The sequence below is a fragment of the Anopheles ziemanni genome, chromosome X (assembly GCF_943734765.1).
Source record: "Anopheles ziemanni chromosome X, idAnoZiCoDA_A2_x.2, whole genome shotgun sequence".
NCBI lineage: Eukaryota > Metazoa > Arthropoda > Insecta > Diptera > Culicidae > Anopheles > Anopheles ziemanni.
In genome coordinates, this window is record NC_080707.1 from 18631758 (window position 1) to 18703846 (window position 72089).

Genomic DNA, 72089 nt, shown 5'->3' on the forward strand with positions numbered 1-72089 from the left:
ATGGAATCGTGGGAACGGACGCTTCCGACGCTGTTGATATTAGAAGCAGGAAGTTTGGCTCCGTTGAAAAGTGTCGTTAACAAAAGCAAAGAGTTTACATTCGGCACACATCCGTTGAATACATTCCGGATTATGAATTCATGCGAAAGGCTACACTGCAAAGTAGTTGTGGCGCGGGAATCGAATGTGGTAAGCTACAGCGTATTCGTTTGTTAGATTTTAGACTTAATGATCGGTTTTATAGCTATCCTCAAAAGGCTTTAAGGATGTTAAAATTATTAAGACTATTTTGCCTGCTGAGAAACCTCTATAAAACCAATTGGACTTAGTACACCCATGTTAAAACATTGATAAACTTGTTAAAGTCTATTAGGTCTTGGAAATGTTACTTGGGATCTCACTTAGCGCATTCAGCTGTGGACCTGTCGAGCATGAACATCCCCATCACTGAAGAAATCGTTGCTAAGGCTATACGTCGTATTAAATTTTCATATGTTCCCGGACTGGATGGAATCCCTTCATCAGTGATTATTAACTGTGCGAGCGCTATCACTGCTCCTGTGTCGTCGCTCTTCAACCTGTCGCTTAGCTGAAGTCAGTTTCCCAGCGCATGGAAATATTCGTGGATGACACCCATTTTCAAAAAGGGTAACATTGGTCAGGTCGAAAACTACCGTGGTGAAACGTACCGAGTAGCCAAGCAAAATGGCTTCCTACCGATTTCCTTAAACTTTAACTGTTGAGAACGAAGAGGACTGCAAACGGCGGAGCAACGGACTGACGACGTGAGGACCTGTAGATAAAAGTCGACAAATTTCGGATTCTACTGTTCCCTGGCACTTCCAGGTCAAAACTGCTTTTTTTTTTAATTTGTTTAAGAGATTTTGCACCTTAAAGGTCAAAACTGCGAGCTTTTATTATAATGCTTTGGTTCCTTATATACTATTTGGCTAACCCCGCTGTGCCGATACCCTTCTTCCATCTCCCGTTTATCAACCCACCCGGCTTCGCCCAAACCTAACTGATGTGCACAACCGTCCACCGCAGCACTTCCCACGTTTCGAAAGGAAACCAGCTACCGCATCGTTTCCATCATTTTGTTTGCATTGATCGCCGATCAGAACATGTCGCGACAGGAATTATCTTGTCCAGTTGTTTCCCTAGCCTAAGTGACGTACTCATGATGTACATATATATATATTTTTTAATGTGTTGTGTGTTTCGCGGACTACGTTTTATTTATTGAACTGGTGTTTTAACGTGGACCGGGATTGTGAATAAAGAAAAAAAAATCGTTCGTCTAGCCGAAAACGCCGAAGGATGGAGACTAACGACATGAGTCCCTCGGAAGCCTTCGAAGAAGCCGAGCTGCGCCGATTACCGCAAAATCGCGCAAATGTTCCTGGCCCAACGATCCAGCCAGGCGTCCCACGGCAGCCAATATACGGATCGCAGGACTTTCCGGCACAGGGACGCCACAACGACGCTTCCTCGTGGCGTCCCTGTGCCGGAAAGTATATTGGCTTCAACGACCGACATTTGGTCAGCCGCCATCGCAGTCATCAGCGCCGCCATTGCATTCGTTTGCACCGCCATCGCTGCACTCCAGCGCATCACCAGAAAGCGCAGCGATGCTACAAATGCTGAGCGTGCTCCAGCAACAAATGGCCCACCAGCAGCAGCAAATGGCCCAACAGCAGCAGCTAATCAACGAGTTTTTCAAGCAGGGAACGCTCAATCAGAGTACCGCGACTTCCGTCGTCCAACCAGAGCAAATCATTAACTATCTTTCTCATACCATTTCAGAGTTCCGGTATGAGATAGAAATTGGAATCACTTTCAAGAACTGGTACTCGCGCTACACCGATCTCTTTCAGAAGGACGCTGCAAGGATCGACGACCCTGCCAAAGTTCGGTTGCTATTAAGAAAACTGGGCGCAGCCAAGCACGACTGGTACCTTTCGTTCATAATGCCCAGTCGTCCGTCAGATTTCTCATTGGAGGACACCGTGGTAAAGCTGACGGCGCTTTTCGACACAGAGGAATCACTGCTCAGCCGAAGATTCAAATGCTTGCAACTAACTAAAAAACCAACCGAGGATCACCTCAGCTACGCATGCCGCATCAACAAAGCGTGCGTAGTGTTTGAGCTCGGCAAGCTTAACGAAGACGATTTCAAAACACTACTATTCGTCTGTGGCCTGAAGGACGAAGCCGATTCTGATTTACGGACACGCCTTTTGGCCCGCATCGAGGTTCGAGTGTGCACAACGCTGCAGCAAGTGTCCACAGAATGCCACTGGCTTGCAAACCTGAAAAAGGACAGCGCCATGATAGAGGCCCCCGCATCGGAGCACGTGTTGGCAGTCAACACAAGAGGGGATCGCCAAAGACGACAACATTCTACCGACACAGCTGTTCCTAACAATCCGTGTTGGCTGTGCGGAGGCCGTCATTGGATGCGAGAATGTGCTTATCGTACACACCGATGCGAAACGTGTTCGAGTATTGGGCATAAAGAGGGCCATTGCGAAACAGCAGCTCGATGCAGATCAAAAAACCGTTTCACCCGGCGCAGAAGAACGCAAATACTATCTTTAAACGTCCACAATGTTCAACAACGGAGAAAATGTGTGCCTGTTTTGATAAACCGCTCGCCAGTCCGATTGCAGCTTGACACCGCATCGGATATCACCGTGATCGATCGGAAAACCTGGCAGCGTATCGGCGATCCTGAACTAGCATCTTCTTCGATAATAGCTCACACAGCATCGGGTGCTAACCTGGCACTGGACGGGAGTTTTATGGGTAATGTTAGCGCGGCCGACCAAACCAAGCAGGTTCAGATTTTTGTTACTCCAGCACGCCTGCTTCTTCTAGGGCTTGATCTAATCGACGCATTTTCGTTGTGGTCAACTCCCATTGATAAATTCTGCCTCCAGCTGAAGAAATCGAACGACGCGCAGCAATCATGGCATGAGAGGTTCCCCCAAGTATTCCAAGGTACTGGTTTGTGTACGAAAGCGAGTGTCTCGTTTACACTCAAGGATAATTATCATCCGGTATTCCGGCCCAAGCGTCCAGTAGCTTACGCGGTACGAGAAGCAGTTGACCGGGAACTAGACCGGTTGGAAACGCTAGGTGTCATCACACCAGTAAAAGCGTCTGATTGGGCTGCGCCAGTTGTCATAGTAAAAAAGGCCAATGGCTCTTTGCGCTTATGTGGGGACTATTCCACTGGACTAAACGATGCCCTAGAACCAAATGAATACCCGCTACCGCTACCGGATGATAAATTTGCAAAACTGGCTAACTCCACAGTCTTTATCAAAATCGCCCGAGCGCCACCGCGCCATGTAAAACGCGTTTCGTACGCATGATGACTTTTACTTCGTTTTCAGATTTATCGCGACACCTAAACCGAAGCAAAACCGAAGTTGCCACGACAAAAACGAAAAATGGAGGCCCCTTTCGGGGCCCTCCCTCTTTTTTTCTTCTCTTTCTTCTACACATTTTCATGTCTCGAGCTGTTACGCGGAATTGAACCGCGTTGTTTCCACTCCGGTCTCTGCGCACCTACCGCAAGACCGTCGCTCTTTGTTGAGAACGGTGCGCTAAAGGCCCAATATATATCTAGTGTGTAGTCGTTTGTATGAACTGTATGGGAATGCATCGGTATACGCTCAACCCGCTCTAGCCATTTAAACCTCTCGCGGAGCGAATTCATATGGCCACCGCGTTTCGGTTTTTGCTCTTCATTTAGCGATCGCTTGCGCTGCGTACGTATGCATGAATGACCGCTCGCGCTGGGTATACCCGTACGGGTACCCGTACGTCCGTATTCGACCGCGCTGGGTATACGACTGGTCAACGATTGCTCGCGCTGGGTTTTCGATCGCTCGCGCTGGGTCTTCGAAGACCCGATCGCGCAGGGCATTTAAACTTCGTACATGCAACTTGCGCATGCGCACTTTGATGACTTCATACATGAGGACTCGGCTAGAAAATCACAAAAATCGATTTTTCAGTTCGGATCGGCTGCCGCGGCAACAGATGGGCGCGGTAAGGAGAGATTTCTGGCGGTCGCGGGACGGGGAAATTTCTGCGTTGGTGTAAAAGAGACAAGGATATCACCATCTCGCTCTTGCCCATTGATTTCCAGCCTCAACCCGAAGCTTGTGGCGCTTGGGCGACTTCTCCGACGAGTTCCTCCAAGTTGAAATCGAGCCTCAGTTTCGTCCGTTGCTGACCATAAACACGCATCGCGGTCTCTATCATTACAACCGCCTCCCTCCAGGTATAAAGATAGCTCCAGCAGCATTTCAAATGGTTATGGATAAAATGCTAGCCGGCCTTAACAACGTGTCAGGTTATCTCGACGATATTATTGTGGGTGGATCTACGGAAGCAGAGCACGACGAGTTACTCGCAAACGTGCTTGCCAGGATTCAAGAGTATGGGTTCACCATTCGGGTCGATAAATGTGCATTTAAAATGCAACAGATAACATACCTAGGACACGTTATCGATTGCCGCGGACTGCATCCAGATCCAAAAAAAATCGCGGAGCCGACGGACGTTACCGAAGAATCTTCCGGAGCCGACGGACGTTACCAGTGTGCGGTCGTTCTTAGGGGCGATTAATTGTTATGGCCGATTTATTCCCAACATACGTAATCTGCGATACCCCCTGGACACGCTTCTGAAGGAAAACACTCCATTCCAGTGGACTTCGGAGTGCAAGCGGGTTTGCCTTGAGTTCAAGGCCCTCCTTGCATCGGACTTACAACTCGCCCACTATGATCCGCATCTCAAAATAGTGGTTTCGGCAGATGCATCGTCAATCGGTCTCAGGGCAACCATCAGCCATGTATACCCCAACGGTTTCAGAAGAGTTATCAAACATGCCTCACGTGCCCTCACTAAAACAGAGCAACGATACAGCCAAATTGACAGGGAAGGCTTGGCCATTATATTTGCTGTTAAAAAGTTTCACAAAATGATTTTTGGTAGGCACTTCACCCTGCAGACGGATCATCGCCCGCTTCTACACATCTTCGGTTCAAAGAAAGGCATACCGACATTCACGGCAAACCGTCTTCAGCGTTTCGCGCTCACCTTGCTAGCATACGACTTTGACATCGAGTAGGTTCGCACCGAAGATTTCGGAAATTCCGATTTGCTATCGCGTGTGATAAGCATACACACCAAGCCTGATGAAGATCAAATAATTGCCAGCTTAGAAGCGGACGTCAAATCATTAGTTTCGCGGACCTAGCAAGAGAAACAAAGCAAGATCCATTATTACAAAAAGTCACACGCTTCATCCGTGACGGCTGGCCAACAAATTCCACGTTTACGGGTGACCTGTCGCGTCTTCACGCCAGAAGGGAGGCGCTATCAATCGTGGACGAGAGCATTCTTTTCGGAGAGAGGGTGGTGATCCCTCAAACGCTGCAGCAGCGATGCCTCCGTCAGGTTCCCCAAGGTCATCCTGGAATTCATCGTATGAAAGCTTTGGCTCGAAGTTTTTTCTACTGGCCATCGCTAGACTCAGACATCGCGGAGTGGGTGAAAACCTGCCATGCATGCCAGATAGCTGCAAAATCCCCTCCGCACGCAAGCTCGGTGCCTTGGCCAGATGCTACAAGACCTTGGGAACGAATGCACGTGGACTATGCGGGTCCGCTAGATGGAGATCACTTTCTTGTGGTAGTTGATTCGTTTTCAAAATGGCCCGAAATCGTTCGCACAAGCAGTATCAGTGCATTTACAACAATTGGATTACTACGCGCACTATTTTTTTTTTTTGTAAAATATGATTTATTCGTACAGTTTATACACGGGTTTACATTATATTAGGTAACGGTTGTATATTAGGTAACAAGTAAAATCCCTGGGATTTGGTATGGTGGCCCTTATAGGGGCAAGGAACACGCGAGCTATTCGCACGTTTCGGAGTTCCAAACCTTCTCGTGTCGGATAACGGAACCCAATTTACGAGCGCCGAATTCACCGAATACTGTGCCCAGAATGCCATACAACATATAACGACGGCTCCCTATCATCCACAATCCATTGGGCAGGCAGAAAGGTTCGTCGATACTTTTAAAAGAGCCATTCGGAAAATCTCAGCAGACGGTACCACACTTCAAGAAGCGTTAGATATCTTCTTACTCACCTACCGAAGCACACCGAACTCTGTTCTGGAATTGTCCAAATCGCCAGCGGAAAAGATGCTAGGATTTGCTACGTCCGGCACATTCCAACGATCCTACAACGGTGCCTACTACCGGACATAACAGAGAGTTCAAGCCGTCGGACCAAATTTATGCTAAGCGCTATTCGCGAAATGGATGGAGTTGGGTCGCAGGTACTATCATTGAGCGACTTGGAGCGGTTCTCTACAAGGTCAAGACCTTTGACCAAAAGATCATGAAGAGTCACGAGAATCAGCTACGCGAACGACACACACCTTCTCAACGAGGCACAGTGGGTCCTCATCAGCGACGTTTACCTTTAGAGGTTTTGTTGGACTCGTGGCACCTGGCAACGTCGCAGAAACCGTCAGCGCCTCAGACGCAAACGCCAGCCGTGCTTACCATGGATCCAGGATTCAATTCGGTACTACCGCAGCTGATGTTGACGGAAGAAACTCAACCATGCGTATCATCATCAGCATCCGGCACGCACTGCAGGAACGAGTGGCACATTCCCTCCGAGTGCCCCGTCTACCGCAAGCTGCAAAAGGAGCAGAAAAAGACCGTCATAGAGAGGGCCCGGGGAACCTACGCCCAAGCGCTACAAAAGGCTCCTGACGCACTCTCTGATACCCTGCTAAACCAATTTAACATCTTAGAACAGGGTCTAGAGAATGACTACCAAGCTCCCCCGGGCAGGTAATAACAGGAAACAATTAAGCTTTGCGGTACGGTACAAGCTAGCGAAAAATAAGTCATTTCAAAGAAGAAGGTTGCACAGAAGAAGCAAAACAAACCCCCAAAACCCGTAGCTTCCAGACTTGCGCCAGCTCAACAGGCAGAACCTCGCACTCATCGATCCACACCTATTAAGACCATCCCACCGGCAGCCTCTAGCACCTCAGCGTATACCGCCAAACCTGGCTCCTCTGCTAGAGAACCTGGCTCATTCTCCAATATTCCTCCCCCATCCCTTTCTGACATCCTTCAGTCGTTGCTGGACGCTCTCAACTTCCCTCCTCCCCTGTCGAGTCTGGTAGCCTGCACGTTGCCCTTCATACGGGGTGTGTTACATCGATGGCTGACACAATGGCCATGCATTAGCAAGATTGTACGGACCGCTGTTTGATATGACACACATTGTCCAATGGAACTGGAGGAGCCTTCTGGGGAAGATAGACCTCTTCAAGGCCCTGCTGAATGAGCACCAGGTCGATGCATTCGCACTTTGTGAGACATTGCTAACCCCGGAGACTACACTCAGATTCCCAGGCTACAATATTATTCGTCAGGACCGAGACTCACGGGGAGGAGGAGTACTGATAGGAATAAAACTAAGCCAGACCTTTTCCCGTATCCACATTAATAACAATGGAACAATAGAAGCAGTAGCCGTTAGAACTAGAATAGGAGAGCAAGACATTGCTATGCCTCGGTCTATGTCCCGCCGTTTTCTACAGTTAGCCGAACCAGACTGGAATTGATAGAAAGAGAGCTTGTTGTAACTACAACCGGTGGAGCCACCGAAATTAAAAGGAGTCGGATAAATACTTTAGACTTGATCCACTGATCAGACAAAATTTTAATTTATTTTCTCCTTCTCACTATTGCGACTGGCGCATATTTCTTCGACGCTGCTTTTTATACTAAAGTCCCTCACTAGTGCCCTCTTTTGTCAACGATCTACTACTTTTTGGGGAACGATCCTTTGCCCGCCGGTGCGCTTGACAAGTCCCCACGAACACTCCCACGCAGGTGTTCCCATACGGCCCTGTCATTTCTGACAGAGCTACTTAATCTGTCAAGATTCCTCCCTTACCGGTTCTCATATTTGGGGATTTTAACTCACACAGCTATGATTGGAGGGGAAATAGGGATGACGCCCTGTCGCACATCATTAGAGACTTCGTAGATAACCAGGGATTGACAATTTTGAACTCTGGAGAAGCGACAAAAATTCAAACTCCCATGTTTAGTCCAAGTGCTCTAGACCTCTCGTTGTGTACGTCAACTTTGCGACAAAACGTTAAATGGAAGGTAATAGCCGACCCTCTGGATAGCGACCATTTGCCTATCCTTATTACACTATCGGAACCAACGGGAACAACGGCAAGAGGAGTTTTTAAAGGTGACCTTACCCTAAACATTGACTGGGGAAAATATGCTGAGCTTGTTACCGCTTGGCTCACCCGAGCACCGGACCATGAGTCGTCTCTGGAGGAATTACGACTGGTCGGTGTCTTAAGGAATTACGACTGGTCTGGTGTAGTCTTAAGTTCACTAATGTATTATGTTCAATGTTCCCCTCATGTTGTCCTCCTGCTCGCCCTCCTCCTAACCCCGTTTGGACAGACAGGCATCTCCGTGTGTTGAAGGCAGACATGAAACGCGCAATTCGTATGTATGGTCGGTATCGCTCTCCTTTCTGGAGGCATATCTATAAGCTCGCAGCCTCTGCCTACAGAGGCTACAATCGGGTTCGTTACCAGGCACACGTTCTACGTATTCAGTCTCGACTGTCTACTAATCCAAGATCTTTTTGGCGATTGATGAACGCCCGGCGCGGTTCCTCACGCATTCCCCATTCCATGTCTCTCAATGGAGAGACCGCTTCCACTCCTCATGGCGTCTGCAAACTTTTCGCAAAGCACTTCTCGAGCGTTTTCGTTGACCCGGCTCAGTCGGCTGCCCCTGGCACCGCGGGCCTTGCTCATACCCCCCTTGACGTCCTCACTTGTGACCTGGTGGAGAACAGCGAGGGTGATGTTTGTGGTGCACTAGCTAGGTTAAAGCCGTCCTTCTCTCCTGGCCCTGACGGCATTGCTGCGTCTGATTTACGCGGTTTCGGGGCTTCCCTAGCTCCTATCCTGGCGCGTCTTTTTTCGCGCAGCCTCCACGAAGGAGAGGTTCCTGGGCTGTGGAAATCGGCATGGGTTGTACCGATCCACAAGAAAGGATGCTGCTCATCCCTCGCCAACTATCGAGGCGTCTCCCTCCGCTGTGCCTCTTCCAAAGTCCTCGAATCCATCCTACACTCTTCCATCCTCCCCTGCGTGCGCCCGTATATTTCTCCGAATCAACACGGTTTCATGCCTCACCGCTCGACTGTGACCAATTTGATGACCTTACTGTCCGTGGTTTACCCCAATCTGGACTCTGGGCGTCAGGTTGACGTCATTTACACCGATCTGAAGGCCGCATTTGATAGCCTACCGCATGGTTTGCTGCTGGCTAAACTCGAGCGGATGGGGTTGAGGGGGCCTCTTTACTCCTGGATCAGATCGTTCCTTAGCGGACGATCTTACTCTGTGCGGGTGAGGGGGGTCCTCTCTGATCCGTACTTCGGTGTATCGGGTGTGCCGCAGGGCAGCATCCTCAGCCCTCTCCTGTTCTCTCTATTCCTTAATGACTGTGTCAGTGCATTGCCCCCTAACGGGCACTTACTGTATGCTGACGACGTCAAATTATTCCGCCCCATTTCCTCTCCTTCCGACTTCTTACTCCTTCAAGAATCCCTCCAAGGCTTCTCCGACTGGTGCTCCGCGAATGGATTGACTCTCTGTACATCCAAGTGTTGTGTCATATCCTTCAGTCGCTCCGCTGGGATGACCCACTACGACTACTGTATTAGTAGTGTTGCTTTGTCGCGGGTGTCGGTTGTCGAGGACCTAGGGGTGTGGCTTGACGCCGCCTTGTCCTTCAGTGTGCAGATTGACAAGGTGGTATCCAAGCCCAACAGTATGTTGGGGCTTATTTCTCGCATGGCATCGGAGGTGCGGGACCCGCGCAGCCTAACAGCGCTGTACTGTTGCTGGGTCAGACCGATCCTCGAGTATGCTTCCGTGGTATGGACCCCAACAGGTGTCACCGCCTTGGGAAGGTTGGAGGGGGTTCAGAGACGCTTCACGCGCCTGGCGGTGAGGCGTCTTCTCGGCTACAATGCCTCCTCCCTCCCGCCTCACGAGCCGCGGTGTCAATTGTTCCACGATTCAGACTCGCCACCGGAACGCTCAGGCTATTTTCATCGCCCAACTTCTCCTACACTCCATTGACGCTCCAGATCTCCTCTCTCATATCCCTCTATATGTCCCTTCTCATAACCTTCGAGAAAGGCCTCCTCTCCTTATTCCCACGCGCCGTACGCGTTTCTCCCAGAATGATCCATTTATCCGCACCATGTCTTCTTTCAATAGTGTTAGCCACCTGTTTGACTACAACGTCTCCATCCCTGCCTTTTGTTCGCGTCTTAACAACTCTCTCTTGTAATCTATCCCTCTCCTCCTCTCGTGTTCTGTCTTGTTGTTTTAAGTTTAACTATAGATTTAAGATACTTTGTATAGCCCGCGTGGCAAACATTGTGTAAAAATAAATGTAATGTAATGTAATGTAATGCAATTCTCAAACTTTGCTGTAGGTGTATACGAGTGTGCCCTTAAGGCACAAAAAAGCCACACACATATCCCGAAATCCTTCAAGAGGACGCCTAATCCCTGGTGGAATAGGGACTGCCAAGCGGCTAGCATAGCAAAACGCAAAGCCTACAAGTACTACTGCAACACTGGCTCCAGATCTCTATTTGAGAGCTATAAAGGTCTGGAGAAAAAGTGTAAAAACCTGTGTAAGGCTTTAAAAAAGGGACACTGGCGAAGCTACGTGAATTCCCTTAATCCGGCAACAGCTCTCCGCTCGCTATGGAGGAAGCCTAAAAGGATGAGGGGGCACTGCCCAGGAAACGAAAGTGAACGTTTCACTGCGGACTGGCTGAAACCGTTTGCTCACCGGATTTGTCTAGACTTCGTCCCTGAACAGTGCTTCAAACAGTTGGGGGCTGAAGGAGACCTAGCGCTGGATAAATCATTCACAATGGTGGAGTTCTCCTAAGCCCTGCTCTCGAGCTAAAATTCCGCCCCAGGATTAGACAACATGAAAATAAAGCTTATCCAACAGCTCCCGGACCTAGCCAAGAAACGGTTACTGTGCATATTAAATAATCTTTTCACGCTAAACATCGTTCCCCCCTCCTGGCGCGAAGTAAGGGTAGTGGCCAGTTTGAAAATTGGTAAACCCCCTTCAGAGCATACTTCGTATCGTCCCATTGCAATGCTGACATGCTTACGCAAATTATTAGAACGAATGATACTATTCCGCCTGGAGGGATGGCTGGAAGCAAAAAACCTTCTATCCAACACCCAGTTCGGCTTCCGGAAAGGCAAAAGCCCCCAAGACTGTCTGGCTCTTCTCACCATAGAGATCGAGATAGCCCACTTCAAGAAAAAGAACATGACGTCAGTTTTTTTAGACATTCAAGGAGCATTCGATTCAGCATCGCCACAACTTTCTGTTCAACCTTCTCGCTGAGAAAACGATGCTGTTCGACAATAGGCATCATCGGGAAAGAAGGGTAAGCTTCTTCCTAAGTCCTAAGTCGTATTTTTTATAACTTCTATGTGAACGGTATTGACGCTTGCGTTGAACCGAGTTGTACCCTGAGGCAGTTCGTGGATGATGCAGTTCTCTCAGTTGCCCGTAGGGACCCCGCCGAAGCAAAAACGTTCCTACAAGCCACGATCAATAATCTGGAAAATTGGTCTAGTGAAATGGGAATAAGGTTCTCCCCAGAAAAAACTGAACAAATAACTTTCTGTTTCTTCAGCAACATGGTGGGAAATAAACAAAAAGGCCTATACGAACCCGAAATTAATTTGTTTCTCCAGAGGAAACAGATTAAAAAAGTTGACACAGTAGAATATCTGGGAATCTGGTTCAACAGAAAACTCAATTGGAGCAAACATGTGGCAGAACAATCACGAAAATGCTCTCGCCGTATGAACTTCCTCCGCACTATAATAGGCTTCTGGTGGGGGTCTCACCCAACGGAAGTACTGCGACTCTATAAGACTACGGTTCTCTCGGTATTGGAGTACGGCAACTTTTGTTCCCACTGGGCAGGAAAGGCTCCTATGCTGGTGCTAGAGAGAATCCAATACCGATGCCTGCGAATTGCCTTGGGGTGCATGAAGTCAACGCACAACATGTCACTGGAAGTTATGGCTGGTGTAATGCCACTTAGACTGCCCCTGAAACAACTAGCACTACGGTACATCATTCGGGCCTCAATCTCGAATCCGTAAGTGATAAACAATGTTGAAATGCTGCAAGAATTAGGGTGCAGCAGCAGAATTTTGCAAATTTATCAGGACTTCTTGTCATTACATATTATTGCTGACAAAGTCCCGAGATTTAATCTTGCTGCGCTTCCTGACAAGTTTGATAAAATTCTAAAGATTGACACATCCTTTAAAAAGGAGTTAAATTCCATCTCCAAGGAAGGGCGAGAGACGACAGTCCCTGCCATCTTTAGGAAAAAATTTGACCATATAAAGCCGGAGAAGCAGTTTTATACGGATGGATCTGCGTTCGCCGAGGGCACAGGTTTCGGTTGCTTTAACACCATCGCGGAAACGTTCCATAAGTTACAACAACCATGTAGTATCTACGTTGCAGAACTTGCAGCTATCTTTTGTGCGCTAGCTTTGATAGACACCCGACCCCCAGGGGAGTTCTTTATACTTACGGACAGCTTGGGCGCTGTTCAAGCTCTCCAAAATGTGAGTGTAGTTAATAGCAAAGAATTTTTTGTTATTAAAATTTTAGAACTACTATGTGCTCTTTTTGACAAAGCCTTCCGAATCTTTCGCATTTTGTGCACACTTTTTGTCACATTTGCGTACCTCGGATCGAAATGCCGTTTATGGACGAAAGATAGGCCTCGTGGCGATACACATTCGTGCCGAACATTGCTTTTCGCTAGCTCGTACGAAAAGTGAGTTTTTGGGTATACGGCAGTTTACCATGCATATTTACCTTGCCTTTTGCTCACCATGCATATTTACCTTGCATTTTGGCCAAACCCTAAATATCCTTCTAGCGCTTTCAGGTCTTCGGCAAAGTTGTAGATCTCGACAAGGTAAGACTATTTTCTCAATTTTCATTTTTCCCTCCGATCCCTCCTTTCCCCCGCAAATCGCCCTACAATGTGCAATTAGTGCGACTTAGTTCCCAAATTGGGTGGCCATCACATAATATCGTCTTGTTCTTTCAAGCTAGCCTATTCAAACTTTAAGGGTTTGAGTGTTTTTCGGATTTCTTAAATGATAAATGATCTTGGTTTCAATTTCAGCATATTTTTTTATTTCAGTTTATGATGATTATAATAAAAATTCTTATTAACAGTGGGAACTTCTCACATCTTAAAAAATTAAGCTTAATTGAAAATTTTACTTGAAAAGGGCTGCGCTTCTTTGCATGCTTATTGAGAATGGTAAAAACCGCTTTGCAGGTATTAAAAAAATTTTGATTACAATGATTAAATATAAAATAAATGGTGTTAGGAATTTCTGAAATAATGAGCCTCGTGGCGAACTTCGGTTTTTAGTTCACTTTATTTCAACTGTGTCGAAAGTGTTCGCAGCGTCGCCGCACTAAAAAATTATCCACTTCTCCACGCTCCGGGTTTTACGTCTGCTCGCAACTAAGATTCGCACCGAAAAGAACTCCTCTCGCTCGTTTCGATCTCGGCTTACTTAGATTACGTCGGGCGAAATCACGCTGCCACTAATAACAGCTACTTCGCCAGGCAATATTCTCCCCCGGGTGCGGCAAGTGCAACGAGGCGCACTTTATTTCGCTACGTCCAGTACGACAAGCCGGGGCACTGGTCTACGCACGATTCCATTTGCTGTTTTTACAAGAGCTTGCCGTATTCGCCCATCGGCTGCGGAAATGGTCTCCTGCACCCGTCCCCTAGTCCAGTCTTTCCGCCTATTTTCATTCGCTATCAGCACGACATCCCCTTCTTGCAGCGGTCTTGCCTCAGCGAACCACTTTGTTTGCCTTCGAAGTTCTGGCAAGTACTCCTTGAGCCAACGCTGCCACATTCTGTCCAAATGTTGCCAAATGCCTATAATCAACTCCTTTGGCGTCTTGGAGGAAGTGGCTGGGGTCTTCGTAAGCGTCCTACGTCCGCCTGAGCTGCCCAATAAAAAGTGGTTCGGAGTCAGAGCTTCCGATTCGGCTGCATCTAGAGGAAGATAGGTTAGAGGATGGGAGTTAACGATTGACTCAGCTTCCGTCAGCATAGATTCAAACTCATCATAGTTGAGTTTGCCTTCCGTGTATGCGTCCGCTATCGCCGCTTTCACGGAGCGGACCAGACGTTCCCACGCTCCACCCATATGCGGTGCTCCAGGGGGTAGAAATGTCCACTTGGTCGCTGCGTCGGTGAACGTTTGATACAGCTCCTGAGCGATTTGGGCCCGTAGTAGTCGTTCAGCCCCATGGAAATGGGTACCATTATCGCTGTAGATTTCCGTGGGCGATTCCCGCCGGCATATGAAGCGGCACATACACGAAATGAATGAGGCAGTGGACATGTCGTAGGCCACTTCCAGGTGGACGGCTCGAGTCGTGAGACATGTGAAGAGGGCCACCCATCGCTTCACATTCGAGCGTCCTTGTTTTATCAAGAAGGGTCCGAAATAATCCACGCCAATTCGACTGAAGGGAGCCTCGAATACGGCGAGACGTGCTCTTGGCAAGGGCGCCATTCGGGGTATCGCGGGGTCCGTTCTACGAATCTTGCAGAAAACACAGTCTCGACTTATCTGTTTTACTAACGATCGTAGCCCTGGGATGACGTATTCCTGCCGAATTTAATTAACAACCGTGTCCACGTGTGCATGTCGGTACCGGCGGTGTAGTTTTTCAACCAATAGTTTGGTGCAGTGATGCCGTTTTGGGAGGATAACTGGAAAGCGCACATTATATTCGAGATGATCGGCCGCAGACAGCCGACTGTTCTGGCGCAGCAGTCCATCGTCATCCATCATAGGGGTATAGGCCATGATGTGGCTTGTTCTTTCGATGACGGGTGTGTCGGTTAGCAGCGTCGCGACTCCTTCCGGAAAAGCCTCCTTTTGTATCAGCTTCAGCACTTCTATTTCCGCGGCTTGAAGTTCATTTTGGCTGAAGGTCCCATCCTTCCTCAGTCGCCCAGGTTTAGCATTGTGCAAGAACCGTTTTACGTATGCCATCGCACGAATCACGTACTCCCATCGGGAAAAATGGGTGAAGTCCATGATGGGCGTCCATTCCGCGTGTACCAACACCGTCGCACGGATCTCCTCTGCCGGGTTTCGCTCGATCTGTGGAGAATTTGGCCACTCCGTCTCAGGCAGGCGAATGAAGGGAGGTCCGGGGAACCACTTACTATCGTCATTGAAAAATGGTCCTTTTCCCCACTTAGTAGCCTCGTCCGCAGGATTCATGAGCGAAGGCACCCAGCGCCAGTTGTCGCAGGAGGAATGCTCTAAAATCTCGACAACTCGATGCGCTACATACGGACGATAGTTACGTGGGTCCGCACGAATCCAAGCCAGCGCCACCGTACTGTCAGTCCACAGAGTCTACCGTTGGATGGGGATTGGGTGATGATCTAGGACAAATTTCATCAACCGCGCGCCCAGCATACAGGCTTGTAGCTCCAACTTGGGTATGCTGACAGGTTTCAGGGGGGTCACTTTGGCTTTCCCAGCAACCAGCGTACATTGGGGAATTCCGTCTGTATCAGCAACTCTTAAATATACTGCGCAAGAGTAGGCGTACGGGCTTGCATCGACAAACACGTGTAGCTCGCAGTTTGCGTAGGTCTTTGAGTTGGCTCCGGGAAAGTAGCAGCGCGGTATACGCAGTTCGGCAATGTACGGAAACATCTGGATCCACTTTCTCCAGTCTATAAGCTGCATTTCACCTATATTCTCATCCCATCCCGGTTTGGCTCGCCAAATGTCTTGAATCAGTATTTTCCCATGAGTAATAAAGGTTGCGAGCAAGCCTAATGGGTCAAATAGGGACATCACGCATCGCAATACTTTACGCTTCGTGGGTATGACCTCTCCCTCATATAGCCTTCTAATATCCGGGTTGGCATTTGTGTTGAACGTTAGCCCGTCGGTAACTGGATTCCAAATCATGCCAAGCACCCTTTCGGTTCTCTTGGACTCCAGAAGGTGGACAACGGGTCGATCCGTGGCAGCCTCGAGGGATGTAATGACGTCGGCGCAGTTGGAAATCCAATGGTGAAGTTGAAACCCACCGTCGCGGAAGACTTCGCTCACTTCTTGGGCTACTTGCAGTGCTTCATCTTTAGTCCCAAAGCTGTCGAGGTAGTCATCCACGTAGGTACTTTCTAAGATACCAGCGACTGCACGGGGATATTGCTCAACGTGTTCCTTAGCATTCCGGTTTTTAACAAACTGTGCCGACGCGGGAGAACAGGTGGATCCGAATGTTACGACGTCGACTATATAAACCTCTGGCGCCTTCCGCGGATCCGTTCGCCAAAGGAATCTTTGCGCCTGGCGGTCTTCAGGCCGCATACGAATCTGCAGGAGCATCTCCTTCACGTCGGCACAAACTGCAAACTGAAACAGACGGAACCGGAATAGGACACCTATCAAGGAGACTAGGTGGTCGGGTCCCTTGAGCAGCATCTGGTTGAGAGAGATGCCATCCACCTTCGCTGCTGCATCCCAGATCACTCGCACTTTCTCCGGTTTTTTCGGGTTAATTACCACCCCTAGTGGTAGGAACCAAGTTCTTCCCGGGACCGCCTTATCAAGTTCCTCCTTGGCGGCTTTGTGGACGTAACCCTTTTTCTCAAACTCCCGTAATTGGTAATGTACTTTCTCCTTTAGGCTCCTGTCCTTATTCATCCTTCGTTCGAGACACTCCAGTCGTCGAAGAGCCATCTCGAAGCTGTCGGGCAGTCGAACGTCATCCGTTTTCCAGAGAAGTCCTGTCTGAAACCTATTGCCGACGCGTTCCGTCGTTGCTTCCAACAGGTCTATAGCGCGTTGATCCTCTGGGCTTCGAAGACAGGGCTTGCCAACACCAGCTTGCTCCATCCCATAAAAGCCTTGGATAGTCTCTACAAGCTCACGGTCGCTGGCCGCGCACTCACAAATATGGAAGGAATGGTGAGTCTGCGACGGCGATCCTCCTCCATAAACACACCAACCGAGTCTTGTTTTCACCGCGGTTGGTCCTTCACCAGAGCCTTCTCTCGTCTTGAGAGGTACCGCCAGTTTTAGATTATCCAACCCTATTAGAATGCGTGGTTGGGCATCTGAGTAGCTTATCAATGGCAGCCGCCTAAGGTGAGGGAACTTCTCGGCATCTTTCTCCACCTGGAATAACTGAGAAGGGAGGTTGAGGTGCGTCACAGTACGAATGTTTCTCACTCCATAGGTCCGTGCTGAGCCGACTGGTCCGATCTTGAGTTCCACGCGCATCGATCGGCCTTCCATCCTCTTTCCATCCCCCGTCCAGGAAAGGCAAAGCGGCTCTTTCTTTCCAGAAGCTCCCAGATGTTCGGCAAGGTCGTGGTCCATTAGGGTTAATGAAGATCCCTCATCTAGAAAGGCGAACGTGTCGATGCTCGCCTTTGGCCCCTGAAGATTCACCGGAACAATACGGAATAGCCTTCCGGTGCCATCGTTGTGGTGGTAACTCCCCGCTGGTCCTGGTTGTTCGGCCGCGTGAAGCAAGCGATGATGTCGAAAGGTGCAACCGTCGATGCCGCAGCGCTGGCTAGTCCTGCAGTTGCGCCGTCTGTGTTTCCGCAGGCATTGAAAGCATAATGACAAAGCACGTGCTTTCTGCCAACGCTCGTTTACAGTCAGGCGGTTGAGCTGCTCACAGTCACTCGACACATGACCCTCCTTGGAGCAGATTTCGCATGCCGTGCCACTCGATTCGCTAAGCTGCTCACCAGGATTGCGCAACGAGTGAGCGTTCACATGTCCTCGCGTAGCACGAACTTTGTCTGCTTTCCAGAGCGACTCCGACACGACGGGCACTAAGCTCGTAGCATCCTTTACCAGCTCGTTCATGTACGCTCCAAACGTCGCGAGATCCACTGTGTCTACGTTCCGCGTGTAGCGCGCCCACTGCAACGCCTGGTCCTTCGGCAGCTTTCCAACCAGTTCCTTTATCAGCGTCGGGTTATTAAGATGAGCTCTCTCATCAGCCGCAATGATGTGATCTGCAAGTGCCTGCACTGCTGTCCCAAAGTCGATCACACTTTCCAACCTTTCGGTCTTGGGCGCGGGCATTCTCCGTATGCGCTCCGTAAGCACTTCGATCAAGTGATCGGCTCGTCCGAAGCGCAATCGTAGGGTCTCGATCACATCGGGCACCACATCGGGAAGAATAAGCCGACTGCGCACTGCTTCCAATGCCCGCCCTTTAAGGCACTTTTGCAGGCGCAGCATATTCTCCCAATTCGTTAGCCCTAGCATTTCGGTGGTGTGGGTGTAGTGCGAGTGGAAGAGAGGCCATTCGGCTGGGTCACCAGCAAACGAAGGTAGTTCCACTGGAATAGCACCACAATGCCGACGCTCTCCACCGGTAGCCCTTTGTCCCTTACAGCACGCATACGTGCTGGCATCCTTTTGTTCCGCATTCCTGGCCTGAGATGAGCTGGTCGGAGCGGAGGCAGCAGAAATCACGCATGGCTTTCGCACTTGCTCCTCCGGTTCGCTCGATTCCAACGTGCGAACCGCGTGCGTTGTTACCCCGGTATCTGCTCGCTCGACCTCCGGTGGCCCGTCCCTTATCCTGACAGCTTCATCGAGTAGGCTTTGTTCTTCCTTTAGGAACTTTAAATCCAGTTCAAGTGCCAGCCTTTTGCGCTCGGCATCCCTGCGTTGGTGCAGTAAAGCCAGCTTCTTGGCCACTGCGTTCGCCCTTGGAACGTCGGAAATCTTCTCGCGTGGAGGGTTCGGGGTGCTGCTGCACTCCTGATCTTTTACGTCGCCCGCCAGTGACATTGACATTGTTCACTTTATTTTAACTGTGTCTAAAGGGTTCGCAGCGTCGCCGCACTAAAAAATTATCAACTTCTCCACACTCCGGGTTTTACGTCTGCTCGCAACTAAGATTCGCACCGAAAAGAACTCCTCTCGCTCGTTCCGATCTCGGCTTACTTAGACTACGTCGGGCGAAATCACGCTGCCACTAATAACAGCTACTTCGCCAGGCAATAAATGGTATAACACGCCTGAAATATAAAATAGATCGCACTAAACTGTTAGGTCTAAAAATTCCTTCCAATTATGTTAAATGATTATGGCCTATGAGTAATAATGTAAACAATACAAAGTACGGCATGCAACGTTGCTAATTCTGAAGGAATTCCTCAATCGCCGCTTTGCATTCACTGGAATATTGTGCGTAGGCCACTTCATGATCTTCAGGTTTCCCAAAAAAGAGGTACTTCTTGTGAAACTCTGAAATTTCTCTGAAAAACATTGAAAAAAAGCATTGTTTATAGTTAAATTCACATAATATTTAAAAATTTTTCAAGTAAATAAACCTACGTTGGTGTAATTTTTCGCTTGACCAAAACTCCTGATTGTCGTTTTACGCGAGATGTTGATTGTTCGCTTTCCCCACGAAGAAAAATAAAAAGAAACTAAAATGTAATTTCTCAAACGGGACTCATCCGCAGCATATCTGGCATAAGTCTCAAGCCCATTAAACCATAATTTTCTTTTCAAATTAACATGCATGATAACATTAGATACTGAAGAGTTATTTACCTCTCCGACAACTGAAATGTTACCTTTTTTTTCGGTAACATCGCCATATCCGAAGCAGCAACATCATGCTTCCGAATAAGAATTGATTTCGGCTGCTTTCTTTCAGCCATAATCAATGGCGGAGTTTCACCCTCTGGCGGAAATGGATTTCCTGAGGCTGAGAAGGTGAGGTCTTCTTTAGCGGAAACTTCCTTTGCGTTGAAACCGAAATCTTCATAATGTTGAACCAGTTTGGCTTCATCATTTCTAAAATTATTTGAAACAAAAAGGATTATGAGAATGTCATATGGTATTTCAATCGAATTTAATAATTAAAATAGAAAACAGTAAAGGCCAATTTACAAACCTTTTGAGCATGAAAGTTTGAAACTCGATTGGCTCCTTAGCCTTTAGCTCCAGGTATCGTAGATACACCTTTCGCTTCTGCTTTGGGAGCAAATCCAAAAAATTTCGAAGTTCGTTGAAATAATGCTTTTGGATTTCCTTCGTTTTCGTTTTTAAGATACATCTTGACGCATCGGTTAGATTGTTATACGGTTGACGAAAACTGCTTGCGTTCCCGGTATAAATGTATCTTGCGTAGTATTCAAGCGAGGTTCTGTTGAAATACAATTTTGAGAATGATTCAGTTTCGCACTTGACGAAAAATTAGAGTAAATATTGTTGTGGGCATTCTTACCTTGGTGGAAGGGTGGGTTCCCGCAAGCTTAGGCTGTCTGGAGTTGTTCTTCCTATAAAAGTCGCGCCAGTCCTGTCAAGAATGAGTCAGTAAAAAGAAGTGTTTTTAAAAAAATATTCATCAGCATTTTGGCCAAACAACTTGTCTTACAGTTCATTGCCATTCCTTTCGCGAATCAGCGTTTCTTTCAAATAATGTATGTTTTCCTGCCTAGAATGATTAGGAAGGCTGTCAATGAATTTTTCCACCTCCTGCAGGAATAGTTTTTGCGCATAATCCTTCACTGTCTCAAGGATGCGCTTAATTCTTATCGACAGCCCCTCAAACGTGTTTTCGCAATCCACTGGATCACCAAAAAATAAGAACCGCTTGTAAAAGTGAAGCAAATTGCTGTTGGGAATAGGCAGAAACAGTTGATACGTTCCGTACCGCGTCACCCAAATATGGGTGACCCGTTTGCTTTGCTGCATTCGCAATCGTACGAACGATTGCAAAGCCGAATTTGCGTTTTTTCGGCCCGCAGGAAACTATACCGTTTTGTGCTTGGTACGGAACGTGTTAAGTATCGTGTAACGGACCATTATCGACGCAAAAACGTTTTTTCAAGAAATATTTTAGAGTTAAAGCACTGCTGCTGGTGTTTGAGTTTTAAAAAAGCTTAAACTTTATTTCCTACAACATATGTGCGGGTTAATATCTAACTATCGCGTTTGGATGCTGGATACCAACTGATCATCGCTTCCCGATCTGGATCGTTGGTTCACGGTCTTCAGATTGTAGGTGGTCCGCGTCGCTGCGGGAAGTGAGGAGGAATCACGATCGGATCCTGTGATTCCTTTAATTCCCACTAGTGAATGAGGAGGAACTCTAGCGACCGTTGCATATGTTGCGTAAGTGTGTGTGGTATCCGAGGCTGGCGGGTTGGGAGCGCCATTATGGTTGATGTTTATGGATGACTCCAAATCATCTATGATGCGACGGCGTTTACCCACTGGAAATGCTGAGCGAGTGCTATAGGGCGAGGAGGGTTTAAGAGCCTCCAAACCGGTTCGAATCTCACTGGTCAGCGGTTCGACGACTAAAGTCTTAATTAATGACAACGCCGACTGAAGGGCCGCCTGAAAGCCCAGTTGGAGGCCCATCTCCTTAACTGCTTTACTACGTGGGTTCTTCAGCACGTTAGTGCAACCGATGCAGCTCCAGTGTAGATCCGCATACATTCCCACAGCCGTTACTAATTGCTGCGGAAGCTTGGAGCAGCTGTGATGAAATGATGCCTCGCAATACGCGCAATTGATCCTCTCGTCTCCCGCGTCCAACTGCTTAGCACAAGAAAAGCACATCTCCTCCATTTCAGTGGTTGAAAAAGCGGGCTTCAACGGGAACAAGCAGACTACAATAAGCAACAGGCACTGACTCGAGTAACGTGAGCAACGTATCGCCACCAAACTTGGTCCAATCGAAAATCGAAAACCGTTAACGAACAGTTCTATAGACTTTTGATTAAACGCAGAGTTTATTCTTTCGACTCGTGTGGTGAGTGTAACTGGCTTGACACGACTGACAGGTTCAAACAACATAGTTCTTAAGTTTATAGCATCCGGGTTGGATGTCCCATAATTCTCAACACCCCCTCTCAATTGGCGACCCCAATCATACTTCTAAGCCATTGGAACGGGATGACATCCAATGCTTTTGTAAAAATATCGGCTTGTTGCTGGTTAGACGACATTGAGACTGTAGCTTGCTTCCGACTTGTCCAAGAAACTGTAGAGTCGTATACTTTGAACATAAATCCCGTAACCAATTTACGATCCTCCAAATCAGCTGCCCAGTCAACATTCACATATCCAACAAGAGGTCCTGTATCAGTGTGTTTCTTATAATGGAGTCCCATGGCAGTTGTTCCTTTCAGGAATCTCATGTAGGAAAGCTGTTTTCACGTCCATCTGATGTATGTGGAATTCATCGTTGACGGCAACGGCTACCACCAACCACTCGAACTGTAGACAACTTCGCAACTGGGGCAAGCGTGTCCTCATATTCGATTTCCGGACGCTGCAGAACTACCAGTCGCGCCTTACACCTGACCTGACGCCTAGTCTCGTCTTCCTTAAGTCGAAACACCCACTTTGTCTTTGATGTTCGCCAGTCACAGCCTGGAACCATATATCACCATACTCACGAGCACCAATGTTTTTATACGTTTCGGGAACGTCTGCGAAGAAGGGAAAGCCAACAGCACTGGCACTGAACCTCGTAAAGTAGTCAAGGAACTTACTTGGAAGACAGCGCTCTCGTTTGCTGCGCCTCAAGGACTGGTCGTCACCGGAAAAGTCCCGATCTAGATGCGCGAAATCATCTGCATTCGCTGCATCTTCATGCGTCGATTGAAACTCTCCCACTTGACATGGCATTTCATTCAAGACATTTTGGGCGGCAGGTTGCTCATCTTTTTCTTCTCTTACATCAATGGCATCCTCGTAGCATTCCTGTTCTTCTTCCTTTTTGACTACATTTTCACCTTCCCCCTCTTGCTCGTGAGTTATCGATATAACCAGCTTTTCTGCATTTGGTGTTTCTTTGTTCCACGGGAAGCATTGTTCGTTGAATTTAACTGAATAACGGTGGCCTTTCCACGACGGAGGGTCGATAGGTCCACATACGTCGGAGTGAATACGTTCCAACGGTCGGGATGCTCTGTCTCTCGTACCATTGAACGGCTCACGGCAATGTGTACCAAGAGCACATACGTCACTAAACTTCAGCTTCTTAGGTTTGAATTTCACACCAAGGGCCAGATTTTCACGCACCAGAGTGGTCATGCCACTTTCACTGATGTGACCAAGTCGACGATGCCAGAGATCAGCACACTCTACTTCAGCTGTGTTTGCATTGGCATGCTGCATCTCCATCTCTAAAACATAGAGGTTTTCTCGCTGATACGCTATGGCGATCGTTTCTCCATTTAGCTTTAAGGTAACTTGCTTTTCTTTGAATTGCACATCTACGCCTGCCTTAGTTAACTTCTTCACAGACATTAGATTTTTCCTTAAAGATGGAACATACAGGACATCTGTTGCGCTCATCATTGTTCCATGATTGCTCATTCCATTGATGACACCTACTTCCTTTGCCACGAGCGTTTCTTCATTATTTGCTATGCTGATGTACACCGGTTGCTGCAGTGGTTCTACAGATGCAAAATATTGCTTCGAATTTACCATGTGATCACTGGCTCCTGAGTCAAGAATAAACTCGAGCTTTTCCGATCCTTCATCTGATAGCTTCTTACATCTGACATCATCCGCCATGAACACGACCGATCTTGATCCATTTGCAATGTTGGCATTCGTCTCGTTACGACAGTCTTTCTTCATGTGACCACGTTTGCCACAGCCATGACATTTTCCTGAGAATTTTTTGATTTCGTACTTCTTACGATGTTCTCCAGCAAACGCAGTAGGCTTTTCTTCATAGCTATACATTCGATCTAACCGCTTCGACTCATCGCTTAACAACCGGACTTTCATCAGCTCGTATGTTAATTCGGCTTCCGGTAGATTGTCAAGAGCGGTTATTAGGGGATCGTAAGATTCCGGAAGGGTCAAGTCAAGAGCTGAGCAAACGTCACTTTCCTCGACTTTCGAACGACTTTCCTCAGCCAATCGAAGCTGTCGAATGAGGTCCTCGAATGTCATAAGGTGGGTACGCAATGATGTCCCTTCCTTTAGCTGGAGCCGAGCAAGCTGCCTTCTGATAACTGTTTGCTTTCCTGCCGACTTTTTCTCGAATGTGTCTTGGAGAGCCTTCCACATTTCTTTTACCGTAGACTTCTCTCGAATACAGCCTAGATATTCATCCGATATTAGGCTTACCAGTACACGATGGAGCGAAGCCGGGATAAAAATCAAAAATTCATTTTTGGATTTCAGAAAAATGACATATGTTTTCTTAAACTACAAGATGAAACTAAGAAATGACCCAAAAACTAGAGAACCTGTTCTTCCAGGTTCTGAGAAACAGCCCGTCAAAGTCAAGATTTGTGAAAATATTGCATGAAAAATTGGAAATAATCCATCAACTTTGAAGGTCTGTAACTCCTATAATAATGGTCGGAATCGAATTTCAAGCACAGTTTTGGAAAGGTATATTATCATGCTTTAAAATTGTTGACAGTTTAAGTAAATTGAAATTAAATGTCACAAAATATTAAGCATTGTTTCGCAAAACTCCTGTAACATTTTTCAATTTTCTGTTTTTAACCTTACGCCATCGCTAAGGATTGTGAAAGATTGTAATATGATGCATACCCACTTATAGTCTAGAATGTTTTGTAACAATAAATGATAGTTTTTTTTGCGCATACGCGCGCATCTTTACGTTATTCTGTACTTTATATGTGAAGCTTATAGTTTATCACCTACTAGGCGTCTCCATCATGCCATATGCAGCATCATGTGTGGTAAGAAATATATGAAATTCTCATTCAATGAAATATAGGTCGATGATCGTATCGTAAAAATGTGAAGCAGGGTAGTGGTTGAACATCATGTAAAAGGGGAAAGACAAGCCAAGTCAATGGCAAAGAGTGAAATGTGGTTTGGTTTGCTTTGAATGTATTAGTTCGCTTTTTCTTGTTCTACAGCTCACAAACCCATCTTTATATACCCAAAATTCCTATAAATGATGTACCCTACACTAACATTATGTTCTGTTTGTACCATTACCTGTAAAAGTTGAAGTTAATCTTCAAGATTTGATGAATCACACTGCGTGTAGAATAATTGAAATGCAAAAAGCAGAAATCTTGCGGCACCTTTCATCTTCTTTGTGAGATTCACTAAGCGTCGTATTATTGTGCTCGATAGGCATTGACGGATCTAGTGAACACAGCATTTACAATCAACTGTTTCATGGTTCCGGAGAAAATACTGCATCAGACAGTGATTTACTAGTATCGGCATTAACTCCTATCCGTTTTTCGTTCATTAGTGACAATTCAGAAATCATCTGGATAAACCTGATGCCCGAAAGTATTGGTGCTGAAGGCCAATTGTGATCAAGTTTGCGAAAGATTCCAAACGAAAATGTTATACAAACAGTAGATGATATCAAAAGCCAAATAACCACGTTAGTTCCTTATACAATTCAGCTAAATGAAACAATTTATGGGACGGTAAATTATTCATTTTACATGAGTTGAATTGATGGAAAAATTTTGGCATATTTAACCGACACTATGTATACGCAAACATGTTGTATGTATGGTGCAAAACCAACAGAAATAAACAATGTAGAGCACTTATGAAATGGATTTATTTCAAATCCTGAGAATTTTTCTTATGACTTTTATACCACTACACTGCACTGTTGGATGAGATTTTTCGAATGCTTGCCTCACATTTCGTACACAAAAAACGGAAGGTTACTAAAAATTATAAAAAACGTATACAATGATGAAAAAAAAATTATACTTGAAAAGATGTAAAAGAAATTTGGTGTTAAAGTAGATGAACCAAGGTAAATGGGTAGAAATAGTACGACGGGAAATGTTTGTCGTCGGGCTTTTTCAAACATAGAAAAATTGAGCGATATTTTGCAAAAAGAAACAGAACTTATAGAAAGGATTCGAAATATTTTGATAGCCATCAACTGTTTACAGCCTTTAAATCCAAAAACTATTAGTCTATATTGCAAAGACACATACATGTTTTACATACATCATCACAATTGGTACAAAATGCCTTTTTCTGTCCATAAAGTTCTTGCGCATGTAGGTGAAAACATTGTAAATGCCCCAGCACCATTGGGATCCTTAGGAGAAGAAGCAGCAGAAGGTAGAAATAAAATATAAAGAAGGGATAGACGAGAACATTTCCGTAAAATGTAACGAGAATTCAATATTAAAGACATTTTTATGAGAGCATTACAATCATCCGATCCATACATTTCAACAATATCTCTGGCTAAATCGTTGTAAAATTTAAAACAAATCCCATACCAAGACGCAGTAAAACCCTTTTTCGTAGATTACAGCTCCTCAAATAGTACTAGTCCCTTGCCAATTCAAAACCAAGCACTTGTACCATTTGTAACATTATACACATTTGTACCATTATAAGTTCAGAATATTCAGATAGTAGCTCTTCGTTAGGAGACGTTATGTCCGCGTTAGATGCTTTAAATATCAATTATTTTTCAGATGACAATATTTTGAATGAAAGTTTGTAGTAAATTTATTTTTTTTTATATCAAACAAAAAAAATCTGTAAGTTAATAAAAAAAAAGATTGAAAAAATAATGCACCCATAGAAAAATACAAAAATATGCTGCGCCACCTGGCGGGATTGTCCAGAAACACCATAATTTCGTGTTATATATTAGTACTAGCTCGAAGCCCCGGCGAAGCTCGGGGAGGAAAAATGTGACTAAAGTTTTTATTCTCGGTCCATTTTCTATGCTACATTCAGATTGCCTACAGACATATCAGTATCTGTGATATCACGCGGAAGTTTTCTTTCATCAATAGTCTAGGGGGCAAAGTGCATGAGTGTTGTTCCGGAGGATCGGAGTTCGAATCTAGGCTAGGAAAAACTTTTTAGTTGACAGTTGTAAAAAAATGTTTTCATGATTTTTTTTAAATATTTAATGTACTTTTTCAAATCTGATCATATTTTGTTACATAGATTTAAAATTATCATAACCATTATTAAATTAACAGCTTGGTGGTTCAATTTATTCACATAGCCATATATACCTGTATTTTCCCTAAGCTATCCACTCGTACAACTGGTGTACTGGTAGTGGTGCTCGAGCCTTTCATCAGAGGTTTGGTGTTCGAATCCGGAATGCGAAATTCTTTTATAGTACGAAATAAAATTTTTCTTCAAAATCTACGTTTGCCATTCAAGTAGCGATATTTCCTCACTATTTCTAACTTGTGCTATGGTTCCTCGGCAAGACTACGGCTTCGCTCTTGGTAAACCCGTGTTCGAGTCCCGTTTCCACTTAGAGTCAGATTGTAAAAAGCATGCTTCACGTGCACTGTAAAATTATAGGGTTTATTGTCACATCTCATCACGGGACTTTGAAACTGAGATTGATAAAAATAAAGATTACACGATATTACAATGACAAAATTGCAAAACATTTGAATACGATTTTTATCCCGGCAATTTGCTCTTTTCGCTCCATAGTGCAGTATAGCTTTTGCTTTGGCGTCCATTTCTTGGAATTTCACCGCCTCTTTGTCGTCTGCTGGCCCATCCTTCACCACCGCGTCCCACACCTTCCAGGCTTCCAGATGGATCTGAACCCGGAATTTCCATGTGTCGAAGCCGGTTCCGGCGAACTGCGGGATACCGTGAACGGCCAATTCTCGTTGCTTATCTGGGCCCATAACCTATAGACTTTTGATTAAACGCAGAGTTTATTCTTTCGACATGTGTGGTGAGTGTAACTGGCTTGACGCGACTGACAGGTTCAGCTTATGTCAAACAACATAGTTCTTAAGTTTATATCATCCGGGTTGGATGTCGCATAATTCTCAACAAGTTCAGACTAAAATCAGCAGAAAAATCAACGAAAAAACTTAATGATAAGCTCGCAGACAAACGACACAACCGAGTTCTATGACAGTCCACTGTCAACTGTCAACTTCTTACTGACAATTCTAGCCGTTTGCCTTTTCTAAGCCTGCACCCGCAATCAAGGAAATAAACTTTAAGATGTTAAAACTCTAAGTCTTATTGATTTGATGCTTAGATATTTAACCCTTTATTTGGACGTAAATATTGAATACAATTTGTAGGTTGTATTAAAGTTTATGTCGTCCTTCCTCGGTGGTGGCACAGTTCCAAAAGAAAGGCTATCTCCACGCTCCGCCGAGGAAGACATCCTTTCTCTCATCTTCCATCTTTATCCTACTTAGCATCGGGCGGGTCAACGTGCCTCGATAGCTTATCAGCTTCGATCGAGAGCTATCAGCTGATCGATGAGTAATGGATAAACTCATCGATCAGCTGACCGCTCTCGTTCTCCTTCCTCTCATGAAGGGACGTTGATCCGACCGTACTCCTCGTTCCTCATCTCACTTCTCTAACTCACACACTGCTGCTCGTTGACTTGGCAACACTATCTTTTATGTTCTTTCAACGGGGGGATGCGAGTTAAGTAAAAACCCAAAGGTTGGAGATGGCTTACACTTGCTAATAACCTTATCGCACGATCTATCTTGTTTTGATCTGGCGTGCCTGGAAGGCACGATCAACCATCTCGCATCTCACTGCGCGTCAACCGATGAAACCCGACGTATCTCGGAGAGCGCAGTGGCTGGCTGTGTACGTGCGTATAACATCTCCCCCCCTTTAAAAACGACGATACAGGTCGAACCTACCGGGCTGTTTTCGTTGCCTAGAAGACCGGCGTAGTGCCTGTGCTGGGGGCTTAGAAATTTGAGGAATCGGCGCGTGCGTGCCGGATGCTGATGATAATGCGCATGGTTAAGTTTCTTCCGTCGACATCAGCTGCGGTAGTACCGAAGTGAATCCTGGATCCACGGTAAGTACGGCTGGCGTTTGCGCCTGAGGCGTTGACGGTTTCTGCGACGTTGCCAGGTGCCACGAGTCCAACAAAACCGCTAAAGGTAAACGTCGCTGATGAGGACCCGCTGTGCCTCGTTGAGATTGTGTGTCGTTCGCGTAGCTGATTCACGTGACTCTTCATGATCTTTTGGTCAAAGGTCTTGACCTTGTAGAGAACCGCTCCAAGTCGCTCAATGATAGTACCTGCGACCCAACTCCATCCATTTCGCGAATAGCGCTTAGCGTAAATTTGGTCCGACAGCTTGAACTCTCTGTTATGTCCGGTAGTAGGCACCGTTGTAGGATCGTTGGAATGCTGGTGCCGGACGTAGCAAATCCAACGAGGTACGTATTGGCCTACCTAGCATCTTTTCCGCTGGCGATTTGGACAATTCCAGAACAGAGTTCGGTCCCAACTGACGGCAACATGCAACATTGCCCCGTTTCCACAGATTCCTATCCCCGCGAGTCCAGAACTGTCAGCTTTCTCTTGCACACTTTGTCTTCCTTCTCGTTCTAATGATGAACCGGTGTGCTAGGGGAGAAGTCACATCTGCCCTTTCACATCTTCCCTTTCAGTCTGACACATTACAATAGCGGAGCCGATCGTGTAGCATTCCCACACTGCACAGCAACCAGAATGTGTGTTGGTATCAATCATGTAGAGCAGGGATGTCAAACATACGGCCCGTGGGGCACATGCGGCCCGCAAGAACATTGGGTGCGGCCCGCGACCCCTTTGAAACATTACATCGAAAGTTTGGATCCTTGAGTATTGGCTTATAGCAAATACCAAAATATTTAATGTAAATTTTTTCACGAACTGCGAATTGCAAGAGAACTGGACGAATGTCAATTTAAACAATTTTAATAAGAAAGTGATGTGCAACTTTGCAGCAAAGGTTTTACACAGATTTTTCTAGGCAAGTGGACAAATAGTGTTAATAGAAAACAAACGTGATGAACTACAAGACCATTCCAAACAAAATAACAAATGCGGAGCAATAAATTAGCTATTGTAATTATATACCTTTACTTTTCTAAAATCATTAACAAAATACACAAAAGTGTTGAACTGCAACATATATTTCAATAAACTTGATTTGAATTCGTTAAAATTTGGAAAACGATTAACCCTCTCTTTTACTCAAAATTTGTAATTTTTTTAAGTAGTAATATAATATGAAAAAATGTGAAAATGTAAAAAATGATTGACTGTTAAGATAAAACCACATTGATAAGAACATATTTTCATCACTCCAATCAATTATATGGTTTGGCCCGCGAGCCTATTTTGGGAGAAAATGCGGTCCGCGAACCTATTAGGAGAGGAAATGCGGCCCGCAAGGTGAAACGAGTTTGACATCACTGCTCTATGATAAACGCTACTCATTTCATCGAATTGCCGATCAATTGCAGTAGAAACATTTTCAAACATGTTTGTACTATCATTACAAATTAAAAAAACGGCTAAAGATTATAAAACTAAAAACATTATAAATGTAAATCAAACACATTTTTGCTGAAAAACTGGTGATGATAGAAAATGATAATAAATCATCTTGATGCAGACGACCGCATAGTACGACGCGATGATAATTATTATGAGCTAATTATGTGTCCGGATTCACATTCTTCGCAAAAGTAATACGGGTGGATTGCGTTGGGGCACGTTTCGCAACAAATGTTTGTACTATCATTACAAATTAAAAAAAAAACAGCTAAAGATTATAAAACTACAAAAATTATCAATGTAAAGCAAACAAATGTTTGCTGACAAAATGGTGATGATAGAAAATGAGGCTAAACCTCAAACGGTGGTCGCAGTGGTGAGCGTGAGCCAGCCGTTAATTTCGGCTACGCAATCAACCTAGCGGGTGCGGTATGAGGGGGGCCCACGGGCCCCCCTTATTTCTCAAAACTATAACAAACTCTCTTTTTCGGTAGACCTAGCGCAGTCCGCCCGCTGCGCTCGCTGCGGGCGCGCCGCCGTTTCCGCGCGTTCTCACGGTCAGCACTGCAACCACCGTTTGAGGTTTAGCCAAAAATGATAATAAATAAAATATCTAGCATCTTGATGCAGACGACCGCATAATACGATGCGATGATAATTATTATGAGCTAATTATTTGTCCAGATTCACATTGTTCGCAAAAGTAATCCTGGTGGATTGCGTTGAAGCACGTTTCGCAACAAATTAAATCTCCTCCTTTGCAACACAAGAAACACCAATTCACATTGAGAGCTATCTGATCAAGGCTGTGTTTGGGACATATGAGCTGCTGCGTGGTAAGCATTTCCGACCCAGCCGAAATGCAGCGCCGATCCGGATGGTACGAAGACGAACACTTGATACATCGTACCAGAGCTGTTAGAGGCTTTTCCCCTTGGATCGTCGGCGACGCAGTTATGGCACACGTGATACGGACAGATGATTGACTGACTATTAACGACTGCAAACTATGGAAAAAGGCGTAAACATGAAATGTGGTACTGGCGAACGCACAAGCTACCAGCTTAGCGACACTTCGTTTCGTTTTTGGTTTCTTCCAACATCATTGCGCACAAAACAGCTTTGTTTCACAAGAACATCCTTCAACTCGCTACCCGAACAGTCGTTACAGTTAAAACGGCGCTCATCCACCATTGATTGCAGTTTCACTTGTTCCAATAGGTAGGCTGTTATACAATGCAAATGCATGTGACGGTTGCACTTCATACACTGGACCACGATTTGTGGGTGTTTACAAATGCAGCATACCGCCCTGCCCTTTGGCAGACCCTTGGTAATGGATTTCGGGTCGATCTGGAAAATAAATTCTTCTTCCAACGTAGGTTTTTCTTTTGTAATCAGTACAACAACAGAATCTCCATGTTCATCATTGTGCTCTGGCATAAATCCATCAAGCATGTGGCATAAGTTACGCATTTGAGTTAATCTACGCAAGACTACGCTGCGCTTTTTGATGATGAGCTCCGTCACTTTTGAGCGAGGTAAGTTTCCTTGCATATTGTTCAAGCATGAATGTCTTCTCATCAGTGCTTTGATCATCTAGCAGGAATGTGCTCCCCAAATTCACAATCACTTTGATCGACAGCTCTATGTAATGTTTGGAATCATCACTAAAAAGGGTTCCTTTCTCTTCACTTTCATGCACCGATGCATTGGACGGTCCGGCTATACTATTTTGTATCGTGCAGATTTGCTGCAGTTTCATTCTTTTTCTTGTATGTTCTGCTACAATCGGAATTACATCGCATGACGGACTTTCGGCAGTGGGGGAGCGTGTCCTCTTGTTGTGTTTTCCTTGTCCTTTTATAACTCCAATCGATGCCAAACGGACTCTTTCCAGTTCAACTGATAAGTAAAACTTTTCCAGGCGCATCTCAATGTCAATAGCGTTAAATTCCTCTGCCTGCTGTGATGCTACCATCCAGTTATTCCGCAAAGCTCCCTTCAGCGCTGCTTTTACAGCCTTCCCATGTTCACAATTGTCCACACAAGCAAGATAAACGAACTAATGAAATTGCACTAAAAGAACAAAACAGATTAATACATAAAATAGCTAGTCGACTGCAAGTCCTGCAAGACGACCACGCGCTCGTGCTAACCCTACTTTTCAGCTAACCGTAACTTCAGGAAAACTTCTGCACTGCTAACATCCGCTCTGATGCACTACCGAACTTGAACTGCTTCCCATGTTCACAATTGTCCACACAAGCAAGATAAACGAACTAATGAAATTGAACTAAAAGAACAAAACAGATTAATACATAAAATAGCTAGCCGACTGCAAGTCCTGACTAGTACTGACGCGCAATGAATACCACGGTCGTCATTTAACTAGGTAGCGTAATGTAGAACAATTTGACACATATACACCAGCGGAATTTCAACACACTTGCCCAAAGTCCGTTTAGACAAGGTCCCATCAAAACGATCAAAACAGATGCTCAAAACCAAGACGATTAAATACTGAATATAGTGTGTATTTATCTGGTTCAAAACTATTGAGGCTATCTGGATTGAAAGGACCGAAAGCGATGGTAACTATCGGTTTTTTCGACGCTGTCCCTTACAAAAGGTAAACAACGAAACAAAAAAGCGAAAAAATGGCTTCGGTTCCGCGCATCATCTCGACACGTCGTTATGTGGCCAATACACTCGCTCGAGCTCAGTATCGGAAAAGTCAAATAGCTTTAACAGTCTCAAGATATCTACATTGGTATTATCTATGATAAACGCTACTCATTTCATCGAATTGCCGATCAATTGGAGTAGAAACATTTTCAAACATGTTTGTACTATCATTACAAATTAAAAAAAACGGCTAAAGATTATAAAACTAAAAACATTATAAATGTAAAGCAAACACATTTTTGCTGAAAAACTGGTGATGATAGAAAATGATAATAAATCATCTTGATGCAGACGACCGCATAGTACGACGCGATGATAATTATTATGAGCTAATTATGTGTCCGGATTCACATTCTTCGCAAAAGTAATACGGGTGGATTGCGTTGGGGCACGTTTCGCAACAAATGTTTGTACTATCATTACAAATTTAAAAAAAAAAAACAGCTAAAGATTATAAAACTACAAAAATTATAAATGTAAAGCAAACAAATGTTTGCTGAAAAAATGGTGATGATAGAAAATGATAATAAATAAAATATCTAGCATCTTGATGCAGACGACCGCATAATACGATGCGATGATAATTATTATGAGCTAATTATGTGTCCCGATTCACATTCTTCGCAAAAGTAATCCTGGTGGATTGCGTTGGGGCACGTTTCGCAACAAATTAAATCTCCTCCTTTGCAACACAAGAAACACCAATTCACATTGAGAGCTATCTGATCAAGGCTGTGTTTGGGACATATGAGCTGCTGCGTGGTAAGCATTTCCGACCCAGCCGAAATGCAGCGCCGATCCGGATGGTACGAAGACGAACACTTGATACATCGTACCAGAGCTGTTAGAGGCTTTTCCCCTTGGATCGTCGGCGACGCAGTTATGGCACACGTGATACGGACAGATGATTGACTGACTATTAACGACTGCAAACTATGGAAAAAGGCGTAAACATGAAATGTGGTACTGGCGAACGCACAAGCTACCAGCACAGCGACACTTCGTTTCGTTTTTGGTTTCTTCCAACTCATCATTGCGCACAAAACAGCTTTGTTTCACAAGAACATCCTTCAACTCGCTACCCGAACAGTCGTTACAGTTAAAACGGCGCTCATCCACCATTGTTTGCAGTTACACTTGTTCCAATAGGTAGGCTGTTATACAATGCAAATGCATGTGACGGTTGCACTTCACACACTGGACCACGCTTTGTGGGTGTTTACAAATGCAGCATACCGTCCTGCCCTTTGGCAGACCCTTGGTAATGGATTTCGGGTCGATCTGGAAAATAAATTCTTCTTCCAACGTAGGTTTTTCTTTTGTAATCAGTACAACAACAGAATCTCCATGTTCACCATTGTGCTCTGGCATAAATCCATCAAGCATGTGGCATAAGTTACGCATTTGAGTTAATCTACGCAAGACTACGCTGCGCTTTTTGATGATGAGCTCCGTCACTTTTGAGCGAGGTAAGTTTCCTTGCATATTGTTCAAGCATGAATGTCTTCTCATCAGTGCTTTGATCATCTAGCAGGAATGTGCTCCCCAAATTCACAATCACTTTGATCGCCAGCTCTGTGTAATGTTTGGAATCATCACTAAAAAGGGTTCCTTTCTCTTCACTTTCATGCACCGATGCATTGGACGGTCCGGCTATACTATTTTGTATCGTGGAGATTTGCTGCAGTTTCATTCTTTTTCTTGTATGTTCTGTTACAATCGGAATTACATCGCATGACGGACTTTCGGCAGTGGGGGAGCGTGTCCTCTTGTTGTGTTTTCCTTGTCCTTTTATAACTCCAATCGATGCCAAACGGACTCTTTCCAGTTCAACTGATAAGTAAAACTTTTCCAGGCGCATCTCAATGTCAATAGCGTTAAATTCCTCTGCCTGCTGTGATGCTATCATCCAGTTATTCCGCAAAGCTCCCTTCAGCGCTGCTTTTACAGCCTTCCCATGTTCACAATTGTCCACACAAGCAAGATAAACGAACTAATGAAATTGCACTAAAAGAACAAAACAGATTAATACATAAAATAGCTAGCCGACTGCAAGTCCTGACTAGTACTGACGCGCAATGAATACCACGGTCGTCATATAACTAGGTAGCGTAATGTAGAACAATTAGACACATATTTACCAGCGGAATTTCAACACACTTGCCCAAAGTCCGTTTAGACAAGGTCCCATCTTCTTCTTCTTCTTCTTCTTCTTCTTCTTCAGCGAGGATTTACTCCAGTACGGCTATTGAATCCAGCTTCCTGGGCCTTCGCAAGCTAACCTGGAGACATAGACCTCTATAGGTTAAGGACTGGCTGCTAAGGCCATAAGTCCTGGTTTTCTGTATCTATCTTTACTGTCTGATAGTGGTCCTTGTTCTGTTCACTCCTGTTCTGACGCTCTATACATGTGTTGTGATGTTCGATCATTTGTTGTGACGTCTTGCTGCTGTCATTTCGTTCTGTTTACGGTCCCTGCTTAGGGATTCCAGACGACCATCCCGGTTGCCTGTCGAGCTGTCCAGCTATTTCCAACTGGAAGCTGAGGCTTTGCCCCTGGCCTTATACCGGGCTCACTCGGTGGTTGATCGTGCTGCAATGGGAAAGGTCGCTTTCATCCTCTTTGGTTTTTGTTGTTCTTTCTAGAACGTAATCCTATTTTCCACAATAAAATTATATGTGTCTTTCATGTACCTTGCGTCTTTTTTCTTGAAACTTGTTTCGAACTTGTCTATGCTAATATCACTTCTTTGTCTTTCTAGTTTGTATTTATCACAGTAAAAAACTTTATGCCTGCCAGTCTCAGGTACGTTACATATATCGCAGATTCCAGAATCTACGATGTTCATCTTGTTAAGCCAGAACTTGCTGTGATCATGTCCGGTCAAGAGTCTGTTAAGCCACTTAGTCGCTTTGGCCGGTAGCTTCAGCTTGTGGTGCCATAGCTTTTTTTCAATTGTGCTCTGCAGCCTGTATAAAGTTTTGCCTTTTGTGGAGCTCATCTGTGTGTACCACTCGTTTGCCTCAAGCATCATGGTTTGTTTCAGGTTGAGGATGGCGTCTTTTAATCGGCAATGGTTCGGAATGATGTTGCTGCTGTGGGCTCCCCTTTTTGCCAACGCGTCCGCTTTCTCATTTCCAACTAAGCCGACGTGACTGGAAATCCATTGAAAAGACGCCCTGACACATAGGCAGTTGCTCAGTATCCTAAGCACCATCTCCTCCACATAGGTTTCCCCGGGGGCCTTGCTCAGGATGCTGCATGCCACCATGCTGTCTGTAAGTATTATCGGTTGTGTCAGTCTTTCGGCTATGGCAATTTCCAAGGCTTTATCTATGGCGATTAGTTCGACGGTACTTATTGCTACATTGTGCGTCTGTTTATAAGCAAATTCTTTGGTTTCTTTTGTCTTTGGTATATGGAGGTAGATCCCGATGCCGCATCCTGCCTCTGTGATACTACCGTCTGTGTAAATTCTGGGTCGGGTTTGGTCACCCTTTTTCAGGTGGGCGATGCACAACTGTCTGATGACCATGGGGTTGGCCTCCTTTTTGCTGACTGTAAGTCCCGGTATCTGCTTCGTAATCCGAAGCTCACAGCCTTTCAGATCATTGTACATAATTTTTGGGATCGTTTTAACCATATCCGCGTTCTCCATAAACGCTTTTTCTTGTGCCGACCTCCGTTTCCGGATGCCCCTTCTTGTTGACTTCTCCAGCTGTTGCCGGTTTGGTTTGGAGTACGCTATTGTTTTCACCATCTCTTTTGCAACTAGGAATTTCCTTCGTATCGGGGAAGGGACTTCCGCTGCAATTGCCATCAGGGAATTGATTGGGGTTGTTTTTGTGCACCCTGTGGCTTTGCGCAGTGATTGGTGTAGTATTTTATCCACTTTAAAACAATCCTTCTTGGTGGCATTACTTGTCATTGCTACTCCAAGTTCCATAGACCCCCTTATGATTGCCCTATGAACTTGGACCGCCTTCTCCGGGCTTACGTTGTTCCGCCTGTTGCAGATCATTTTCATCACGTTGAGTTTGCCTTGTGCCTTTTGAATCTCATTCTCTATGTGGCGGTTGAATTTGAGTTTTTGGTCAATTGCTACTCCCAGGAATGAGTGTACTTTTGTTTTAATAATATTTATGCCATTATGTTTTACTACGATTGCGGCTTCATCCTTAGGAAAGGTCATCAGTCTTGTTTTCTCTGTGTTAATGTCTAGTTCAAGCCATTTTGTGTGCTCGATGAGGGCATTAAGCAGTCTTTGGAGCTCGGCTTTGACTGCTTGCGGGTTACCGGCCGAGATTATGGCAAAGTCATCGGCGTACTGAATTAGACTGATCTTTCCATCGCTATTAAGGGTATGGCACTGACTAGTATAAATATTAAATAGGGTTGGTGACATGACGTCACCCTGGGGGAGACCCTGTGACACAACTCTTTCGATCTTTTTATCGTTAACCACCATTTGCAGCCTTCTGTTTGTTAAGAAATCTCCAATCCATCTTATCACAGTCTCTGGGATCATGGAGGATTGCAGGATTTTCTTCAGTTTCAGGGTGTCTACACTGTTATAAGCATTTTTGACGTCCACAAACATAATCCCAGTGGTTTTGCCTGCCCTGTTATTCTTATAGATTTCGTTTACGATCTAGTTGGTTGCGGTGGTGATCGATCTGTTTTTTCTGAAGCCGAAAGAGGTGCTTGGGATGGTGTGGAACTTCTCCAGCGTTTCCGTCAGCCTTTCCAGGACTGCCGTGTTGATTACTTTCATCAGGGTTGGTAGCATTGCTATTGGTCTATAGTTCTCTGGCTTAGTAGGGTCCTTACCTGGCTTGTTAATTGCCACGATTTTGGTTGTCTTGAGCTTGTTGCCCGCTTTGCCTTGATTATATTTTTTGTTCAGCTCTTCCACTATTCGCACAGCACACTCCTCATTTAGCATTTGAAACATTCTGTACGTAATACCGTCCACTCCTGGGGCCGTGTTTTTCTTTTTTGACAGAATGTTGCTCCACTTCTCCAGGTCCAAGATCTTGTCCTCGTAGATTACGCTTGGTGCTTTGACCGTCTTTGCTTTTTTCCCGGGAAAATTTTTGTTCATGAAACCCTTGGCAATCTCTATGGTGCTGTGTACCACGTTCTCCCTTATTCCACTCTTTTTTCCTCCTGTGCATTTGGCTATTAATTGCCATAGTTTCCCGCAAGAGGTCTGACCATCCACCTTCTCCAGCCATTTTTCGAAGTTCTTGGAGCTATTTTGCTTTTTCAAATATCTGAAAGACCAAAGCCTGAATAACCAAATAGAACTGAAAAACGAGTGGCACTTCAGTTCTATTTGGTTATTCAGGCTTTGGTCTTTATCATATATCATCTGGGCCTTTTTTTTATCCTCCCAGGCCTTCTCCACCTCAGCGCTCCACCATGGTTTGGGATTGTACTTCGTTTTTTTGGTGTTACTATCTCTAATTCTAATGATATCTTTGGTGATTGACATGATGGTGGACTCCTGTGACACACTTATACTCTGCATCTGGGCGGCCATTTTTCTTATGTTTACTATCACAGTTTGGTTTTCTTTTACTGGTTCTTCCATTTTGATTAAAATTACCCTATGCCCACAAGCCCCAACGTGCAGGTCCGTGACCGTTCTTTTTATTCTTTGGTAAGCCGACGTCGGTATCACAGTTAGGTCAATGGCTGAATTTCTTTTCGCACGGTCTGGGCTTATAAACGTTTCCTCCCTGTTGTGCACTAGCATGAGGTTCGTTTCGTTTATCTCTTCCAGCAGGAATTTTCCCCTCACGTCTGAGTATGTGTTGCCCCATGACGTATGGTGGGCATTAAAATCCCCGGTTAAAACTGTCTTGTGAGTTGTCTTGTCAACGTTGGATATTATTTGTCGTACAGCTTGCTTAAATATTGCTATCGGGGTTTTGGGACTCACATACACGGACCAAACCACCATGTTTAGCTCCCTTACATAGACACTTGCTACTTGGATATACTTGTTGAAAGTTACTGCCCCTAGAGGTCTTCCCGTCTTGTAGCATTTTTTAATGGCTATGGCCGTTCCTCCATACCCGTCATCACGGTTCTCCGTTATTAACGAATATCCTGGCAGTGACACTCTGTCCTTTGGCTTTACCCATGTTTCTTGCAGGGTTATTATATCGGCCTGCTCTTGGACCGCTAGTTTTTGTATTTCCTCCTTGTTCTGCCTCCATCCCTGTATGTTGGCTTGCAGAATTATAAGCATCCCAAGTCTGCTCCCAGCTCCTCATCCGCGATGTGGATGTTCATGTCCTCCACATCCGTCATACGCGTCTCCTCAATTATACTCCCTTCTGGTGAGGAAGCTAGAAATTCTATGGTTACTGTTTTTTCTACTTGTATGATTGTTCTTTATCGTTATCACTTTCGTGCTGTGTTTTTTCCTTCATTTTTTCTGTGTTTTTGTTTGTGTTTATTGTTTTCTGTGTTTGTGGTTCTCTATTGGCTGTGTGGCTATTTGTATCTGTTTTGAGCGTGTTGTAATTATTGTGTGTGTTAGTGTTCTCTGTACTTTGTGTTTGTAGTTCGATATTTACTGTTTGATTATTCTTGTTTTTTGTGTGCGTATTATCCTTTCTTTGTGTGTTATCATCCATGCTGTCTTTTTTTACCTCATTCGCGTAACTATTTACTTTTGTATAGGTCCTCGGGACCATGGGGCACCTTTCTCTCCTGATTTTTCTAGCTTCGGCATAAGAGACTTTTTTTCCGTTTTTATCTTCTGGATTTCGCATTCATCTATAAAATCCGGACACTCTCTATCCAGTGTGTGGTGATTGCCACCACAGGTCACGCACTTTAGGTCCATGCATTCGTCGGTATGCGTCTTACGGCTGCATTTGGCACACGCTCTTTCTCCTCTGCACCATTTCTTAGTGTGGCCTAGTTTCATGCAGTTGGTGCATCGCATTGGTCTTGGTATATACAGTTCCACCTTTACTGGATACAATCCAAAATCAACCTTCCTTGGTACTCGAGCAAGCTTGAACGTTAGGATGGCCGTTTTCGTGTTGACGATTTCACCTTCTCGGTTCCTTCTTTTCATTATGGTAACTTCCGTTACCATCTGCTTCGTTAAACCTTCCAAAACTTCCTCCTCACTCAAGAAGAGAAGATCTTCGCATCTGATAATTCCTTTAACTACGTTGAGCGTAGGGTGTTCCCTCACACTCACCGTGATGTTTTCATTACCATGCGGGATCGAGCTTATCTTCATCAGTTTGAGTGCTTGCCGCTTAGACTTTACCCTGATCAGCATTTTACCGTCTCTCAAACGTCGTGCTTCAATTGGTTTGTCGTCCAGAACTTTGTCGAATATTTTCGCCAGGATAAAATGATTTGCGTTAGCCAGGTCCTTGCCAGGTGTCGTCGATTCCATCAGCATAAATTGTTCGTTTTCGTACACAGCCTCATCATCGCTGATATGCAATGCCTGTTTCCTTTTTTTCTTTTCTTTTGTTGGCTCTGCCAATAAGGCATAACCGTTTTTTGGAGGGTCCCCCCTCCGGGGTCCTCCACCCCCATCTCCTTCCTCGTTCACCCACCGAGGTCGTTCGCTCTACCTCTTATCTCTCGTACTTTCCTTCTTTCCTACTTGTCCTCTCAACCCTCGTCCACGCGTCCAAAACGTCCTTTTGTCCTCTCGTCTAAAAAACAAAACCTTTGTCTACTAGTCGATAGCACTTTACACACGTCCGGTCGCTTTGAAACTCTCCTGTCGACTGCAAGGTCCCATCAAAACGATCAAAACAGATGCTCAAAACCAAGATGATTAAATACTGAATATAGTGTGTATTTATCTGGTTCAAAACTATTGAGGCTATCTGGATTGAAAGGACCGAAAGCGATGGTAACTATCGACGCTGTCCCTTACAAAAGGTTAACACACGTCTTTATGTGGCCATTACACTCGCTCGAGCTCAGTATCGGAAAAGTCAAATAGCTTTACCAGTCTCAAGATATCTACAATGGTATTCTCTATGACAGGGATGTCAAACATACGGCCCGCGGGCCACATGCGGCCCGCAAGAACATTGGGTGCGGCCCGCGACCCCTTTGAAACATTACATCGAAAGTTTGGATCCTTGAGTATTGGCTTATAGCAAATACCAAAATATTTAATGTAAATTTTTTCACGAACTGCGAATTGCAAGAGAACTGGACGAATGTCAATTTAAACAATTTTAATAAGAAAGTGATGTGCAACTAGGCACTTTTCTAGGCAAGTGGATAAATAGTGTTTATAGAAAACAAACGTGATGAACTACAAGACCATTCCAAACAAAATAACAAATGCGGAGCAATAAGTTAGCTATTAGGTTCATCCAGACGACAACAATGTTTCTCGGCAATGTTGACGTTTATCGTATTTGTACACGACTTCGTTGACTGTATGTGTGTGCCAAGCAACATTGACGAACGAATTGACGAGCTATCCATGGGTCGATGGATAAGCTAGAAACATTGACGAGCAATGTTGACAGCGATCCGTTTGGCATTCAACAAGGTAACGAAGCTAAGCTATATCCTGTACGAACCTTAAGTAAATTATTAATTAGAACGAGTCAGTTTCATTTGGGCAAGTGTTGGTTCACTTTTTCTATCATGCCACTAATTAAATTCACTTTTGTGATGTTAACTAGTTACCATTTGTTGTTATTATCTATTAATACATATAATAATGAGTTGGACGCCGAGTTAATAAAATAAAACTAATTTTTATTCTACTTCATTAACTACTGAGGCGCGTCCTCACTCGTTGAGTTCTAACTTAAAAAACTAAAAACTAATCTTTTTCCCGACCCACTCGGTTGACTGTCCTAACCAGCTCCTATTTTGTTTACGCTTGCTAGCTCCTATTACGTGGCATTCCTTCCCACGCTCACGCTGGAATCTGCTGACGCGATGTTGTGTTTGGAGTCTGGCTGGGTCACTGTCATAACTCCTCCGGGGGTGAAAAAAAAGTACGTCCTCGTACTTTACACGATGATCGGATCCACCTCTACAGCAGGCTGCCTCTGGTTCCGGTTCTTGGATGATGATGTACCTCCTCGCTTCCTGTCGCATCTTGTTCCTCTTTGTTGTTGCGATCGTTTGTATGATAGTAAGAGAAATGCAATCAGGGCTATCAAACATGTTGTGCTTAGTGACACACCACCGAATAAACTCCATTTCCAGATATTGTGGTAATACTGTTGTAGGTAAACGTGGCTCAATCGATCTCGGTTTTGTAACGTTACGTTGGTAATCTGTTCGATGTCGTGCAATTTCTGTAACTGCCTGTTTATTACCAGGTTGTGAAAAGCGCCTTCAATAATTTGGAGTTCAACGGAAATTTCGTTAGAAGTGAACTCTTGGCTTTTGAATGTCACAGTGCAGTTTGAGAACGTTAACAGAAAATTGCCTCTCAATGGTCTATTATCTGGACCGCAGTTGGTTTCTAACAAATCACCTTTTGCATTCGTGATCAAAATTTGGTTATCATTGACCAGTTTCGCCTCTGTTGTTGTATCTAGTCTTGTAGCGCATAGACTATGTCTGCCGTTGATTAGAGGGTTAATGCATCTGTCTTTAAACTCTTCTATGAAACTGCTTACTTGAATGTATTGTTCAGGGTGTAGCGTAGTAAACGTTTCCTCGCCGTTTTTTATCAAAAAGCCGGATGATCTGCTATAACGGTGTCGTTATGTGTGAGAGCAAAAATTCTTAGTATGATTGCTTCTATTTTGCTCAGTATAGGTACACTTAAAATGTACAGTATAGCATCATTGTTTCGAGCTATTTTTGGCGTTACGTAAGACATTGCTTCTTCTGGGATGTGAATTTCGAACCCTTGTGTCTTCAACAAGTCTATTATGTTGTTGATTTCCTTGAGGTCAAGCAACTTTCCGCTGGCTTTGCCCATTTTCGACAAGGTTATCGTTTCATCAATATCTAGTAGTACATCGTTCATGATATCTAAGTGCAATATGAGTGCCATTGTATCGATTTCGTTGAGAGCCATTTGATTCATGTTATAATTTTCTGTCAAGTGGTTTACCGTCTCGCTAAGCTGTTTCATTTTTTTGTTGAGGTTTTCGTTGATTGCATATTGGTAGTTATTTTCGTCTATCAACCGATTCATTGTAGTATTTATAATTCGAAGGTCCTCAGCATCTGGATTCCCTGCTATGAATTTCCATGCAGTGCCTAACAGATCCCATCTCTTGGCCCTAGCTAATGGTTTGATTTTGTATAGATTATTATACGCTGTTCTAACTTTATGCAACATTATACCTGTTATTGGGTTTACGATTTTTGAGTTTTCAACGTATGCTACATTTGCAATTGAATTGATTGCTATTTCTATCTCGGTCATATTAATAGGATGTATTACTTTAGTATACCCTGTCTGTATTTTGCAGGTTCCTACTTTTAACATTATTATAGGATCATTGTTGAGATTTTTTATCCCTAAACTCTGACTCTGAGTGGGTCCTACAAACGCGAGTAATAATGATAATATTATGAACTGCATGCTTAGCATCTTTCCTGAAATGATAGAGGAAGAAAAACAGTAAAAGAATTATAATTCGTTTCTTTTTCTATTTTGTTTTCATTTGATCAGTTTTTTTTTTTTAATCCCAGTTCCTTTTTAGAAAGTTCCTGTTGCTTTCTTCTGTTGATCCTTGAGACTTCTCTGATACCTTCTTGCTTTCCTGGAACGAGAAATAAAGTATTAGTATCTTATTGTTTAAAATTTCTTAACCGTTTAAGTTTGTTTTTATTTCTCTTTACGTTTCTATTGATCGTTACGGTACGATCATTTGATTTTAGGCATTTGGATTCATTGTATCTTCGATCCAATTTTTTTCTTGTGCCTTTTTTTATATAGACATTCTCGTCTGGTTTTACTTCTGGGGGTTGCTCTTTACCCTTGTGGTGATTCACCATGTTTGTTTGAGCTTTAGTAAGGTTTTGTTGAACCTTTATGAAAATGTTCTGTGCAGCTTGTACTACATAATTTGGGTCTAGAACATTCATTTGATTGAAAACAATTTCTTTTGGCTTGTAGCAAGTTGCAGAATGAACGGTGTCATTGTATAAGGCTACAACTATTGCCATTATTTCTGTAGATTCTAGGTCGGAGAATTTATGCTTGTTAGTGTTGTACAACTCGATGATTGTACAATGAGTTTTTTCAATTTGACCATTGGATTCTGATGATGAAGCAAACTCTAGTTTTATGTTAAGATCAGATAGGAAACTCTTCAATTGTAGACTTGTAAATGAAGCTTCGTGATCACAAACAATAGTCTTGGGAGTGCAAAAGCTTAGAAAATATTGAGAGAGAGCTTTTTGTATATCGATAATATTCCTTGTTTTAATCTCTACAAGGTGTAAATGTTTGGAAAAGGCACAAATTAGTGACAAGTAATTGTGTTTGTCCATTCCAAAAATATCCATGTGCACTCTATCGAATGGTGCTTTTTCGATAGGTCTAGGAGAGATTTTTATATTATATGGTTTCCTTTCGTATTTATGCTGTGCACAAATAGAACATGCATTTGTATATTTACGAATTTTCTTCACCTTTCTAGGGAAAAAATACGATCTTTTTATTTGCCTTTCGACTTCTTGTATACCACGGTGGGCACGCTCATGTTCATTTTTAATTATTTGGTCTTGTCTTTCTTCAGCGGTTATATCTTCAACTATGTTTTGTGCTATCACAAAATGTATTTTCGAATCAACAAAATGTTCTTTGTAGACATCTTGTATTAATTGAAACATTTTTTCTGGAGCATGAATAGCAGTTTGGTTTCCATTATGATAACGCTTTAAAGCATCACTAATGCTTTGCTTATCAAATGATTGTTGGCAAATAATAGTTCTTTTATAGTTTTGGAAAATCTCTTCAGAGCTTGTTGAACTAGTATTTGATTCTCGGAATATAATTTGATTCCTAAAGTTATTTATGGGTCTTTCGGTAAAGTGTACGTAATAATCTTTGGATGTGTTCCCAATAATCTTTGGATGTGTTCTACTTAAAGCATCGGCTACAACGTTGGTCTTGCCAGTTTTGTAAATGACGTCATAGTCATAGTTTTCCAAATCTAATCTCCATCGAATAATCTTCTGATTTTTGTTGGAGCTTTGTATGAAGGTCAGAGGCTTATGATCAGTGATAAGCGTGAACTTACTTCCATAAAGATAAGGTTTAAATTTTTCCACTGCCCACATTATTGCAAGGGCTTCTTTTTCAGTTGTGGAATAATTGATTTCGTGTTTATTTAGTGTACGCGAAGCAAAAGCTATTGGGTGGTCTTTCGAGTCATGTATTTGAGACAAAACCGCTCCCAATGCATAATTAGATGCGTCTGTTGTTAAAACAAAGGGTTTTGCAAAATCGGGGTATCTCAGAATAGGATCTGAGATAAGAATGTGCTTACATTTTTCAAATGCTGCTATGTATTCTGTATCATTAATATTGATACTTGTTTCTTTTTTTAAGAATCTTGTCATAGGTTTGGTAAGTTTAGCGAAGTCTTTTATGAACTTCCTATAATAACCTAAGAGTCCTAAGAACTTTTTGATTTGTTTTTCTGATGTTGGCAGTTTCCAATTTTGTATTTCCTTAATTTTGTCAGGATTCGGTTTTATGCCGTGTTGAGTAATGATATGGCCTAAAAATTCTGTTTCTTTTTTCATGAATTTACATTTGTCTAATTGAATTTTTAGATTAAAATCGGAAAGCCGTTTTAGAATTTTATTGAGGTTTTTGGCATGAGTATTTAAACATTTTCCCAATACAATTATGTCATCCAAGTAGACGTAACATATGGTACCAATGTACTCTGCCAGAATGTTGTTCATCGCTCGTTGAAATGTCGCTGGGGCATTTTTGAGTCCAAAAGGCATTCTAGTGAACTCAAAATGGCCTAGCGCCGAGGAGAACGCTGTTTTCTGTCTGTGATCGGGGTCCATTTCAATTTGGTGGAATCCTGCCTTGAGATCCAATGTGGTAAAATATTCGGATTTTCCTAAATTTGCAAGGATGTCTTCAATTTCAGGAATAGGGAATTTATCGTTTACAGTTTTATCATTTAATTTCCTGTAGTCGATTACTACTCTTATTTTACGCGTTCCTGAAGCGTCTGCTTTTTTAGGCACGACCCAAATGGGTGAGGAGTAAGGACTTTTAGATGGTGAGATTATACCATTTCCTAGCATTTCTTTTATCTCTTGCTCCACTTCATTCTTCAAGTGGTGTGGATACCTGTATGATTTGGTATAAACTGGTTCTTCATCTTTTGTAATGATTTTATGTTTGATTAAGCTAGTGCTTGTCAATTTTTCATTAGTTTTCAAAAGAACAGAGTGATTGTTAAGAATTGTTGTAATAAGAACTTCTCGCTCTAGTGGAGATAAATGGTCTGTTCTTATTAATTCCTGTATTAACGATTTACTGGGGGGTTCCCCTTCATTTATCGGTATCGGAGAGATAGTGTCGAAATTATTTACTACCAACTCTAACTTTGGTATGATTGGTGCCTGTTTGTTTGTAGAAATTATATTAAAGGTGGTCTTATTTTCAGACGATCGATAGAGTCCTGGTTGTATTACAGTATCTTCGATAAGGTTTTGAAATTCCGGTACAAACCAGTCACCATTTTTGTCAGTTTCTACTGTTATTGTATGGTTGAAATACTTTTTGTTAGGGTAGTATTTATTATAATACGTTTTGATTCCCTGTATTGTAATAGAGTCATCAAAGTAATCAATCTTTGTGTTAGTTTGAGACATAAATTCTGACCCAATGATTCCGTCAAAATAATCATGAAAGTCTAGAATGCTGTACGTTTGTTGCTTTATGTTTGGTCCGAGAAGTTTACAGGTTACTATCTCATCAGCTTTATGCACACCAAACATGTTTCGCACTGTACATTCCTGTTTAATGTGTGAATGTTTTAGAATTCCGTTTGCTATAATGTTTTTGTTCGCACCCGTGTCTATCAACATACGGATGTGCCGTTTTTGCGACTCATCAAAAATCAACAAATACGGAAGAAAATCACACTTCCCATTTATGTTAGATTTGGTTGTTTTTCGATTATCCGAAAATTTCCGTTGCTGTTGTCGCTGCTCGTTGCGTGCAGTTCGACGTGATTTATTTGTTTTTTATTAAATGTATGACCGCTTGTAATTGAAGGGTCAACTTCCATAGGCGTATCCCGACTCAAATTTTTTGCATTTTTAGGATTGCCAAAATGGTTCTTTTTGGAGCCTTCCGCGTGTGGAGATGAATGAATACTGTTTTCGTTTTTATTATGAAAGTTAAATTTGTTGCTGTGTGCTGGCTTAAATCGGTTTTGCTGCTGTGATAAGTCAGCTGATTTTGCCATGCTTACACTTTTCCTTTGAATAGTTGACGTTGTAGATTCCCTAGATTGGAATTTACATATAAATGCATAAGCATCTTCTATATCTTTCGGGCGCGCTGCTTGGACGTGGCCAAAGTATGGTTCTTTCAGTCCAGCAATAAAAGCGGCAAGTCCATCCTCATCAATAAATTTATTGATGCCAACCCAATGTTGGTTGTAGATTTCGGACTGTTTGGCTAGGGTTTTTATTTTTTGAACAATTTCTTTTGTTCGTTGGTAGTATTTGTGGACGCCGTGATGCTCGGTCATCCTGTTTTCCCACAATTGGCACTTATAGGTAGACAATTCTTGTCTGTCACCTAAAGCATTTATTAGCACAATTTTCATTTCTTCAAAACTTTGTGGGTTTCCAGCGAGGCATAAAATGTCTTTCGCTTTCCCTTCAATTTTGTTCGCGATTTCCTGCACATAAAAGGAAAACGCTTGCTCACTTACTAACGGTTCGAAAATTAACAATGTATTTTCGACCATCGTTAGCCATGAGTTAAGTTGTTTGCGGTTCCCATCGTATCTCGGTATACCCTTGATCGGGTCCGGAATGCGGAACGCATCAAGTTGCAACTTAGGTGTTTCTTGCGACGACAAAACTTGTGCGGCGGACTGTTCATGAGACGGGGGGGTACTCGGGTTTCCGATCTGAGCGGCAATGCTCGCGAGCGTCGCGTCATACTGCGCCTGCTTGGTAGTCATCGCATTTAATGCAAGAGTCAGCTTATTAAGCTGCTCTGACACTTGTTGGATAAAATTGTTGTTTTCGTGAGCCATTTGTTCCGAAAAATCTACGCTGCACTCACTTGAGTCGTCTTCACTGCTAATCAGACGGTTTGAGAATAGGGCTTCAGCAAGTTTCCTACTCATTAAAAAAGTATACACAGCACACTTTTTTTTTTTTTTTTTTTACACCAAAGGGTTGAATCTCCGGAAGGTAGTGCGGAATTAAATATTGGAAGCTCACACAAACGGTTTTACTTCCCTACCTGACTATTACAGGACGTGAACAAATTTTTTTTATGTTGAATGCCGTGGGCCCTATCTGGTAGTACTCCCGACGGCAAGATAAAAATACTCCTATCTGGTAGTAAGTATTTTTCTGCTTAAGAAACCCAAGAAGTGTTTCTTAAGGACGTAAGCACTTTAATTTTACTGCACTTAAGAGAAAATAAAAATTACTTACGATTTTGTTTCGCTGTCGTGTCGCGGGTTCGTAAATCGACGATGCTGGTAGTCCAGGTGTGTGCATACGCGGGGGATCCTCGATTCCTCGGCGGAGTTTGCTATAACTCCTTTGTTGCTCCGGATGCCGTAGCGGGAACTCTTTACTGGAAGTTTATTAATCTAACAGTTTTCCACTTTTTACGTTACACTACACTCGATTTACACCGGACGGCTGCGCCAATAATGAGTTGGACGCCGAGTTAATAAAATAAAACTAATTTTTATTCTACTTCATTAACTACTGAGGCGCGTCCTCACTCGTTGAGTTCTAACTTAAAAAACTAAAAACTAATCTTTTTCCCGACCCACTCGGTTGACTGTCCTAACCAGCTCCTATTTTGTTTACGCTTGCTAGCTCCTATTACGTGGCATTCCTTCCCACGCTCACGCTGGAATCTGCTGACGCGATGTTGTGTTTGGAGTCTGGCTGGGTCACTGTCATAACTATATTTCACCAAGATAACTACATGCCATGAAAAATGTCTAGAAACCTTGAACATTGTTGGAAACATTGATGAACATTGATTGCCATCGTATGGACAGAATCCGCCATTTTTGCACATGGCTGACAACCATGTTTGAATGTGTGCGAAAGATTGACGCCATCGTCTGGATGAACCTATTGTAATTATATACCTTTACTTTTCTAAAATCATTAACAAAATACACAATAGTGTTGAACTGCAACATATATTTCAATAAACTTGATTTGAATTCGTTAAAATTTGGAAAACGATTAACCCTCTCTTTTACTCAAAATTTGTAATTTTTTTAAGTAGTAATATAATATGAAAAAATGTGAAAATGTAAAACATGATTGACTGTTAAGATAAAACCACATTGATAAGAACATATTTTCATCACTCCAATCAATTATATGGTTTGGCCCGCGAGCCTATTTTGGGAGAAAATGCGGCCCGCAAGGTGAAACGAGTTTGACATCACTGATGTAGAGAATAAAAAAGGTCGTCTGTATGAATGCCATCACGCACCAACTGTCAATCGCGACGCGATGAAGTTTTCAGTCTTCGAAACATCCAGCGCTAGAACAGTTGAGTGAAAAGTGTAAAGTGTTGTGTAAAGTGTAAACCAAAAGTGTGTTGAATTTTCAATGTTCATGGCGCCTAAACGGAAACTAATAGGATCCATCAACAAGTCGGGAACAATGTCAGCTCATGTGCGATCTGGTCCGGGAAACGGATGAGGAGTTCGATCGTCCACGAATGCGTTGGCCGGATCTTAGAATCGGTAAGTAAACAAAGTGGTAGTGCAAAATCATAACCATAACAGCGATTCACTAATTCTATTCATTGGTTTGTTTCGTTCAACAGAAATAACTCCGGAGGAAGAAGCCGCCCTTGGGAGAGCAGAATGTTGAAGAAGCGGAGGAATTCGACTAAAAATAAAAATTTCCGCGTGGACGGATTGCGCAGAACACAACACCGTCTTCTCCGTCTCATTTGACATCCGAAACGGAATATATAGTTGTGTGCGTGCCATTATGGTGAAATAGCACGCACACATTCGTAACCTCTGTTTGACACTAACACCACCACAAAACAACCGATTGAATGTTGCATCCCCACCCCTTTTTTGGTGCAACACTTTGTCTCGTTATGAAGATCGAAAATTAACAAACGAGATGGTAACGATATGATAACGAGACAAAATTCGCCAGTTGGGTGGTAACGATATGATAACGAGACAAAATTCGCCAGTTGGGGTGTGCTTCGGTAGGCGAGTAAGAAGATATCTAACGCTTCTTGAAGTGTGGTACCGTCTGCTGAGATTTTCCGAATGGCTCGTTTAAAAGTATCGACGAACCTTTCTGCCTGCCCAATGGATTGTGGATGATAGGGAGCCGTCGTTATATGTTGTATGGCGTTCTGGGCACAGTATTCGGTGAATTCCGCGCTCGTAAATTGGGTTCCGTTATCCGACACGAGAAGGTTTGGAACTCCGAAACGTGCGAATAGTGCGCGTAGTAATCCAATTGTTGTAGATGCACTGATACTGTTTGTGCGAACGATTTCGGGCCATTTTGAAAACGAATCAACTACCACAAGAAAGTGATCTCCATCTAGCGGACCCGCGTAGTCCACGTGTATTCGTTCCCAAGGTCTTGTAGCATCTTGATAGCCCCAACAATTGACACCGCGGCTCGTAAGGCGGGAGGGAGGAGGCATTGTAGCCGAGAAGACGCCTCACCGCCAGGCGCGTGAAGCGTCTCTGCACCCCCTCCAACCTTCCCAAGGCGGTGACACCTGTTGGGGTCCATTCCACGGAAGCATACTCGAGGATCGGTCTGACCCAGCAGCAGTAAAGCGCCATCAAGCAGCGCGGGTCCCGCACTTCCGATGCCAGGCGAGAAATAATCCCTAACAAACGGTTGGCCTTGCACACCACCTGGTCAATCTGTACATAGAAGGACAAGGCAGCGTCTAGCCACACCCCGAGGTCCCTGACAACCGACACTCGCGACAACGCAACGCTACTAATGCAGTAGTCGAAGTGGGTCACCCCAGCGGAGCGACTGAAGGATATGACACAGCACTTGGATGTGCAGAGAGTCAATCCATTCGCGGAGCACCATTCAGAGAAGCGGAGGAGGGATTCTTGCAGGAGTAAGGAGTCGGAAGGAGAGGATATGGGAAGGAATAATTTGACATCGTCAGCATACAGCAAGTGCCCATTAGGAGGCAGCACACTGACACAGTCATTAAGGAATAGAGAGAACAGGAGAGGGCTGAGGATGCTGCCCTGCGGCACACCCGATACACCGAAGTACGGATCAGAGAGGACCCCCCTCACCCGCACAGAGTAAGATCGTCCACTAAGGAACGATCTGATCCAGGAGTAAAGAGGCCCCCTCAACCCCATCCGCTCGAGTTTAGCCAGCAGCAAACCATGCGGTAGGCTATCAAATGCGGCCTTCAGATCGGTGTAAATGACGTCAACCTGACGCCCAGAGTCCAGATTGGGGTAAACCACGGACAGTAAGGTCATCAAATTGGTCACAGTCGAGCGGTGAGGCATGAAACCGTGTTGATTCGGAGAAATATACGGGCGCACGCATGGGAGGATGGAAGAGTGTAGGATGGATTCGAGGACTTTGGAAGAGGCACAGCGGAGGGAGACGCCTCGATAGTTGGCGAGGGATGAGCAGCATCCTTTCTTGTGGATCGGTACAACCCAGGCCGATTTCCACAGCCCAGGAACCTCTCCTTTGGGGAGGCTGCGCGAAAAAAGACGCGCCAGGATAGGAGCTAGGGAAGCCTCGCAACCGCGTAAAACAGACGCAGGAATGCCGTCAGGGCCAGGAGAGAAGGACGGCTTTAACCTAGCTAGTGCACCACAAACATCACCCTCGCTGATCTCCACCAGGTCGCAAGTGAGGACGTCAAGGGGGGTATGAGCAAGGCCCTCGGAGCCAGAGGCAGCCGACTGAGCCGGGTCAACGAAAACGCTCGAGAATTGCTTTGCAAAAAGTTTACAGACGCCATGAGGGGAGAAAGCTGTCTCTCCATTAAGAGACATGGAATGGGGAATGCGGGAGAAACCGCGCCGGGCGTTCATCAATCGCCAAAAAGATCTGGGATTAGTAGACAGTCGCGACTGAATACGTAGAACGTATGCCTGGTATCGAGCCCGATTGTAGCCTCTGTAGGCAGAGGCTGCGAGCTTGTAGATATGCCTCCAGAAAGGAGAGCGATACCGACCATACATACGGATTGCGCGTTTCATGTCCGCCTTCAACACGCGAAGATGCCTGTCTGACCAAACGGGGATAGGAGGAGGGCGAGCAGGAGGACAACATAAAGGGAACATTGAACATAAAACGCTAGTAAACTTAATGACCGCTTCACTGCATGAGTCCTCCGAATCAATCACCGACCAGTCGTAGTCGATGATTAACCTATTTAACCTAACGAAATCCATTTTTAGGAAATTTAGCCTACGCGGCCGTGACGTTACCCTAACACCCTCATGAGGCTGAACACTCGAGATCATAACGGTCAGGGTGAGCTCAAGAGGGGGATGGTATGAATCAGCAGGGACTAGCGGAATCGGCGCCAAACCTACATGCGCACACGAATCTAATGCGGCCGAATTCACGAAAACTAAATCTAACTGTCGATTCAGTGAGTTAACCACCCCTGAAATTTGACGCATACCATTAAATGCCATACCATCGGCGAAGGAGATAGCATGCGACGGAACTCCTGCAGCGTTGTATGGAGCAAAGTAATTAGGTACCGATGAGGGTACAGGGCGCCACGACAATCCTGGGAGATTGAAGTCACCGAAGAGAGCTAGTTGGTCGTCGGGCCTCATCTGCTCGGAGATCCGAGAGACGCTCTCGATCACTTCCTCCAGACAACGCACCGACGAGCTACGATCAGGGGGCAAGTAGCACACACCGATGTAGAAAGAGGACCGTTGATGATGCACCCTAATCCATAGGAGCTCCAGCGATGGGAATGCGTGTGGAATACGGGACGACACCAGCTGGCTTGCGCAAGCGACGAGGACGCCGCCGCCACGAGAGTGCGTACTGTTGATCGAGCTGCGGTCGCAGCGATACACCTCGAAGCTATCCTCGAACAGCAATGAAGAGGGCAATGAGTCATCCAGCCAGGTTTCAGTGGCGATGATGACGTCATACAGCGAACCGAAGACTGCCTGACGAAAGTCGCTTGTTTTGGTGCGTAGCCCTCTCACGTTCTGGTAAAATACCTGCAGCGAGGAGCGAGCCAGCGGAGTGACCGAAGCAGAAGAGGTGAGCAGGCCAGCGGCATCGGGCGAGCGCGCAGCATCAGACGAACGAGATCCGACGGGCGAAAGGCCGGCGGATGGAGAGTGGGTGGATGCAGGCAAGCAGGAAACAGCCGGAGTATTCGAAAGCTGGAGCTGAGCAGGAGCGTGTGAAACGGCGAGCGTGTAGGAGTAAACAGGAGCAGGATCGATGGAAGTCGTTGTGATAACGGCAGTAGAAGTAGTGCCGGCAGGCGAGTGGACGGCATCGAGTGGCGTGTGCGTCCCAAGCTATGCGCCTGTGTAAGACGGAGACGCAGGACTATTGGCCACACGGCATTCGTTACGCAACCGCTTTCTGGGCGAGGCTGGTGTATGCGGCAGAACCGCCATCAAGTCAGCCGGTGGTGTGGTGAGCGTTAAGTCGTCATCCGGAGTGCAAACGGGGGTCCGTACATTATGCCCGTGCCGCGTCCTATCGTCGATAAACTCACGAAAAATCAACGCAGGCGGCCAAGTGCTAGGTGACAGGGCAACACTCTGCATTGAAGCAGGCAGCCCAACTTTGAAGGACACAAAGTTGAGGGTGTTGCAGTCGGTGTCACGTTTTACCAATTTGCGCACAATGATATCCTCTTCATTGAGCGAGAGGCGGCTGCAGGTCATGGCGGAGATGACATCTTCAGTTACGGACGGATCAAGCCGGGTGATGAAGAGCCAAAACTTCGGTGAGTTTAAAGGGATGCATTTTGGATCCTGTGCATCCGGTGCACCCGTGCCTCTGCGGAGGGGGGGCGGTGATGACAAGTGATCAGCAGTGACGGTGTTTATGTGCGTTGGACGCCCGGTTGCTTTTTGCGATGGCGCAAGTGCGATGCGATTGTTAGTTTCGTTTATCGGGCCAGTCATCGTAGGAGCATGAGAAGTGAGAAGTGATGGGGCAGCCGTGAGGACGCTGCCCGAAGTGAGCGAGAGCATATCCACTCTCATATCAGCCACTGAGAGCGCCAGTTTATTTATGGCGTCTTCGACCATTTCAAGGCGGCTGGACGCGGGAACTTCTTTTTTGGCCAACCGATCCTTGAAAGATGGTTAACATGCCTGGCACAGCCAAACCACTCCAACTTCCTTGGCAAGCTCCTTAATCACCGAAGGCGATAGGCCCGTGCATTTACGGTGAAAACTCCCCTCGCAGTGCCCAGAACACATCACTGGGTTGGCGTCCAATTCAAGGGAGCATAAATGGCAGGACATCTTAAAACGCACAACGCAGCAAAAGGCACAGGAGAACTGGAAATACACGTTCCGACGAAGAACACAGTACACAGATCCGCGGGGTGTAGCTCGGAAGATACGCGAAGATCACGCCGACGTAGATGAACGAAAACGAGGGACAGTGCCGGGAAGAAAGTGGCCCAAGCAGCGCGGAGAATAAGGAACGTCCGACCGACTTGACAGCTGACTGATGAACGAAAGGTACCGGTCGTGCGTGCTTTCTTAATAGCAACCGAACTTTGGCAGGGTCGTCGATCCTTGCAGCGTCCTTCTGAAAGAGATCGGTGTAGCGCGAGTACCAGTTCTTGAAAGTGATTCCAATTTCTATCTCATACCGGAACTCTGAAATGGTATGAGAAAGATAGTTAATGATTAGCTCTGGTTGGACGACGGAAGTCGCGGTACTCTGATTGAGCGTTCCCTGCTTGAAAAACTCGTTGATTAGCTGCTGCTGTTGGGCCATTTGCTGCTGCTGGTGGGCCATTTGTTGCTGGAGCACGCTCAGCATTTGTAGCATCGCTGCGCTTTCTGGTGATGCGCTGGAGTGCAGCGATGGCGGTGCAAACGAATGCGATGGCGGCGCTGATGCCTGCGATAGCGCCGCTGATGACTGCGATGGCGGCTGACCAAATGTCGGTCGTTGAACCGACGCTTCCTCGTGGCGTCCCTGTGCCGGAAAGTCCTGCAATCCGTATATTGGCTGCCGTGGGACGCCTGGCTGGATCGTTGGGCCAGGAACATTTGCGCGATTTTGCGATAATCGGCGCAGCTCGGCTTCTTCGAAGGCTTCCGAGGGATTCATGTCGTTAGTCTCCATCCTTCGGCGTTTTCGGCTAGACGAACGATTTTTTTTTCTTTATTCACAATCACGCTCCACGTTAAAACACCAGTTCAATAAATAAAACGTAGTCCGCGAAACACACAACACATTAAAGAATTATATTTTAATGAGTACGTCGCTTAGCCTAGGGAAACAACTGGACAAGATAATTCCTGTCGCGACATGTTCTGATCGGCGATCAATGCAAACAAAATGATGGAAACGCTGCGGTAGTTGGTTTCCTTTCGAAACGTGGGAAGTGCTGCGGTGGCCGGTTGTGCACATCAGTTAGGTTTGGGCGAAGCCGGGTGGGTAGAAAAACGGGAGATGGAAGAAGGGTATCGGCCCAGCGGCGTTAGCCAAATAGTATATAAGGAACCAGAGCATTATAATAAAAGCTCGCAGTTTTGACCTTAAAGGCGCAAAATCTCTTAAATAAATTAAAAAAAGCAGTTTTGACCTGGAAGTGCCAGGGAACAGTAGAATCCGAAATTTGTCGACTTTTATCTACAGGTCCTCACGTCGTCAGTCCGTTGCTCCGCCGTTTGAAGTCCTCTTCGTTCTCAACAGTTAAAGTTTAAGGAAATCGGTAGGAAGCCATTCTGCTTGGCTACTCTGTACGTTTCACCACGGTAGTTTTCGACCTGACCAATGTTACCCTTTTTGAAAATGGGTGTCATCCACGAATATTTCCATGCGCTGGGAAACTGACTTCAGCTAAGCGACAGGTTGAAGAGCGACGACACAGGAGCAGTGATAGCGCTCGCACAGTTAATAATCACTGATGAAGGGATTCCATCCAGTCCGGGAACATATGAAAATTTAATACGACGTATAGCCTTAGCAACGATTTCTTCAGTGATGGGGATGTTCATGCTGGACAGGTCCACAGCTGAGTGCGCTAAGTGAGATCCCAAGTAACATTTCCAAGACCTAATAGACTTTAACAAGTTTATCAATGTTTTAACATGGGTGTACAAAGTTGACAGTTGGTTGTTAACCTACGCGTATCGGCTCTCCGTAGAGGCTTTTTTCTTTTCGTATTTTCACGGTGTTTAACTGTCCTTTTGTCTATTTATTGGTTAAGCATGGCAATATAACCTCCGTTTAAAACTAAAACTTGTGAAGTGCCTACAATTTACGCTACTAGTCAATAGTTTTTCCTGAACAATTTTACTACGCTCCCGCGCATTTGGGAATGGCCTCCGTTTGTTTTTCGTGCGGGATGGACGTCGGCCCCATGGATTCCCTTGTCACTTGCTGCTACTGCGAAGCCACTTTTCATCACGGCTGTTTTTCCGTTCCGGAGCATATTCTACGGGAGATCGCTAAATATAAACAACTAGCTCGAAGCCCCGGCGAAGCTCGGGGAGAAAAATGTGACTGAAGTTTTTATCCTTGGTTCATTTTCTATGCTACATTCAGTTTACCTACATACATATTAGTAGCTGTGATATCATGCGGAAATTTTCTTTCATCAATAGTCTAGGGGGCTAAGTGCGTGGGTGCTGTTCCGGAGGATCGGAGTTCGAATCTAGGCTGAGAAAAACTTTTTTGTTGACGGTTGCGAATTTTTTTTTTTCCATGATTTTTTTTAGATATTCAATGTACTTTTTCAAATCCGATCATATTTTGACACATAGATTTCAAATTATCATAACCATTATTAAATCAAAAGCATGGTAGTTCAATTTATTCTCATAGCCATATCCTATATATCCTATATAATAATTTTCCTTCCGAGGGTCGACCATGGCCCAACAAACACGCGCGCGAAAAGTAACCCTTATTCGAATGATGCCTGATTCAATGTCGCTACTAATTCAACCCCTTTCTTCTTCAACCCCAAGACCCTTCTGTGCGTTGTTGTTGGAATTTTGTGCTGTTAGTGTGTGTAAGAGTGAGATAAAGAAATAGGGAGAGGTAGAACGATAAAATGAGAGAGAAAGAGAGAGACATACAGTAAAGATAGAAGCTAACATAGTGGGAAAAAGAGAGATAAAAATGGAATGTATGACAAGGCGAGGCATAGGGATAGGGATAGATATAGCCAGAGAGCCAGAGAGAGAGAGAGAGAGAGAGAAAGAGAGAGAGAGAGAGAGAAAGAGAGAGATAGATTGAGAGAGAGAGAGAGATAAATAGACAGAGAGAGAGATAATAAGAGAGAGAGAGAGAGAGAGAGAGAGAGAGAGAGAGAGAGAGAGAGAAAGAGAGAGAGAGAAAAATAGACAGAGAGAGAGATAATGAGAGAGCGCGAGACAGTGTGAATGCGATGGTAGATGTGGTTGGCAAAGTGAGAAAGAGTAGATGGGAGATGGGAGATGGGAGATGGGAGATGGGAGATGGAAAATGGGAGATGGGAGATGGGAGATGGTTGATGGGCGGTTCATGGTGGTTGGTGCAAGGTTGGTCGTGGTTGGTGGGCAGTTGTTGGTGGTTGGTGGGCGGTTCGTGGCGGTTGGTGGGCGGTTGGTGGGCGGTTGGTGGTGGTTGGTGGGCGGTTGGTGGTGGTTGATGGTGGTGGGTGGATGGTCATCAGTGGAGGTAGATGGGTGGTGGGAGGAGGGAGGTAGGAAATAGGCGGTGGAAGGTGAGAGGGTAGAGTTGGGTAAGTAAGGGACATAGAGTGGTGAACAAAGAAAGAGAGGTATTGGGTGATAATGAGAGGGATGGGGAGAAAACGAGAAAGAGAGAAAAAGAGAGTGAGAGTGAGAGGGGAGAGGGAGGGAGAGCGAGAATGCGAGCGGCATAGGACGATATGTCCGAGCTGTGCGAGCAGGTAGCTTTACCTTCCAAACGGGTGTATAATACTCACGCGAATGTCAGTTTTGCTGTCATTTTTTTTGTTTTGTTTCGTATCGACGCTCCTATTCGTGAGCCGATCCAAATGAAAGCGCATTCAGTGTTGATTTGAATGTTTAACTGTAACAAATTACAAAGAGGTAATGTGTTCACCGAAATCTTTTGAACAAACATTAAATATCATCACAAACAACTATTTTCCATCGGCTTGCAAGCAATACCAGTTGCGCAAATTTTTGCAAATCTATTTGTCACTCGACGACCGAAAACACATTTGGGCAGATTTTGACAGTTTATTGACTATCTGACATTTTACCGTTTGCAAAGGTTGCAGTACCCAGTTGCATGTGCTGTGTGGCACAGAAACTGGTACAATATGCTGTACCCTCACAACACGAAGTCGTATTAAGTTGAATAAATTGAATCTCATATTAGTATATTTTGAATCGGAATCGCATTATGCATAGACAATGTACGAGCAATGTATATTCTTTGTTGCATATGATGCCGATTAAGAATGTAATACGATTTTCTTTATGCATACGTATAGATATACGAACAATGTACGGCTGATGTATATCGTAAGTCGTATATGATGCCGACTTAGAAAATATACGACTACACATATACATTTTGAACAATGTACGGTTAACGCCTCCACTTTTGTACGTTTAGGCATTATTTTAGCATCATTTACGATTCAATCATATTGCATAGAAGTACGATTATTTCAAGTTGATATTCGATTTACATGCATATGTGTTGTGTGGGTAATTCGGTTCAAGTCCCTGTCTTCGAAAAACCTTCTACTAACGGAGCTGTTCGATAGACGCGTTTGTTTTTTTGGTTACATTTTGCGATATAACAGTGCTTTTGCATGCATATCGATGGGGGCTTCAATTAAAGGGACACATCTTGCGCGTGAAGATCGGGCGCTGGTCGAACAGAGAGAGGGTCAGATTATTTCGTAATTTTTTATCCCGCAATTCGTATTTGTATTTGAACCCACTTATCGCTCGGCAATTGTCAACACAATATACCTTCTGCGGAAAGACCTAGAAACTGTAACGGGGACGGCATGGAACCAACAATGGGGCGGTAGGGGAGCCAGGGACTGCTGACGGGCCAGGTACCTGGCCTAAAAATCCTAGTATACCTATATTTTCCCTATGCTATCCACTCGTACAACTGGTGTACTGGTAGTGGTGCTCGAGCCTTTCATCAGAGGTTTGGTGTTCGAATCCAGATTGGGAAAATCTTTTATGGTACGAAATAAAATTTATCTTCAAAATCTACGTTTGCCATTCAAGTAGCGATATTTCCTCACTATTTCTAACTTATGCTATGGTTCCTCGGCAAGACTACGGCTTCGCTCTTGGTAAACCCGTGTTCGAGTCCCGTTTCCACTTAGAGTCAGATTGTAAAAAGCATGCTTCACGTGCACTGTAAAAATGTAAGGTTTACTGCCTAATCTCATCACGGGACTTTGAAATTGAGATTTATAAAAGTAAAGATTGCACTGGAGCTGCAACGGCTGCAATGCAGTGATCTCGAACCCAAGGAGCAAGAAACTTAAAGAAACGGGACTTCAAGTTGGGTTTCAAGCCGCCCTCGCCATCGCCGTTGACTCAATGAAAAGCACAAACCCATTGACAAAGGAGCTTCGCGCTGGTTTTGCGACACTCAACAACACAGCCTCTAGGACACCCGTTAGTGTGATCGTCGACGCCGGCAAGGTTCCCTATCTAGACGTCTGTTTGCCGATGTAACTCGTAATGATGTTAACCGTGATGCCAATCATTTGACGCGCATCACCAATAAGGAAAACTACATTACCGCCCGGAATATTGCACGACCACCAAATAGTCAAGTTGGCACAAAATCACCGTCCATCGAATCGGTTGGCCTGGTGCCCATACAGGAGCCCGTCCCCAAAGCAACACTATATTTGTCACGGATTGCACCGCAGGTCAAGGTCCACCAAGTGGTTGACAGGGTGAAACGTCACCTTGGGACCGACGTCGTGATAGCGCGTTGCCTCCTAAGTAAGGATACGGACCCCATGACTCGTCGCTTGCTTTCGTTCAAGGTCTGGGTTCCGAAAAGCTCGCTGACACTTGCGCTCTCACCTGGGACTTGGCCCCGTGGCCTCCTCTTCAGGGAGTTTACGGAAGTTGTATACCCGACGAAGATATCCCCGCGAAACGATCAAAACATTCCCGTAAACAACAACGTTACACAGCCGCCGCCGGAACCGATGATGCACTCTCCAGCATACACTAACCAATTAAACCATGGCCCAACATCAGGCACTTCTTCCACCGAACATACACACATGCATTCCTCCTGATACACTGCGAACTCAGTTTTCGATCTATTATCAAAACACCCGCGGCCTACGGACAAAATTAAACGGTTTCTTCGTTGCAACGAGTGCCTGCGACTACAATGCGATTGCAATCACTGAAAGATGGCTCAGCGATGCGATTTACTTATCCCAGCTATATGTACAAAATGACGTTACGAGCTTTCATATCAATGACATAAATCTAACGACAGAGTTAATTATAGCGGCCATCGCAGATATCAAGAGCTCATTCATACCAGGACCGGACGGTATCCCTTCCATAGTCATTAAAAAATGTTCCAAAGTACTTGCTGGACCTCTGTTCAGTATATTCCGGCTGTCACTCCAGTTGCATGTATTTCCGACTGCGTGGAAATCTTCGTTCATGACTCCTGTCTTCAAAAAGGGCATCAAAACGGATGTTGATAACTATAGAGGTATTACTTCGCTATGCACCTGTGCAAAAATTCTTGAACAAATTGTCCACAACTCCGTAATGTATCGATGCAACAATATTATATCACTCTCTCAGCATGGGTTTATGCCACGAAGGTCAGTAACCACCAATCTGGTACAGTTTGTTGAGGAATGCTTAATTTCGATGAAAGATAAGAAACAACTGGATGCGATCTACACCGACTTTAGCGAGGCCTTCGATAAATTAAGTCACCCTCTGCTACTAGCGAAGCTGCAAGAAATTGGATTTGATCCCGGCATGGTTGCATGGATTGAATCCTATATAACTGGCAGGCTCTATAGAGTCAAGATAGAAAATGTACTTTCCTCTCCGTTCACTAGTACGTCAGGCGTGCCGCAGGGAAGTAATCTAGGTCCATTACTGTTCATCTTATTTATTAACGATCTGTCATCCGTCCTCAGTAACGTACCTCACCTGATGTATGCAGATGATACAAAAATCTATAGTGCCATCAACTCGACGCGTGATTGCGAAGGGCTCCAACTCTTTCTCGACGAGTTCACCGTATGGTGCTCCAATAACCTCATGAGTTTAATTGAAAGTAAATGTCGTGTTATCACGTATCATCGCATTAAACATCCAATACAGCACACATATACTCTGATTGGACACACGGTGGCTCGTTGCACAGTAATTACCGACCTTGGAACTTCTCTTGACTCCCGTTTGACATTTCGTGAGCATTATGAAGTCATTCTCGAAAAGGCAAACAGAATGCTTCATTCAGCGACAAACCGCTGACTTCACAGATCCGATGTGTCTGCGTGCGCTTTTATGTCGTAAGTCTAATGTGTCTCTATGTTGTATCAAGTGAAAATTGTGAATTAATTTAAGATACTTTTAAGTTGTCAGGGCTGCTTATGCCAGACAAACACTAAACGAAATAAATAAATAAATAAATAAATAAAACAAAGTCCAATTGATTTTATAGAGATTTCTCAGCAGGCAAAATAGTTTTAATAATTTTAACATCCTTAAAGCCTTTTGAGCATAGCTATAAAACCGATCATTAAGTCTAAAATCTTAGTAGTCTTGAAGAGTCTGTGAATACGCTGTAAAGTCCTTAAAACCTTCTCGTAAAACCAATCAATGACAATGCGTATTAAAACCATATAGACTTAACGTAGCCTTGTGGGGGAATCCTTAAGATTGCGTTAAGAATGTTATTGAAAAATCGTTTTGTTGCTAGTTTTTTTTTTGTTTTGGGTCATATATAAGTAGTGAAAAACCAATTGTGGTGAATATTTGAAACGAAAACCTACTGTAAACGGTAAAAAAATAAGAAAACACAACCTATCCAAGTATCCCATCCAGCCATATTCGTCAAAAACATTGGCGATTGTGCATGGACTTTCAATGTTGGATGTGTGATTTAGTGCTCTTGTCGTGATCGGAGCAGTTATTTATGTGGAATAAAGCTATACTAGGTGGAATTAAGGAATAACAGCTGCGTTTGCGGATAGTGATCTAGAAGTCAGCTCCCGGATCACCTTTCCGGGAATTTTGGTGCAGTGCTGTGCCGGATGGCTATCTCGGCATTCTGGCGTGGTGCTGAGCAGTATGCCTCTCAACCGCTGCAGCCAATGAAGAAGTCATCGCCCGAATCATCTACCGCGCGAATCTGAGAATGTCCCGCGCGATGTAGTCAGCATCAATTCCGTAGCCATTGACGTATCATCTGTGACCGCTGCACTCAACCAGCTGAAATGCTCCTACTCCCCTGGTCCCGATGGCATTCCTTCCTCTGTGCTGATCCAGGCCAAGGAGTCGTTCGCCCCTGTCCTTGCTCGGTTGTTCGCTCGATCGCTCAGGGATGGGAGCTTCCCCGCCTTGTGGGCGTCTGCTTGGCTGGTCCCGGTACATAAGAAGGGAAGTCTCACATCCACTTCCAACTATCGAGGCATTTCCCTCCTTTGTGCAGTCTCAAAAGTCCTCGAATCTATCATCCACTCTGCCATATCTCCTCTTGTATACACCATTATCCCATCCTCTCAGTATGGGTTCATGTCCAAACGCCCCACCGTAACCAACTTAATGTCCTTACTACTCACTCTGTACCCGAATATAGTGGCTGGTGGGCAGGTCGATGTTGTCTACACTGACTTTAAGGCAGCCTTTGACTGCTTACCTCACCAGCTACTCTTGGCCAAACTCGAGCGGATGGGTTTCGGAGGGGCGTTTCTGCACTGGCTCCAGTCCTTCCTTACGGATCGGACATACAGGGTCAGGGTTGAGGGGTCCCTCTCCGATCCGCTCATCGGCCAATCCGGTGTACCTCAGGGGAGCGTCCTGAGTCCCCTTCTCTTCTCGCTTTTCATCTCCGATGATGTCAAGTTTTACCTTCCTGTGTCCTCGTCGAACGATCCTCTCGTCCTGCAAAACTTTGCGGATGCTTTCTCGGCCTGGTGTGCGGCGAATGGTCTCGTTCTTTGCGTGGATAAGTGTTGTGTAATCTCGTTTGGTCGTTCTTCCGACAAACTGTTGCACCACTACCGTCTCAGCGGCTTGCCACTCCCTCGCGTGACTGTTGTCAGGGACCTTGGGGTTTGGCTGGACGATCGCCTGACGTTCAGGACACACCTGGACTCAGTCATCGAACGCGCTAACAAGTTGCTGGGACTCATCAGCCGCATGGCGTCGGAGATTCGCAGCCCATAGGCTGCGTGTCCGCCCTCCACTCCATATCCCAACTAGCCGGTCTCTGTTTGCTCAGAACGACCCTTGGCTGCGGGCGCTGTCTGACTTCAACGCCGTTGGTCACCTGTTTGACCACAACATATCCTCTGTTAGTTTTCGTTCTCGTCTCTTGTCCACCGTTTCCTAATTCCTTATCATATTTCCTCTACCTCTTAGTTGTACTCATTTCCTCATTTCCTCATTTCCTCACCCTGTTCTCATGTTCTCTCTGTTAGGCTTAAGTAACGGATTTTGTACAGCCTACATGGCAAACAATTTTAAATAAAAAATAATAATAATAAATAATAATAAGATCTTTAGGACTTAGGCCAATGGAAACCATTTTTATTGGCTTACTTATTTATTTTTGATCTAGGTATTGGTCAGCCATATTGCTGTTTTGATCGAGCTTTCTATGATTCATATGCATAATTGAATAGTATAAGCCTAAATACGCGGGGGTGCCCATGGCGCAGCGGTAGCGCGAGGAAACAACACACCGTAGGTGTGGGATCGAGTCTCGAGTCTGACACCCTCCGGTATTACGAACGGCTGACCACCGAACTATAATATACCGTCTTTCGGTCACACAAACTCTCTTGGGAAAGAGGCCTTGTCCCACTAGGGAATGTCGTGCCACAAAAAAAACACGCTTTTTGTATCATGGAAAATAAAATGTAGTCTTTTTAATAAGTATTTGGAGCAAATTCGGTCCGTTTAATGAATTAATAATTATTTTGCAAAACATTTGGGTCCCAATAATTTGGCATATTATCTCTTATATTTCATCAATCATCTTATATTTCATCAATACAATTTTCATTCCATTGGTTCTGTCCATCCTTAATGAAGATATTGCTCCTTGTTTTAAATCGATATGACAATTTAATTTTTCGATAACTAAAGACATAATGAACGATTGTAGAATTTATAACAGTTTACCATGACCGTCCCCGAAAACAAATGCACAATGTATACTTGGATAAAGAAACTGTAACGAAGTGGAATTGTCCGATCAAGCGCGAAGGTAGCTTGACCGAGTGCGTCAGTCGTCTCCAACGCGAACACCTTTTACTTTGTACTTGATTCCTTCGGTTTTAGTATCAACGTGTTCGGTCTGGGCCGTGACTATGCCAACACCGGAGAAAACAACGTGTGATGCTAAGACCTGGACTTGAAGATAACCGAGAATTCGGTCCGCGACGTGACTATGCCGCCAACGGAGAGAGATTCCAACGAATTATCGTTAAGTCTTTCGGATAGGGTTAGGAAGCTGGCTTTCGGTACGATCGGTCCGCGCCGTGACTACGCCGACAACGGAGAAATCGCAACCGGGTTGGAATTGGACTTGCGGATTTTTTGAGAGTTTGGTCCGTGCCGTGACTATGCCGACGCCGGAGGAGACGCTCTCAAAATTTCCTAAGTCCTTAGGGTAAGGTTGCTGAAAGGGTAAAAAAATATTAGACCGAACTTCCTTTCCTCGCAAGTGTCGAGGTTGAGAAGATAAGAACATCCACGAGCCTCGTACCAAGATGGTCAAGGTGACCGCCTCGGATGGATACCCATGAAAGTCTGATTTTATTCCAAGTTTTTCCCTCTTATATACCTAAATGGTTTCCATGAACTAAAGAGCGCGAGCGAGATAAAGGATCTCGCTCCAGAATCCAGATTTGTTTGCAGTTGCGTTAGATTAGCGTAAATTCCTGTTCCAACTTGTTCATTCATGTTCGTTCGAACATACGTATTCGCAGTTTTTCTGTTGATCTTGAAATCGAACAGTGCCATTTGTGACTGCATTGTTGTCTAGGCTTAGATGCTTTTGTTTTGGCCTGACTCATTGACTTTCGCATGTTTTGGTCACGCGCTTGGACCATTATGTCGATCGAGTAAACAACTGAAGATTGTTTATCAACGCGTTCTTGCTTCGCTCGATCGTTCGTTCTTTTTACAATGTTGTATCGCTGGAATTCGATTAACTGGATGTTGTACTTGTTAAAACATTGTTAGATCGTGGCCGCTCGCAATTCTTTCTACAATGTTCTATAGTTGGAATTTGGTTATGTCTCAATGTTGGAAACGTTTCGGTCCAACGAAGCTAGCCGAACAGAAACGTCGCCGCGACGGCGATGTTTTTTAGATAAGCATAAAAAGGATCGAAGGACGCGCCTTCGATCTCTTTGCAAGGCGGAACAGTGAGAAGCCGGACAATTTTTTGGCGTATCGAACGATTTAATAAAGTTAGTTCAAAAGGCAAGAAAAGCTGGTGCCTTTCATTTATTCCCGCGAAGAGCATCGTTAAAGACAATCTGTCTTTAACATTCCAAAAAATTAGTTTGGAACTAACATTCCGTGAGTTTCTGTCGGAGCTTTCGCGCCGTAAATTCGTTCGTGAAACGGGAACGTGCGCGTAGAAATCTGCTTATCGACGACTCATTTTTTTTCGTGATAGCGTGCGTTATAAGTAAGCCGACGTTTAGTTCGCGAGTACAGCGGAGTGAAGATGAACATTAATACTCCGGTGCAGGGAATAAGTGATGTAGTGAGGTGTTACTTTGTTTCACCCGCGAGGAGCCCAACGACAGAACGCGATGGCGTCCACAGCAAACCGTTCGGCCCGGGACCATCTTATTCGGCTGCGGAAGGAGTAATGCCTCCAAAGGGCAACGCCGGGTGCATTACGTTGCGTGATGCGAAACCTGCGAGTTCGGGGCCCAGTTGGCAAGTTTCATCAACATCCTTCGCATTGTCGTCAAGCGACACGTCCGCCGAAGCAACGACGCGCAGTGAGACGAGTCGAATGGCTCGTATAGAAGAAAGGAGACGGAGAATGCTCCTTGATTTGGCGATGCTGGATCTGCAAATTGCCGACGCGAGAAAAGCGGAGTTTGAAAGGAGGAGGGCACATTATGCTCTTAACCCAACCGAAGTGCCGGTTGCGACGCATGATCATCCCTGTGCGACCCGATTAGAAAACGTAGCCGAGTTCGATGCGAGCAAGGAAACCCGGCCGGCCGGGTTTGATCATCGGGGGACGCGCGAACAAGAATATCGCGAATGGTTCCGGACCATGGCGCTAACACTCGGACAAGGTGAGGCAGTAGATGACCCGACGGGAGGTCATCAATCTTGGATGTTTGGCCACGCGAAGGAGTACGGCACGGGAGTTGACGGGGAAAAAATCACTTGCCTCGCATGGGGTCAACCACCGCAGACTTTCTCGACACCATTTTATGCCATCAACACTACCACACGCGCACCAAACACTTCTACACACATTTGCTGCACCACGGTTCCGATCCAAAACAAAGTGGTTGGTTGGCAAAGGATACCAACAGAATTTTCGGCGACGTGCAGACCGGGGAGTAAAACGTCACCAAGGGATTACGATTCCACGAAGCTTCGAACCGCACACCCTTTCGACACAACACACACTTTCGGGTCACCACAGAACAGCACCACGTTGATCACAGCGTTGTCATCATGCACCCAGGAAATGACGAGGGTTGATCGGGAGTTGGCGCGGCTGATCGAAGTGACCGTTTGGGTCCAGCGACGGTTCCGAGCGACGCGGATAATGAAGCTGCAGCGGGATGACTACATCCGAACGAAACTTGCTGCGGTACGTGTCCAGTGCTGGTTTCGCACTCATCGGGCCATGGCACAGGAGCGCGAGGGTTTTATTGCACTGCGCCAAGCAGTGCTTGTGATTCAGCGTCGATATCGATCCTTCCTTGCTATGGTGGAAGAACGGCGGCACTACGAACGAGTACGGAAAGCAGCTACAACAATCCAGGCTCGTTGGAAGGCAACACTCGTGATGCGGAGACAGCAGTCGGCCTATCTGAGAAAGGTTAACGGCATCCGGCTCATACAGGCGCACTACCGCCGGTATCGGAACAACTTAGACCCTCCGTGTGTGCAGCGTCCGGATTCGTGGAGTATGCCCGGATTGGTGATAAATGCGGCGAATACGTGTGTTGAGGTTGCTCGAGGGTTTATGAAACACCCTTTTCCATTGTCCAGCGGCATCGTCGATTCCGGTGAAATATTTGAGTATGCGGAACGAGCTAAAAAACATGTCGGTTCTGGATCAGTCATCGGGGTTCAGCTCTATCCCGGTACACCATTCGTGGACACGAAGTCGCCAGCAGCTTGCACTTGCGTCCAAGACTTGCTGCACACTTGTAAAAGCGCATCTACCCAAGGAATTGTACGCAGGGCGGATCGTCTTGGGAGTACCGTGACGCAGTATGATGCTGCTGAGAAACATCAGCGTGGTGTGCAGCAGGAGCAGCAGTTGCTGGCCGAGATTCCTGCAACAGGCACGAAAAAGGCCTGTGGCCTAACGGAAGTGCCGCAGATCAGAGGATGTCAGCAGCTATCGATAGCCTCGGGGAAGCGGGCTTTGCAACTATTTGACTTATCGTGTTGGCCGATAATCAAGGTAAAAAACGCCGATAATAAACTTACCCTCTATTTTAGGTCACTCACCTACGTGACAATGAACGTTCAGGTGGACGGAAAGAAGGCTCGGAGTAATTTTCTGCCGCTAGCGAGTGCTCAGTGCGGTGCCACGAAAGGCCACGAGTCGCTGCCCCGCATTCCCGTTTGGAGCTCTGTTTCACTGGCCACGCTGCGAAACGGTACATTTGTGATAGGCGCCAAGGATGGACTGCTGTTGTTATTACTTTTTGACGACCTCATGAGGGTGACCACGATCATTATCGGTAATCCGGAGGTCATGAGGTCACTGGCAACGTATCACCAGGTGGCTCTATTTGTTACCGACAGCAAGGGCAGGCGGTTACAGCTGTGGGACTTCCCGTCTCATTCGCTCGTGTGGAGTAAGGGCATCGGTGAACCGATCAACGCGGCACAGATCACCAACGGTGGGGAGGTAGTAGCGGTTGGCGGTGCGGTTAGTTGCTGGTCGGTGTTCAATATTATCGTGGGGATCTCCAGTTTCCGACCGTATTAGATCGCCTAAAATGAAGATCGGGCAAGGTGATTAGCGATAGAATATTAGGCGTACACGATCGCATAAGTTTGGGTTACCTTTACGTACCTAAATGTTTAGCGTGCAGGTTACGGTAGGGGAATTAGTTTCGATCTGGAACTGAAATTGCTACGTTAAGTGTAAGAAATATGTTAAACTTACCTGAGAAAACCGCAATAAGATAGGTTCGAAAATGCACATGTTAGAAGCTAATCAAAACAAATACGTTCGGCAGCTAGGTAGAGTGAGACAACGGTGGCAGGTGACAGAACCCTTTGACAGGTGATTAAGATGCGTTTCCACACGGTCCATAACGATCCTGATTGATCCATAAATTAAATTTAAGCCGTTGTCACACTAGGAGGGAGAATGTTGGAAACGTTTCGGTCCAACGAAGCTAGCCGAACAGAAACGTCGCCGCGACGGCGATGTTTTTTAGATAAGCATAAAAAGGATCGAAGGACGCGCCTTCGATCTCTTTGCAAGGCGGAACAGTGAGAAGCCGGACAATTTTTTGGCGTATCGAACGATTTAATAAAGTTAGTTCAAAAGGCAAGAAAAGCTGGTGCCTTTCATTTATTCCCGCGAAGAGCATCGTTAAAGACAATCTGTCTTTAACACTCAACTTTGTGGCCCTAAGCGATCTTGCTTTCCCTGCCGTTTTGATTTAATTATTAATGTTTGTCGCGCCATACGTTTAGCGCTGTCGTTGCACGCATGCTTACACATCTCGTTCCCAATTGCATTGTATCCGGGAAACCAAGTTTATTTTGGTTTACGATTGTATTTGGTACCGAAAGTAACAATCGTTTCCTTTATCGTAACCTACATGCGAGTTTGCATTGGTGCAACGACAGCGGTAATCGCTGTTTCTATGCTATGCGTTTATCCTAAACTTTACTCGTGGTTGTTCTGTGTTAAACCAACAACCTTTTCTGGCCAATCCAAGCATTGTATGGCCATCTTTGTTGGCTATTTGTTCCTTCCTTTACTTTCATTTTCTTGTCTGTGTGGTCTGTGTATAAATTTTATATTTTGACATACCAATTTGAGAACCAATTTTCTAACTCGATCGAGACCTCCGTCCGTCCGTAACAGAAACTGTTCCCGAAATCTCTCAATAACAACAATTACTTTGGAGTTTACGAATGGTTTTATTGTGCAACATTCTGTAGAGTGGGCCCTCTTACACTTAAAACGGGTTTATGAAGGTTTTATCACAGCCTTTAAGATATTTTACTCTTAATATTAGATTTAATGATGAGCATAGAACCATGATAAAACTTAAAATGTTACTTGGGATAGTACCGCTTCATCGTCCACATAGAAGGCGGAATCACTAGCATATACGGAGCTTAACTTATCAGTAAATAGCACACATATCTCCTTTGTAGAGCACGCAGATCGGTTCCCATAATGCATTGTGCGAGGTATAGTACGGCAGCGTCGTTTGCGATTGAGAAGCCTTTAGGATTCCGACGAAATTTTCGCTGTAAGCCACTTACGTACTGGCTGTGCCGCATTGAATTATACCGCCTGTAGATCAGCGTAGCTCGAGCCACGGCACACTTATTGGTCTCTGATCGGGCCTTGCTGCATTTTCTCGTCCAACGTGCTTTGGATCTTTTAAGCCTTTGAAGCCTGTCATTGGACCAATCCATTACTAGGATTTTGAAGCCGTGGACAACAAATATCCATGCAATTATTGATAGATGATGTGAAGTATTCAACCGCTTCATCGATGCTACCACCCATCCTGGAACAATCAGTTGAGCACAAGTGAGCAGATAAGACATTATTATTACACTTGCTGAAGTCAAAGCTGCTGTTGAATTGATTTTCATTAGCTTGCAAAAGAACAGCACCGTTATCCATTGTGACCAGCAAACTAGGGTGATGACTGTCTTCAGCTGTCAATAGCTGATGCGCACGCGATACAGTAATACCATCGCGAAATAGATCTTCATCTGCAAATACTAAATCCAGCACTGTATCCGAATAAGTCGTCACCTTGTTAAGTTGTCGTAACTCCGTGTTACTAAGACCATCGATTAAACAAGCTAGGCACGCCGGAATGACCGACGATCGGTGATCGATGCACACAGAGCCATCATCTGCACTTGTCCATTTAATGGACGGCTGATTGAAGTCACCAAGCAGCAACATTCTGTCGTTAGGATATTTAGTGCGCATCTGCACCAACGCATTAGCATGAGCTGCAATGACGTCACGGTTGTTACGCAGGTTCGGTGGCAAATATGAGACCCCAATTAGTAAACAGTGCCCAGCCGATGGAACTCGCATCCATAGGTTTTCAATTGCAGACTCAACGGTATCGCATCGGTGTGATGGCAGAGAATCGGCGACAGCGATGAGCACGCCACCACCACGCGACTTCGTGCTATTGGTAGCATTCCTATCCAGCTGATGAATAACAAACTGATCCGCAAGTATTGAAGCTGAATGAATCGAATCATCAAGCCAGGTTTCCGTGAAACATATGATGCCGTAATCAGAACACCAGGAAGCAACATATAAATCATTGAGCTTGGTTCTCAATCCTCTAACGTTCTGACAGTATACAAAATGGTCAGAGTCTGAACGGTAAGTGTTAGTATGCTTCGATGCTGCATAAGTTGGTGTGATAACACGTATGGTGTGGGCACGATTAGTTTTGAAAAAAATGGTCGAGAGTAGCCTGGTTTTTGTCTAAAACCTTCGAACGTAAACGTTAAGCCTGGTTTTATCCCGGCTTCGTTCCATCGTGCAATGATGGGCAACGTACCGATGGAACGCCTAGCAGCTTATCAGCGACCCTTTACCTACACCGGTGTGGATTACTTTGGACCGTTATCGGTCGAAGTGGGTCGTCGGGTAGAAAAACGGTGGGGAGTGCTCTTCATATGTTTGACCGTCAGAGCAATCCATTTGGAGGTTGCGCATTCGCTGACTACTTCGTCATGCATCTTGGCGATTCAACG